This window comes from Oreochromis aureus, linkage group 11, assembly GCF_013358895.1.
Source record: "Oreochromis aureus strain Israel breed Guangdong linkage group 11, ZZ_aureus, whole genome shotgun sequence".
Classification (NCBI taxonomy): Eukaryota; Metazoa; Chordata; class Actinopteri; order Cichliformes; family Cichlidae; genus Oreochromis; species Oreochromis aureus.
In genome coordinates, this window is record NC_052952.1 from 16,496,997 (window position 1) to 16,563,967 (window position 66,971).

At 38.6% G+C, this 66,971-nt stretch overlaps 2 protein-coding genes and 2 long non-coding RNA genes across 7 annotated transcripts in view; 1 reads left to right on the plus strand and 3 right to left on the minus strand.

The window, feature by feature from the left end:
* Positions 1–9,482, plus strand: part of LOC116327776 (prostate stem cell antigen-like) — a 17,820-nt gene extending 8,338 nt beyond the window's left edge. The window contains exons 1-5 of one of the 4 annotated variants that reach the window (XM_039619262.1): positions 936–1,092; positions 8,216–8,329; positions 8,405–8,548; positions 8,924–9,031; positions 9,120–9,482. In XM_039619262.1, the coding sequence (XP_039475196.1) occupies positions 1,065–1,092; positions 8,216–8,329; positions 8,405–8,548; positions 8,924–9,031; positions 9,120–9,310 (585 nt within the window). In that variant the 5' untranslated portion in view covers positions 936–1,064 and the 3' untranslated portion in view covers positions 9,311–9,482. Of the gene's footprint in view, positions 1–935; positions 1,093–6,848; positions 6,927–8,215; positions 8,330–8,404; positions 8,549–8,923; positions 9,032–9,119 lie in introns of those variants that run through there. The other 3 variants (XM_039619261.1, XM_039619260.1, XM_039619263.1) reach the window with 3 other exon arrangements.
* Positions 9,483–12,868: 3,386 nt separating this feature from the next.
* Positions 12,869–16,984, minus strand: LOC120442576. The gene is made up of 8 exons (XR_005614779.1): positions 16,858–16,984; positions 16,724–16,760; positions 16,034–16,097; positions 15,442–15,829; positions 15,073–15,360; positions 14,707–14,999; positions 14,082–14,117; positions 12,869–13,580 (listed from the first exon to the last, which is right to left on the minus strand). It is a non-coding gene; the product is annotated as an uncharacterized LOC120442576 (long non-coding RNA).
* Positions 16,985–31,418: 14,434 nt separating this feature from the next.
* Positions 31,419–33,084, minus strand: LOC120442577. Its single transcript, XR_005614780.1, has 4 exons — positions 33,008–33,084; positions 31,724–31,750; positions 31,570–31,608; positions 31,419–31,481 (listed from the first exon to the last, which is right to left on the minus strand). It is a non-coding gene; the product is annotated as an uncharacterized LOC120442577 (long non-coding RNA).
* Positions 33,085–33,103: 19 nt separating this feature from the next.
* On the minus strand, positions 33,104–42,548 carry LOC120442641. Its single transcript, XM_039619510.1, has 20 exons — positions 42,413–42,548; positions 42,274–42,310; positions 41,442–41,505; positions 40,729–41,112; positions 40,356–40,643; positions 39,983–40,282; positions 38,771–39,145; positions 37,973–38,260; positions 37,582–37,881; positions 36,865–37,242; positions 36,282–36,569; positions 35,901–36,194; positions 35,140–35,169; positions 34,693–35,031; positions 34,305–34,601; positions 34,095–34,209; positions 33,916–33,963; positions 33,463–33,489; positions 33,242–33,286; positions 33,104–33,161 (listed from the first exon to the last, which is right to left on the minus strand). The coding sequence occupies exons 3-20, from the start codon at positions 41,491–41,493 to the stop codon at positions 33,104–33,106; spliced, it is 3,906 nt and encodes a 1,301-aa protein (XP_039475444.1). The 5' UTR covers positions 41,494–41,505; positions 42,274–42,310; positions 42,413–42,548.
* Between the last annotated feature and the right edge of the window lie 24,423 nt (positions 42,549–66,971).

Consider the following 66,971-nt stretch of genomic DNA (forward strand, 5'->3'; position numbering starts at 1 on the left):
GTTTCAGGATCGATTTTAAAGTTCTTTTATTGGTTTTTAAATGTCTTAATGGTCTTGGGCCTTCTTATCTTTCAGATCTGCTTTTACCATATGAACCCTCGCGGACCCTGAGGTCCTCTGGTACTGGCCTTTTGATTGTCCCTAAAGTCAGGATACATACTCACGGAGAGGCAGCTTTTCAGTGGTTCGGTCCTCGACTGTGGAACAGCCTGCCGGAGGAGCTCAGGGCCGCAGAGAACGTTCATGTTTTTAAAAACAGGCTCAAGACCCACCTTTTTAATTTAGCTTTTAACTAACGTTTATTTATTTTATGCTTATTTATTCTATCCTGTTATTCTATTTATATTAATTTAGTTTTATCTAATATTTATTGATTGTATTCTTATTCATTTTTTATCTTCTTACTCTGTTTATACTTATATTTATATTGTATCCCACTCTTATTTATTTTATCTTTTTATTCTGTTTATATTCTTATTAGGTCATATCTCCAGTGTTTCCTCGGAGGGGCTCTCTGCACCGGGGCTGTGATCGACCGTGGCTGCTGGGGCTCTGTGGATCCTCTCAGCCTGGCTGGGGGCTTCTTTGCCTCCCTCCTGCTGCGTGCCCAGCCTGGAGGCTGCGGTCTGTGACCGGCTCCCGGTGCAGACAGCTCCCTGTGATAGTGTTTCCTCACTTGGCTAATGCGTACCCAGCCCAATTTTACTCTTTGTGTGTGTGTGTGTGTGTGTGTGTGTGTGTGTGTGGGGGGGGGGGGGGAGAGAGAATGTGTGTATCCATGACCTTTCTGTTAATGAGAGTGTGGGGAATGAGTGGGAGGGTGGGGTGGGGTGGGCTGCTTTTAACCATGTAAAGCACTTTGTGCTACAGTTTTTTTTTTTGTATGAAAAGTGCTTTATAAATAAAGATTGATTGATTGATTGATAGAGCTCCCTCTAGTGGCTGCTTTGTAATATGGGTTTGGTTACTTTGGGAAGGGAAAAAATGAGAACGTGAAGAAGAAATCAAAGATGGCGGAAAGTGATGCCGTAATGTTATCGTTCTAAGCTGATACGGACCTTAAAATGTTGTTGCCTTGGACAAGATATGTCTGTAAGTATGAGTGTCGATAAAATAATTATTATCTTTTGTTTTGTAAAAATGGTACGATAATTTGTACATTTGAAAGTTTCATCTTGTTAGCTTGCAGTAAGAGTGTAACAAGCTAGTTTATAATGTTAGTTAGCTAATACAATATTTTGTACTTTCAGTTTTACGATGGTCAAAGAGAAGGCAATGGTCAGAGGCCATTCTTCAATAAATCAGCACAAAAAGGAAAATAAGTCTGGTTATTGGAGCATCGTTATCTCGCTGTCTAGCTGGTGAAACTAAGAGACTCAGGGCGAGGACAGCATATATCATGTGGCTTTTTTTTCACGGTTTGTTGACATGCTGTATAGGTGTGTACTGACATCGACTTAACAGGGAAACATCTGGCTTTGACTATTGTTCACATGTAGTTTGAATGTGGGACATTTGCCTGTTTAAATCATAAGAACTGTCACTATACAGAGATGTGCTTCTGAATGTGGACGATGTGTCTTCTGCATGCAGTAATGCAGTTCTGCTTGTGCTGAGTGATGTAAACAAACAATCGGTCTACGCTCTTCAAACATCAAAATTGATCATTTGATTTTTTTATGACCAGTGTTGGTCAAGTTACTTGAAAAAAGTAATCACTAACTAATTACTGATTACTTGCCTGTCAGGAGTTTTCCTGTATTGCAACCCAGGTCGGAATAAAAAGGCTCAGACAGGTTTACGTGTACACGGTCGAGACCCAGGGAGAGACTCGCACCGCTGCAGTAAAAAGGAAGAGTCTTTATTCAGAGAGCACATACAGGAAGAGAGAAAATAGAACTGCAGGCTTCCTGTGTAACTTCCCCATTTAGGAGTCTGCACAGAGTTGCAGAGTTTAAGCTGAATACTGAAAAGAGCAAACACATTTAGATAATGAAACATAACATAATAAAAATCCCCAAATCCTAAGAAATCTCTTAACATTGCCCAAAAAAGTAATCCCGTTACTTTACTGATTACTTATTTTCAAAAGTAATTAATTACTTAGTTACTTTTTAAAAACACGATTTACAACCTGAATAGGTGATAAAGCGATAGATCTTTCAGCCCAATTCTACTTTTTCTGCCTAATCCATCATAAAAAATGTAATCAAATGGAAAAGTCTCTTTTTAAAACTTGTTTTATTAGTTTTAATCTTAACTTTATGCATCAAGCAAAAATTAAATTATATGCAACATTCTCTGACTGGAAGAAATTTGTTTAACATTTAAACCTATTTTCTGCACATTCCAGCACATAAAATAAAATAGGTTTTTGTGTTTAAACTCAGTCTTTCAAACAGATGCAAGTAAAACACAGCAGAAAATAAATAAAATCAAAGACTCAGCGGTCCTGTTGCTCTATTTTCACCTGTATAGCAGGCGGATGTTTGCCCTGGTGCAGGTGTGCCGCAGCGGTTAGTGGAAGAATCCACGAGTTTGTCTGTGAATTTCCCATTCCGTGGTAGCATAGTCGGTGCTTGCTCGGAAGTTAAGGGTTTTTTTCGCTGTAAAAAGTTTTCTTCCCACGCAGTGAACAGCGGACGCTAATGTTTTTATCACTTTTTACGGAATCAAACTCAAAGTAAGGTCAGTACTTCCACGCTTTAAACGGTGCATGCTCATACTCTCTCCCGCACTCGATATATTATCCATTGTTGATCTGCACACAGCTGTTGCCACGAACGTCGCACTCGCTTACGTCATTGTCATGAGACACTCTGGCAAAAAAAATCGCAGTTTTAGTAACGCAGCGTGCTTACGGGAAAGTAAAAATCAGTTTATTAAATTGGAATTCAAAAATGAATTCATTATTTAAGCACAGAATTCTTTATTTCGATGCGCGTGGTCCTCCATAGATTTGCTCAAGCACGCAATCTGCACAGATCGCAGGAATCACTGGAGCAGAAATCAGCTGCTGCCAGGGTGACCTCTGCAACAGTGCCATCAGTACAACTGCTGGCCTTCTGCTCTTTGTCACCGCTGATCTCTCTGGTCTTGTTCTCTTAGCTGATGGAAACAACATCCATCTCTGTTTCCTTTAAGTCTCGAAATCATTTTGCACGCACATTTAAAAGTTATTGTAAGGAGTCAGTGAGACATTTTCCTAAATTAATAGAAAAGTAAAATACAAATATGGTGGATTTTGACAAATATGTGTAAACAGAATAGCACAGAGTTTGTGAAGGAGTGCTTACAGTGCAAAGTGAACTCATTATTCTTGTCTTCCAAACTGTCACCCACTAACTGCCTTTCAAGTTTGCGTGACTGACACACAACCAGATGATGATGTAGAGTCAAAAGTGTAAATACACTCATTGTGGGCATTAATGGTCCAGCTAGGTTTGGGTGGTTTGCATTTTGTTTGAGTTTGTATTTACTCTGATAATCTAATATAAACTAATGTAAGATTTGTTTGATGGTTCTGACATAAACACACATATAAATACATTCTTAAAATGTATGTGTATCTGATAGTCAATATTAGGGGTTATCAAATTAATACGACATATAAAGAAAATATGGCTGAACTAATCTACACTTGCCTAACTTTTATCATAGATATTAGCTTGTTAGCTTAAATGTTACTCACTGTTTTTAAAGGTTAATGTTGGAAGTGGGTAGAAATTAGATGTTATATTTCTCCATCTAATGGACAAATACTTTTATAGTAGGCAGTTTAGACATAGACTTTATTAACCCCACACTGGGGAAATTCACATGTGACAGCACCACATGTGTCAGGAAGAAAAGTGAATTAAAGATATCTTAGAAAAATTTTAAAAAAAAATAAGAAAGTGCACAAATAAAAAGCCACAAAAAAACTATAAAGAGTAATTTGTACTATATACAAATGTACATGCTTGTAAAATATACGTGTGTGTTTTAGAAGGTATCTATTGTGTGTATGTGTGTTGTTACATGGTCAGTCACGCTTGTTTCCATCATGGTCCGGGTGAGTTGGCTGTTTTTTCCATGTTCTCACCCCTGAGCAGAGCCTCATCCCTGCCCCTGTTTGCTCACCTTTCAGTGACCCAGGGCTAAAAACAGGCAGTATTTAGGACCCGTGTCCTTATCTATTTCTCAATATTTTGTCAGCTAACCTGTATTGGTAACAGGCCACCTTTGCGCCTTGCAATTTATGTCTATGATTAACTTACTTCATTCTCCTTGTGGTCACAGTAGTTCCTCAGTTCAGAACTGCCACTGTCTCCCCAGCCTTCTCCTTGCTGCGCCTCCTCTAATATCTCTCTCCCTCTGTTCACAGTGCCGCCTGTTTGAGACCTCCACGCTCAGTAGTTTCTCCCGTGTGCCCTTGCTTAAACTTCCACGCCATGCAACCTCTCCTTATGCCAATGTTTAATTTGACATTTTTGCAGTAAAGCTTGTGTGAGAACAGTAACCTTGGCACCCATGATTGAATCTGCGTGTGGGTCCACATCCATGCTTTAGCCTCCGGGCCCCATTGTTACACACTGTAAAATGTAATATTGTGTTTAATTAAAAATATTAAATAGGCTGAACTCAATTTTTATCAATTTGTTATTAGAACTCAATTTAAATAAGTTACCAGTACTTTTTATGCAAAAATGCTGATAAACTGAATTTGAGTTGTCTTAACTTAGAAAAACTAAGTAAGCTGGAAGTTTTCCTTCTCAGGGCGGAAGGATGAAAGATGCGTTTTGAAAATGCCACGTGACTACCGTCCTCCTCCCTCTCGGATCAGTCCGCATGTTCACGGTGCATTTTTTATGGAATATGTTGAGCAAACCTGGAGAAGCGTCAGCTCAAGACATTAATGTCATTGCTGTGGATTTTTACCTGATACACTGACTTGGTGAGTAAATGTTTACTCTTATTCAAACTGATTTTGTGTCTTCTCTTAGTTTAGCACCAGGTTTATAATCTTGCTAGCTAGTTAGCGTTAGCCTAGCGTTGCTGCTGCCGCTGGGCTCATGTTACTTAAAAATTAACACCACAGCGTTAAAAACCTTACATAAAACTATGTCGGTGAGATTTTCTGTTGATTGTTTGAAATAAATAAGTGAGATAAGAGCCCAGACAAAATTTTTCGGGAGGTGCAGCCGTTAGGGGTAGGGTGGGGTGTGGGGGGTATTTTCAGTCCATAGCCACAACTAACTAACTATATATATAGATATATATATATATAGAGATAAAAAAACAATTTATGTCTGTTCTTAAAGAAAATGATTTGCAGCCTAAACATATTTTAGCAATAGAATGAAACGACTTTTAAAGAATATTCTGTCAAATATACGATACAAAAATCAGCAATTTAACAACACTAAAACTTCAGCTGTCAAAAGAAGCATCTATCTATCTATCTATCTCTATATATGTGTGTGTATATATATATATATATCCACACCATATAAAGAAATTAAAAGTGTAAGCAGGGTTGGTGCAGAAATATATAATATTTGGAATTTTTGTTTCTGTTTTTTATTATGTCACCATTATTTTGAAAAATCTTAAGACATTTTTGGGATTTTGTTTAAGTTTATCCCTCTGTTTCCTGTCTTAACTTTCTTTGTTTTTACAGGTTTCACTATGCAACTCGTTTCTGAGATGGTGTGAAAAAGTCCTCTGCCCTCTCTGAATACAGTCGTCTGCTCTGCTGACACACGTGTTGAACTGCTCTTATGTACAGTTTTATTTCACTGATCAGATAAGTTCAATTTACTGATAGTTCACCTGTTTTATGAGGTGCAAATACAGATTTCTGTCTTTTTATTACCCTTGTAAAAAGAGTAGGGTAAATATGAAAGTGAAAAATATACCACTGAAAACTGCTGTGTCTGGTTTTTATTGATATATGCTGTAAGATAGAATGTATGTGGCAATAACGGTTAAATCAATTTTGTGTGGTTGGTAACTCATTTCTCATGAATCACAGTCAGTTTTGTTTTTCATTCAGTGCAAGAAATGAAGCTGTCCTTAAGAACTACCACACAGAGTGATTACATGGTTAAAACATTTGAAACAGTCACTGATCATCAAAAAAAACAAAAAAACAATTTACATCTGTTTTTAAAGAAAATTATTTGCAGCCTAAAGATATTTCAGCAATAGAATGAAACAACTTTACAGAATATTCCATCAAAGATATGATACAAAAATCAGCAATTTAATAACACTAAAACTTCAGCTGTGAAAGAAGCATCTATCTATCTATCTATCTATCTATCTATATATGTATATATATGTATATAACCCTAACCCTAACAAATAAACAAAATAACAGGTTTTCAAACTAGTTTTAACAGATCCTTGATGTAAATATGTAAAAGAAAATGTGTATGTTACTGCTCTGTGTCCTGTTTACTGTTTGTTTGTATATGTGTTTTTCTTGCTGGTGTTACAACCAAATTTCCCCTTGTGAGACAATTAAAGGATTTATCTGTTCTATTCTATTCGACATATACATATATATATATATATGCAAATTTATTTCTTCTTTTTTTCAGTTTCATTTATTTACAAATTGAACAAAGAAGGACATCCTCCAAAGATCATTGTTACAAAAGCCCAGTCCTGATAGAGAATTAAGCAGTTCAAAAACTTTACCATTCACTTAAGAAACTTAATGTAGGAAATTTAAATTCTTTTTCAAATGCTTGATTTTGATAGTCAGGTTCCTTCACTGTCAAAGGAAGAGTTAAGGAGTGGTCAGAGAGAGGAGACCACTCCCCCAAATAAGAATTACTTATAACCTGAACAGAAACTAAACAGAAATTCACTTCTATCTGACCATCACACAATGCAGATCCTTGTGTTGATCCTTGGGATCGTGGTGCTCCATAGAGGCAAGTTTTTCTTCAGTTATCTGTTCTTTAACATTTTTTAAAAAGTTCTGTAATATTCAATGAAACGTTCTCTTTTTTAATGCTTCTAAAACATGTTTTAGTACAACCCAGTAAAGGTTTGTCTACGGTCGTTTTAGCGAATGTTTCAGAATTTGTCCATGCATTGGAAGCAAGAAACATGGACAAATATTGTTTTCCTGTTTCTCTTTATTCTTTTTTATTCTAGTTGCTTCCGTACGTTTTTCGCCGTGGAACTAGTCCCACAGTTTTTATCCAATTTTCGCCATTCAAACTTAAAAAAATTCTGCACTTTCTGCTAATGATGGCTATGACTTTTGGTGCTCATATCTTCTATACTGTTTGAGATATTGAATTTTTTTTGCAATATTTTTGCCCATTGAAATGAATGGAACACATTATCAATGTGGTCACTTATTTCTGCTCGCCAGGCTGAGCTGTGTTTTTGCTCAGTGAGATGAGCAGCCGTTCTCAGACTGGGAGGCCCAGGTTCAAATCCCGCTTATGGCAACAATTTTTTCAGTTCACAGTTAAACTTTTTTAACTCTTTTCAACACAAATTTCAGCTTTTTCACCGCTTTTCAGCAGAATTTTAAGTTTTTTCACACCTTTTCAGCACAAGTCCCAGCTTTTTCAGCTGTTTTCAGCAGAAATTCTGCTGATTCACCTCTTTTCTGCAGAATTATCTGCTTCTTTACCTCTTTTTAGCAGAAATTCTGCTGATTCACCTCTTTTCTGTAGAATTTTCAGCCTTTTCACCTCTTATAAGCACAATTCGCAGCAGCTTCTGCTCATTTCAGCAGAAATTCTGCTGATTCACCTGTTTTCTGCAAATTTTTCAGCTTTTTCACTTCTCTGCACAAAGCTCAGCAGCTTCTGCTCATTTAGCAGACTTGTCATTTTCTCAATCTCTCTTTTGGTGAGAGATAGTTTGGCTCAGTGAGATGAGTTGCGGCCTTGAGACCGGGAGGGCCAGGTTCGAATCCTGGTCATGGCGACATATTTTTTTTTTTCACCTCTTTTCAGTACATGTCTCAGCTTCTTTATCCCCTTTCAGTAGAATTTTTTGCTTTTCACCACTTTTCAGCAAAAATTTATGCTTCTACTCCTATTTTCAGCAGAATTTTCCGTTTCCTCAATGCCATACAATTTTTGCACTTTATCATGTTTTTCAGTTATTTTCAGCAGACAGCTTCAGCGTTACAGCATCCACACAGCATTTTCGCAGGAAATGCAACTTTTTCTAGTTATCTTTATCTTTGTTTTATCAGCCTGTGCTTTGAAATGTTTCGAATGCCGACTGGGACCATCTGGAAGCTGCACTGAGACAAAAGATTGTCCTTCCAACACTCAGTGTGGATCATTCAGACTGACTTCATATGCAGGTTTTATATTTTATAGTTTTTTTTTATTCTTCTTTTGAACTGGTTCAGTTTTCAATGGTTCCTCTTTGGTTGCAGGTGGAACCAAGACTGATGTTAAAGAGAGAGGTTGTGCTGCAGCTGAGGAGTGTGTTCAGGCCTCAGTCAACTATGGAGTTATCCAAAATCTAATTACCAGCAAGTGTTGCACCTCTGATCTTTGCAACTCTCAAGATGCCCCTGGTAATTTCTATCATGTTTCTTGGTATTTTGAAATTTAATTTCTTGTAGTTGAAACTCACATTTTGTTCCATGAGCAAAATGTGTTAAAGTTGAAAAATATATTAATAATTTTTTCTTTCTATTAAATATGTTGAAAAAGTTTGGAAGTGAGTCAAAACTTTTTTTCTTAATCATCTTATTTGCCTTAATAGATGAGGGCAAAATAATCAATCTTTTAAAATTTGGTGAATGAAAAATCTCAAACAATAAACATATTAATAATAACATAAATGATTTTTATTTTGTTGTCTGTTTTTTCTTTTCAAGCTGATGTTTTTGGCACTAAGCTAAAATAAGCAGGGAAACAAATATTAGACATATTTCTGTATTTAACAGAGGGCAGCATCTGTCCTCCAAATGGGAAAAAGTGCTTCTATTGTGATGGAACCAATTGCACTAAAACTCTAAACTGCAACGGAAATGAGGACTACTGCATCTCAAGAGGTAACAGGCCATCAGCATTCAGTGTCTGCATGTTTGTTCTTTTCTGCTTTGACGAATGTTCAGTTATTCCTTTCTTTCATTTCCTCAGTGACTGCAGTAGGTCAAGAGGTAACTGCAAAGGGCTGCGCCTCCAAGCAGATTTGCTCTGCAGAGCTCTCAGCACTTATTGGAGAAGAAATCAGCTGTTGCCAGGGTGACCTCTGCAACAGTGGCAGTAGTACAACTGTTGGTCTTCTGCTCTTTGTCACACCGCTGATCTCTCTGGTCTTGTTCTCTTAGCTGATGGAAACAACAACATCACAGCCCAGCTTTTCTTATGACTGTCACAATGTTTCCTCCCATTTCACAAGAGCTTAAAAAAATAACGGCATTTTTGTAACTAAACATAATTTTTGGTTTGTGGAGAAAATAAATGAAATAAATGAATAAACTTCTTAAAATCCTCTACGTATCTCTTATTTCCTTAAGTCAATATTATGGGCTCTCAAATTAATAAGACCCCCCCCTCCCCCCCCCCGTCCCGTTTGGATCTTTAGCCATCAGAATTGTTGTCTGAAGACCAAGAAAGATGCCTAGCAGATTTACTTTAGCAATTGGATCATCATGGCCTTGCCATATTGGTCCATTTGATTGAGCTTTATTATAATTATGTATTTATTTTTTATTTTATTTTCAGTTGTTACAGACGGGACAGACATGACTGGGGGATACGACAGGGAGAAAGAAAGAATGAAAGAAAGAGAGGGAGAGAAAGAAAAAAAAAAAAGAGGGGAGAAGAGATGGTGAGAAAGGGGGGGAATAGAAAAAGACAAACAAAAAAACACCTGGATCACCTGTCGAGAGAAGAAAAAAACTGAAGAGAAAACAAACAAAAAAGAGCAACATAATAAATACAACACCATCACAATAAACTAGCTAACAGTAGATAACAGTAGATACTAAATATTACATGTTATTGTGCAGCACGCAAGATCAACAGCACACAATGTGCTTTGAGGTAGCCTCAGAGTCTATATGCATTTAAAATTGAGGGTTGGTGGTTTGAATACACAGACCATCCTCTGGAAGCTGTATAACGTGCCCATCCCCAAGGCCCTATATGTATGTGTATGTATGAGTAATGTGGATGTCTAGGTTGTGGAATAAAATTGAGGCACAGGCGGCCAGAAGGGGACAGATGGGGAGTGCCTCCCCTGCACCCTGGTGACACACCTGCCCCCCAAGCCCTGCGTGTGTGGGTGGGTGTGGTGGAGCAGGAAGAGGGAGGCAGCTGAGGATGGGGAGGGAAGAAAGGGAGGGGCAAGTGGCCATCATCCAATATATCTCCCAGACTACACAAGACAATAGACACCCAGGTAGAGTTCATTCTCCACCTCTCCTATATCTCTCCCCCACCTGAAGAGTGAGCTCCTGGAGAGAGGAGACCTCCTGCAAAGATGTAACAGCCCCCCCACCAGTTGGAGAGCCCACCAGTTGTTCCGATCCACCAGAGGTCCCCCGCACCAGGGCTGAGCCCCCATGCACCCACCCGCCCACATCTCTGGCGACATAACAACCAGGACCCAAGCCCCCAAGGCTCAGCCAGAGCCCCAGCCTGGGGGCGGAGCACCCCCAGATCCCCAAGCCCCCACGCCCATCCCAGACCCACCCAGGGGCAGCCAGGCTACCAGGCCGGTAACCAATGTCCCTTAGCACAGACCCTCCCCCATCTCCGCTGTACACAGCCACAAGGATAACACCATCTAAGAGCCATGTGAGTGAAGTTGCCCCCCCCCTTCTTCAAATCCAACAAAAGTGATATCAAACGTTTGTGCTACGTTTGTGTTGGTTTGTGCTGCAAAAAATTTTGTTTGTGCCGCTATCATTTTAAAGATATTAATAAAAATTTCTAGAGGTCATCAGAGGTCTGTTGGAACTGTGTCTTAATTCCACCTATTTCGCATAAGGGTCAGTACTACAGGCAGAAAAGTGGGTGTGCCATGGGTTCCCTGTTTTCACCCACACAAGAGGACACACACTATAAATACACACAGAGGGAGATGCGGGATGGCAAACAGGAGGAAGACACAGCTGAACTTAACTGACCTGAAAAGACAGAGGAAGCGTAAACTGAACACACAGACATAAGAGAAGGACTTTCACCATAAAACAGGAAATGCATAGACTGCAGGGGCTATCGTGGCTCAAGAGTTGGGAGTTCGCCTTGTAATTGGAAGGTTGCCGGTTCGAGCCCCGGCTTGGACAGTCTCGGTCGTTGTGTCCTTGGGCAAGACACTTCACCCGTTGCCTACTGGTGGTGGTCAGAGGGCCCGGTGGCGCCAGTGTCCGGCAGCCTCGCCTCTGTCAGTGCGCCCCAGGGTGGCTGTGGCTACAATTTAGCTTGCTATCACCAGTGTGTGAATGTGTGTGTGAATGTGTGTGTGAATGGGTGGATGACTGGATAAGTAAAGCGCTTTGGGGTCCTTAGGGACTAGTAAAGCGCTATATAAATACAGGCCATTTACCATAGACTGAACTCAGAGGCACAATACAGACACTAAACTGAGGGAGCACAGAAACCAAACTCTAAGAACTAAAAAGTCTAAATCCCAGTACACAATCAGAGCAAACTAGAACACAAGATCATGATCATAATAATAATAAAAAACAAAAACCACTGAGTCAAAAGGCCTGGGACCATGACACTATGTGCAATAAATGACATTAGCACACAGCTGTCACATGTACCCGAGCTGATTGTCATCAGCTGTATCATCGGTGCTCCACATGCTGCACATCAGGTATTTAAAAAAAAACAATTGAATCACGTAGAAAAAGCTGCATTTTGAAAAATACCCATGTACATGTGGATGTAGCCTAAGATGGATGGATTTTCATCTAATCAGTCTGGGGATCACCTTGTTGGTGCAAAAGTACTGTTTTTATGTTTGTTTGTTTTTTTTATGTCAAATGGTGTTATGTTGCCAACTGCTGGAGATTAAACTAAATGAATGGGAACAGCTTAAATGTTTGTGCCACATATTAAATGTTTTAACATCTTCACCTTCATCTCAAACATTTACTTTTTTCAACACTGTCTGTGGGTGGATGGTATGAGATTCCACCCACACAGAGGACAAAGGCCCCATAAAAACAAATAATGTGGAATGAACAGTTCCTTCTAGTAATATGATCACTTTTCAAAATTTAATTGAAGATTTTCTTTATACATTAACAAAAAAATTAAAAAAATTAATGGAACAATTGGATTACAGTTGTTAATTTCAGTAGTAATGCCATGTCTGACATTTTATTACCATGCTGTCTCTTTTAGCAGTGGTGTAGTGGGGAGGGAGGTGGTGCTATGCTTATTGAATACCTACTCTAAATCTGGATTAGTTGACACTAAATCCTCCTTTAGTTACATTACTGAACTGAGAGTGTCTTCACTTATTTTTTCACTCACTGTGTGCTTACACACCATTCTGCATTTAATCATTAGTTATTAATATCTGGATCTCTTCTACAGAGTGTTTTTTTAGTTCTGTCTTCCTCCCTTCACCCCCAGTCAGTGGTGGCAGATGGCTGCCCTTCCCTGAGCCTGGTTCTGCTGGAAGTTTCTTCCTGTTTAAAGGTTTTTTGTGCCCATTGTTGCCAAGTTGCTTACTCCTTAAAGGGGGTCATTTGATTGTTGGGGTTTTCTCTGTATTACTGTAGGGTCTTTACCTTACAACATAAAGCACCTTGAGGTGACTGCTGTTCTGATTTGGTGCTATATAAATAAAACTGAATTGAATAGAATATTTGAAATCACAGTAGAAGGATATATGATAAAAAAATCAACACATAGAACCAACATTAGATAAAGTCTACTTTATTTGTTATCAAAAAGGGAACAGGTCTCACCTCGCCATGAAACTGCTTGTCAATCATGCCTGCAATTCCTAAAAAGCTTGTGCAACATTTTGTAAAACTTCTTGAATTAAAGCTGAAAGTCTGCAATTCAGTCACATCATTATTTCATTTAAAATCCAACATGATGGTATACAAAAGCAAACTACAAAAATTGTGTCTTTGTCCAGAAAATTATAGACCTAACTCTAAAACTTCTCTGAAGGTTGTTACTTTGCGTTTCACTAAATCATGCAATAATAATATTGATAATAATAAAAATAAAAATCGGGATTTGTTTTAGAAAAAGTCTCACATAAATGATCAGAGACTGAAAAGGTGACAGGGGAAACACTTTGATACATCAGTAATCCTCATAATGTAGACATTTAAGGTTATTACTCACAGTGCAATATATGATATACTTGTATAAGATATATAGGACACAAAAACTATGTGGTCTGTCCCTTCACATTGAGCTTGACTGTGTGGACTTATTACTTGTCACACCAAAGGAGTCTTGTGACATCATAGTGTGTGAGATCTCACTCATGACGTTAGAAACACTCCTCAAGGACACTAGAGGATGTGATGAACATGTTTTCATAACAGATAGTTGTAGTTGAACCAGCATCAACTTCTTCTGGAATATGGGTTGTCACTGGATTTTCTGGAGAAGCTGACCATGGGAAACACAAAGCAGAATATTGTTAACGCTAATAAAGCAAAGAAGAAAATAATTTAGTACATTTCAACAATCTAATAAATATCTCCAGACCTTTCATAACAATAAATACACAGCTGTAACTGAATCTTTGTGTCTCCTTTCCATCTTCTACATAGAAACAGAATGGCCCATCATCAAAGGGCTTGATGCCATCAGTCTCCAAGGAGCAATTTTCCCTTATTCAGGTTTCCTAACATTTTGTTATGGCTCTTAAAGTAGTCAAATATGTTGTTCTGGACATTATGGAAGACAATGCCCCACTTTTTTTTTGGACGATTTGCCTTGGGTCAGTGGTCTATCTCTTTTACTGGAAACTTCAGAGATTCATCAGACAGGAGTGAGTCAAGGAAGTGAATCTTAAAGGGACTTTGGTAGGCAGAGCCGAGTTTGCTGTAATAGGGAGAAGCTATAGTTGATAAGATGAATTTTGAGAGGGCTGACAAATGTACTTACTTTGATGTCCGTATGAAGCTATAACTCTCTCACTTTCTGGAAAAAACAAAATGTGAAGAATTAACATCAAGCTCACAGTAGGACACATTATATCAAAATTCTTTATTCCACCGAAATCAAAAAAGGAAAACTTTCATAAAAGACTTGTCCATACAAACATTACTCCTCCCGCTGCAAGCACACTTTGTTCTGACCCCTCCTCTCCTATTCTGCTGTGGTTAGTTACTGCTCAATCACATGACTCACATGTGCTATAGTGAGTGACAAAGAGAAGCATCACCTATACATTTTATGGCTGTACATGATAACACTGTAAACAGCGATGCTCGTATTTGCTGTAGCAACACCACTAATTTATATAAACACATGGAAAAACACAAAAAAAGAATGAGCAGCAAAAGAAAAGAGAAGAGGAGGGAAATCAGTATCAAATTTAGCACACAGCACCATGCTGCAGTCTACAGTTTATTCAAATAAATAAAGTACAATTCATTGAAATGTATTTTACTGTTGACATGGTTGACAGTGAGGAAAAATACAAGATAGTGCGTGCAAATGAATGCTCTACGTTAGATTTGTAAAGTTCAATGTTTAAATGAAGATAAAATTTGCACTCGCTCTTTACCCGTAGAGTGACGCTTGCTTCTCGTGTCTGACCTCCAGGGAAACGTGCATAGCATATCAGCGATCTTCCATCATCATTAGCTGATGCTGTAAATGTCAGTGTGGAGACAGTCCTCCACTGAGCCCCCCCTGATAACTTGCTAGTATCAGAAGAGGCTGGCATATTACCATAATTCCATGTCAGAGTTGGAATATTTCGATAGCATGTGTATGAAACAGTGCAGGTTACTGTACTTTGATCTCCCTCCAGAAATTCATATGATGCAGGGCTGATAGTCAGTTCTGAAATGGAGCCTGGGATACAATGAAAAATGGTTAAATATCAAAGATGGCGTAGGATAAAATGCAATTTACTTTCACTACATACATTGTGAGGTTAAGGTTTTAGATGCTGATGCAGAGCGACCACCACGGTGTTGGACATAGCACTCCACAGTTTGATATTCTTTCTCTATGAACAGAGTGGTTGTCACCATAGTTTTGGATCTTCCATCAGATAGAGGAGTATGAGTTAGACGTTCGTTTCGCAGTGGGATGTTGAACCTCAGACTTGGGGGATAATTGGGACAAGTGTGGTAAACACTGCATTGCACTGTTACAGACTGCCCAACCACCGTGTTTCCAAAGATCTTGATAACCGGTGGATCTGCTGTGCCTTAAATCATAAAATGTGAAGAATTATATAGTCATATAACAACATAATGATCAATTTATAGTGAAAGCTCAAACTAGTTACCTTCCTACTACTTCAGCTGTTACAGTTGTGTCATAGAAAGGGTAGGTTCTCCATCCAACATTTTCCGGATCCACCCAGGGATAAAGCTTCTGACTGTGATCAGCCAAAGTCACTGGATCAATCAACAGACTGCATGTCCGATGGTGTGAAGAACTATATACATGTGTTCTTCCTTTAAACGCGTGCAACACATCATTCCAGTTCCAGTTGTCATATACTATTGGATATTCTCTGCTCACATATTGATACCACACTACACGATCTGGTCTTTTAGGTGGATACTGATCGTAATCATAACTGCAAGGGATAACAAGGCAGGAACCCAACAATCCTTTGATTTTACTCGGCATTGTTACCTGCCAAGCACTGGAGCTGCACCAAATATATCCTGCAAGAGGATTGTGAGAAAAATGAAAATAAATTATAAAATTAAATGCAAACAATATATATCTATATCTTGTATACAACATAAAATCTAAATATTTACACAGATAGATAGATAGATAGATAGATAGATAGATAGATAGATAGGCTTGATGCTATACTTTGATTAAAAAGTGTTCCATTAATCTGTTCTTAGAAATTGCCATACCTATAATATAGTAGCACAGGATAACATGTCCAAATCCAGACATTTTGTACATGGTATCGGACTCCTGAAACATATAAAATGACCTTGTAAGAATGGCTGAATGAGGCAAATTGTATAAAACGCTTTGAGTGCCCCGATACATAGAAAAGCGTATATATACATATTTCACGGCATGAAAACCAAATCCAACCTTATGCTGTGAGGCTCTGATTTCTATTTCCCCTTTCAAAATAGATGTTATGATGTTGTAAACTATACTCAGTAAAAATTCCAAAAGTTTCTAATAGATTTTCTGTGTTTTGAGGTAACATTGTGTAATCTGGCAAAACTGCTGCATGCCTGTGTAGCCTGGGAAGTCATTAGAATTCTGTGGTCGAGTTAATCTTGTGGGCTAGAAGAAACGCAGTATTGTTAAAGTGTTTTGTTTTTTGTGGGAAATTAATCATCTGTGAGTTCAAACATAAATTCTATAAATTAAAATTACATTTCGCATCTGATTATGTCCTGATTATCTTGGACTAAATAAAATTATAGAATAGAATAGAATAGAATGCCTTTATTGTCACGTCACACATGCAGACCGCCCTGCATAGGAATGCATGTAATTTAGGCTACATGCCAGCATGGAGTTACAATAATGTTTTACAGGAGCTTGCACTACGATGTCATAACTTAGGTTGAATTATGTACCTGTTATGTAGCGTGGCTCGTGTGATGTTACACAATACTGAAAGAGAACAAGATATCATGAACATCACACAATTATAATTTAATATACTCTTTTTGTAAAAGATGCATGACCTTAAACATTTTTGATACCTCACCTCTCTGTTGAATGGAAGCTTGATCCTGATATGAAAGGAATCTTTACTGCTTTATTTTAGCACTCCAACAATTTCTTAGCGTCTCTGCACACCACAAATCTACCCACTATTGTGCTTATGTGTTTTGTGGGAGAGAGAAAAAGTGAGCTCACTACCACTTCTGATTTAAACTCTCCCCTAACTCTTCCAGGTCCTAAAGCCTTCCCCATTACATTACATTTACACTGTTAGTTTCAAGCACTATGGGAATAAGATCCATAAATTTAAATTTAATATTGCTCAGTTGTAGCTATTGTTGATATAATTACCTATTACTTAATTACTTCTTTTGCTGATTAAGTGGTAATAACTTGCTAGTTATACATCATTACCTTCTTTTTTCCACTTTATTATCCCAGTATTTACTACATTATTATTGAGCTGTAAATGAAATTGCTTTTGAAAATGTAAAAATGTCAAAAGAACCTCTACTTATTTGACAGTTTTGATTTCATGAGGAGCTGGCTGGGGTTCTGCCAAGGTCAAGGTCAAGTTTATTGATATAGACCATTTCCAACAGCTCATGCTGCACAAAGTGCAACCAAAATAAGTGAAATGCAAAACAATCGTGCAATAAAATATAAAAGAGAAGAAATTAAACAATAAGACAATTAAAAAACCTAAAACAACAACAACTAAGGCTGTTAAAGCAAAAGAAAAAAATATTTGGGTCAATGTGATGGCTGCCTTTTGCAACAAGGGGTGTTGCAGCACCGCCGGCACCCCTACTCCCCTCAGCCTTCAAATGTAACTGCACAAGCTGATAAATGACCTCTTTTCAGGTTCAAAAATACATAGGGGGTACCACCCAAAATCTCACCTGCATCGATCCATCTGCTTCTATCTTAGTAGAAGATAGAATGTGTTTAATAGACAGCTGATGTTTCTGTGTACATACATTTTTGAAACAGGCATTTTATATGTGCATTTCAAGTAGTTAAAATGATTCAGTAGCGTGTCTCACTCTTTCCTACGCTGCTTTTTTGTTTTTTGTGTGATGTTAGGTCCATTGTGTTACTACAGCAAATGAAAATGAAAGAAAAAGAAGTGAAGTCAGGCATGTGATGTTATGCTGAAAAGAATAACACCAAACAAGGCAAGATAAAGTTTTTAAAGGACAAATATAAATTTAAAACAAAAAGTATCAAATACAACCAATTATACCCTTTCCAAAATCAAATCACAGCGTAATTAAATCATATATAGAAAAAGCAGCTTCGATTCTGTTATGTCATGAGGTAACAGGACTGTAGGGATTGTTTTTACAAAGGGCATGAATTCCCTCAATTAAACCTTGTTGCCAAAAAATGTTTTGCTCTAAAAAAAAAGTTTTAAGTTTGTCCATTTAACCAAATGATATTATTATTGCTAATATTAAAGTAGTTATTAAATTAAGGTTGTTACTGTCATATACTGATAGCATCACTCCCTCCAGCTAGTAACACATTTAACACAGTCCATTGTGCTACATACTTAACTTAGAGAATAGAAACAAAGCATTGATCATGCTAGTGTAGTGGGATAGGTTTTGTGTGTTCTGTTTCTGTATGGTGTCTGTGAACTCAGCGTGAACATTTAGCAGCGGTGGCATATTCTTCGCCAAAAGGCAAATCACACAAAGCCTCGTTCAACAGCTCATTTGGAGGTACTGACATCTGCTGGTCCTTCAATGTACAGCAGCCTTGCTGTGTGGCCTACATACCAGTATGTGATATGCATATAATTCAAATGCATATAATAAAATAATATGAAATGTAAATGTAATGATGTATCACTTGGAGAATACTCATGTGAGGTCCTGAATAACACAAATACACACACACATACACACATACACACACACACCTAAACATTCTCTCTAAGATTGATTTAAGAGTTAGGTTATTATTGGGCACTAGCATGTAAAAATGCTCCCTACCTGCTGATATTTTTCACTTTTTTGGTGGCTCCATAATGTCCTTACAATCTTCTTGCAAGCTGGTGATAATCCTCAGATTGACCTCAGATCCCCCCAAAATCCCCCACCACCACCACCTTAGATTTGTTTTCTGGGCAAAGAGTTTGTTTCTGTTCGCACTTACATATTCTTTAGGCATTTGAGTCTGTGGGAAATTGTGACCAATCAGCATCAGTTTCATTGGAGCAATGTGTTTTCAAGATGGTCCAAATGAGGCCAGATCTTGGTAATCTCTTTTAGTTGTGATGTGTTGTTTGCTCAATTAGCAGGGATGAAAACAGATGAAAGCGTAGGTTAATGGGACTGTGATTTTCCTTTCCTTAAACTCTGCAAGAAATATGAAGCAGTGTTGGCATGTTTTTCACACTTGTAGGTCCATTATCTACTGGACATGATTGCTCATGTAATTTTAAATGCAATAATCTGAGAAGTGCGATGTATGTGTGCAGGAACATACAGGAACAGGAATAAATCTTAATGTCAAATTAAGTCAGGTTTATTTGTAAAACACATTTAAAAGACATCAAGTGTTGGCCAAAGTGCAGAACAAAAATAGCAAAAGTTCAAAATAAAAGAAAGATTTAAAATAAATAAGATAAAAAGATTAAAAGACATCCATATATACGCATGCATACAGTCATGGCCTGTTTAGGAATTGAAGGCAATCATGCCTAAACAGCTAGTCAAATATTTTGTAAAACTTGTTGAATTAAAGCTGAAAGTCTGCAATTCAGTCAAATTTATTATTTAATTTAAAATCCAACATGATGGTATACAAAAGCAAACTACAAAACTTGTGTCTTTGTCCAGAAAATTATTGACCTAACTCTAAAACCTCTGTGAAGGTTGTTATTTTGTGTTGTTATTTTGTGTTTCACTAAACCATTCAATAAAAATAAAAATAAAAATAATATAGGGATTTGTTTTAGAAAAAGTCTCACATAAATGATCAGAGACCAAAAAGGTGACAGGGGCAACACTTTGTTGTGATGTGTTGTTTGTTCAATTAGCAGGGATGAAAACGGATGAAAGCGTAGGTTAATGGCACTGTGACTTTCTTAGAGGAGAAGAGCCCTTTTACTTATAGTCCTTAGTCTTTTGTATGTCTAAATCAGCCATTTCCTCGGAATACATAAGAAGTCAATTTGTCTATGTTCTGCAAGATTCACAATGACTTACTCATTTAAATCACTTGACACATCAGTACTATTGCTGTAGTCTGTCTGCTATTACCATCTTGCAAAACTCTGCTGTGCATGGTGTTCTTCGTGATATCTTGTGTTAACTGTGGATTTGTTTCTTACTGTTACTTATTTCTCTTGATTGCTCATTTGGAAGTAATCAGACAGTTGTTGAATCTGCATATCAAGGCTTCATTTATCCAATATGTGACCAATTTAAATTTCTCATATGAACATAATTTATTCTTGTACTTTTTATAAATTCTTATAAAATATAACAATGTTCAATCTATTAGAATAAATCATGTTGAAAAGAAAGTAGTCATGTTTTCTCCTGAAACTGCCTCCTGGAAAGGGGTTCTGGAGGAAAAAAGGGGCTGCATCCTTTTCCATTTTCTCTCTTTTTGGAAACTTTCACCTTGTTCAGGTGCTGCATCTTCTGATCGGCCCGCCTTGGTTTGTCTGGCTGGACACATGATCAGTGACACCTGAAGCTTTATTTGGTATGTCACTGTTTTGGTACCTGATTTAGTGGTTTATAAGGAAGATTCAATATTCTTTATTCGTCACATACACATTATACAAGTATAACTAGCAGTGAAATGTAACCTGACCTCCTCAACTTGTGCAAAAGGGGGGAGAAGAAGAGCATTTTATATTATATACATTAGGTGAATGTGCAGTAGTAGCATTGTATGCAGCAAGCAGGTGAATTCTGTACATTAAGTGAATTAAATAAGAATAGACAATCTGAACATTTTACAAAATAGACAATAAGGAAGTGAACCACTGTGGGATTTGTGGTGTGTTTTGGTGGTGATTTTGTGTGACAGAGCCAACCAGTGTGTGTCATATTGAGAGTCATGGAGCCAGCGAGGAAGAGAGGACATTGTTCTTCCTGTTGCTAGGTAAAAACCAAATAGAATTAGAATTCAGCTTTATTGTCATTGCACATGTCACAAGTACAAGGCAACGAAATGCAATTTGCAGCCATTCCAGAAAGTGCTTTAGCCATAATATAGATATATTACAAAATGTATCTTGGCAATAATATAGATATATAGATATAATACACAAATGGGTCTGTTATAGGTATGAAGGTACAAAATATGGGTCTATTATAGGTATGTTACAATGTACACGGTATGAAGGTATGTTGTGATATGAGGGGCCGTACAAGCCAAAATTCATTCTTTCACTCTCACACACATACATTCTTCTTTCACACACATATATTTTCACTCTCACATACATATATTTTCACTCTCACATACATATATTTTCACTCTCACATACATATATTTTCATTCTTTCACTCTCACACACATACATTCTTCATTCACACACATATATTTTCACTCTCACACACATACATTTTCACTCTCACACACATACATTTTCACTCTCACACACATACATTCTTCTTTCACACACATATATTTTCACTCTCACATACATATATTTTCACTCTCACATACATACATTTTCATTTATGCATTCCTACATTTTGCTCTCATTTACATGCATTCAGTATGCATTTAATCTCACAAATAATATATGTATGTAAGCAGAGAATGCATACATGTCAGAAGAAAATATATGTATGCAAGAGAATAATGTATGTGAATGAAAGAGTATAGTGGAAACGGAAGGAGTTTAATGGAAACGGAAGGCTGGGTGTCTGTACCGCTGTGATTGGCTGAGAAGCACGCGCGGGTCACTTTCAAGTGTCTGACAGCATGGAGGGGGGAGAAGAAACTCGAGTTCTTCAGCAAGCTATCGGGGTGTTAAGAAATATTTTATCATCTCCTGAAACGGTCACATCGTTGTCCTCGTCACTTGATCGAGATGGGACGGGCTCAACTTTTTTTTTTTACGTGCGCTCAGAATAGTGGCACAAAAATAACGCCATAGTGACCCAGAAAGAGTAATATTTCAAACTCCGCCACTCTGTGCTTCTCTGCCACTGCCTCGTTTGAGTTTTGGACGAAATGGATTCTGGGATATTGCATTTCGTCATTTCGAACCGATTGGAGACCAGAACAGCCAATCAGATATTTTTGCATCCAAGTCTGTGATTGGCTGGTTTTGTGGCACAAAAATAACGCCATAGGTCACAAAATAAACTTTTAAGATATTTTCATGCGAGAATGGTGCTGTGTAAACTTCAAATATCTGCTTGATTCATCAAGACATCACATATTTCCATAAGTGCTCTAACATTTTCGGAGATGCCTGTTACCTATGGCCTTATTTTTGTCCCACTATTCTGAGCGCCTGCGTAAAAAAAATTTGAGCGCACGTAAAAAAAAAGTTTGCAGGTGCAAGTGTTGCATTTTGAGGAGAAATTTATTTTGAGCGAAGAAAAGCTGAATTTGAGCGAACAAAATTCATTGCCGCGTGCAAAAAATGTATTTCAGTGTTTGCTATTATACACACACACAATAGCAGCCCCTCTCGCTCAGTTTTTGTATTTGCGCTCACGCTCTCAACATTTCTGCCCGTGCGCGCTCAACTCTTTGTGTACGCTGTTATATTGTGCCACAAAACCACAATATAACAGATGTTTGTTTGTTTTTGTAATGGTATAAACAATGAAAGGTGGTGGATTAGCCAATTGGTCATGATCAACTCTGGGCTGGACCAATTACAATACATCCGTATTGAGAGGAAAAACAACGCGATTAGTCCCGTACTTCAGCTAGAATGAAAAAAGACAAAGCTGGAGTTATTCTGTCTTTACGTTGCACAGCTGCCTCTTCTCCCCTCATTCTCTCCCCCTCCCTCCCTCTCCTGTTGCTACTTCAATCATGAAACCGATCAATGATCAGCTGATCGTCTTTCTTGTTTGTTTATCTCCCACTTTGCGCCAGAAAGAGGAAACCAGCGGATGTCGCGCTAAACAACAGCAGCACGTTCAAGCTTGATAAGCTGTTAGAATTTATTTAAAATTAATTTCTAGTATCAGCTGATGTTTGCTGGAGCCAGAGCTGTAAAAACTGCTGCTCATGGTATCGGTTTGGAAACATGAAGGTGATACAAATCATGCATATATACCAACAAGACAGTGTACATCACTGTCACAACAGCGTTTGTTTTAGTTCAAAGGCTTTATGGTTTTTCCTATAATACCTGGTGGTGTAGTCGGTGATTTTTTGTCAGTTGAGCTTTATATATTATGTTTAACCCGAGTGATCACCCGGTCAGCTGGTGGGTAACTATGGCGTTATTTTTGTGCCACTATTCTGAGCGCATAAAAAAAAAAAAAAAAAGTTGAGCCCGTCCCATCTCGATCAAGTGACGAGGACAACGATGTGACCGTTTCAGGAGATGATAAAATATTTCTTAACACCCCGATAGCTTGCTGAAGAACTCGAGTTTCTTCTCCCCCCTCCATGCTGTCAGACACTTGAAAGTGACCCGCGCGTGCTTCTCAGCCAATCACAGCGGTACAGACACCCAGCCTTCCGTTTCCATTAAACTCCTTCCGTTTCCACTATACTCTTTCATTCACATACATTATTCTCTTGCATACATATATTTTCTTCTGACATGTATGCATTCTCTGCTTACATACATATATTATTTGTGAGATTAAATGCATATTGAATGCATGTAAATGAGAGCAAAATGTAGGAATGCATAAATGAAAATGTATGTATGTGAGAGTGAAAATATATGTATGTGAGAGTGAAAATATATATGTGTGTGAAAGAAGAATGTATGTGTGTGAGAGTGAAAATATATGTGTGTGAGAGTGAAAATATATGTGTGTGAGAGTGAAAATATATGTATGTGAAAGAAGAATGTATGTGTGTGAGAGTGAAAGAATGAATTTTGGCTTGTACGGCCCCTCATATTGTGAATATGCTTATGTACAGGCTATGAACAGGATATAAATGTGAAAACTATACAGAAATATGAAATATGAAATATAAAAACATAAAGAAATATGAAATATAAAGCTATACAGAAATATGAACTATGCAAATTATAAACAGTTGTAGAATTAAAATTATCGTATTGTACAGAATGATTGTCTATACAGCATTTACAGTAGTGCAGTTAAGATAAGTGGAATATGTGGATAACTCCTACAGAGGCTATATAAAGTGCTAGTGGTTGTGAGTGGTGGTTCAGTCCATGTTATTATTGTGTGTATGAGGGTACAGTTGTCCATTTGTTTGTTTTTGTCCATTGTGTGTGTGTTCAGTTATAGGTGGTTGTGGGTGTGTGTATGTTCAGTCCATGAGTTTAATGTGGGTCAGACGTCAGGAGGCAGAGTTCAGGAGTCTGACAGCTGTAGGGAAGAAGCTGTTCCGGTACCTGGTGGTCTTAGTCAGGAGGCTCCTGTAGCGCCTCCCAGAGGGAAGGAGGGTGAAGTAACCGTATATGTCTTGTCTCATTGATTAATGCCCAGTAGCACCGACGCCATTGATCCACTACAGTTCGCATACCAGCCTAATCACTCTACAGACGATGCCATAACACACCTGCTACACATGACCCTGAGCCATTTGGTCTCCGGCAGGGGAAACTATGTTAGGATGCTATTTGTGGACTACAGTTCTGCCTTCAACACAGTAATCCCCTTAAATCCTTTCACCAAGTTGAAAGATCTAGGACTCAGCTCATCACTGTGTCAGTGGATCCTCAACTTACTCAAAGACAGACCTCAATCAGTGAGGGTGTGAAATCATGTCTCTCCTGCTATCTCACTCAGCACTGGAGTGGCAGAGCGCTGTGTTTTAAGCCCCCTGCTGTACTCATTGTACGCCTACGACTGGTTAGCCACGTCACGCAATGCCTCCATTTCAAGTTTGCTGATGACACTGTGGGGGTGGGCCTGATCTCTGATAACATTGAAAAGGCCTACCCGGAGGAGATCGGGTACCTGGAGAACTGGTGCCAGGAGAATAACCTCCTCCTAAACCAGGGAGCTGATTGTGGACTTCATCACACAGCAGGTGAGAAATTACGAGCAATAGTGCACCAATGTGGCCTACATAACAGTGTGTAATATGCATTTTAATGAAATGCATTTAATAAAATAAAATAGCGCATCGTCTGTGGTGTGCTAATGGAGTGAGTAGACCATTTCAGATACCTGGGTCTTCATATCACACAGGATCTGTCATGGTCCTGTCACATAAACACTCTGGTGTCTCTTCTTCCTCAAAAGACTTGGAGACTTCCATCTACTTCTGAAGGTGCTTAAGAACCTCTATTCATGCACCATCCAGAGTATTTATACTTGATTTTTAATTTTTTTGTTTATTCTTGTACTTTCAGTGGCCAAGAATTGCACAGCAACAAGCATTTGACTGCAAGTCGTTCTGTGTATGATTGTGTAGCTGACAAATGAAGTTTTGAATTCGAATTTTATATGTGTTGTATTTTTCTTTTACCCGTTCATAAGCAATTTTCCTCCCAGGTGAACAACATACATAAGAAATCCAGTATACACATAAGCTATAGTATATTATATATAAATGTACCTGTCCATTGGTTAATTACAAAAGCACGTGGAGGCAGGAGCTCACAGTACAAGCATATGCCCAACCTAATATAAGATTGTGTTTTTTACATTATTTCATATGGTTTTTTAAAAATCTATGTTTACAAATGTAAAGAAGTCACTCAACTCAGCTCTGTAGAGTGGCTAATCATAACGAAGTAGTTCATTTCAACTTGTAGGCTCAATCTGATCTTCATATTTTTGGCAAGCAGATGGCACCAAAGATCACTGTGCTGAAAAGCTTTGAGTAACAAACCCTTAAGTGCTTCAGAAAGCTTCATTTGGTCATCACTACTATAGGAATAAAACCACAATACAACCAAATGGCAGTGACTTGAGTTGAGTGGTGCTCAAACACTCATAAGTTATACAGCAATTAGACAGCATCTACTTTACAAATGTTTGACAATTTCTCTAAAAGCCTCTGCAGTCAGTCCAAGTCAGACTGTGACTGTTTGCAGAAAGCCTGCATCCTATCAGGCGACCTGTGGCAATCTTCTTTTGCAGGTTAGTTGCACAGGTTCAAATGTGGTCGTGAATCTGCAACATCCACAAACTCTGGACTTTCATTTGGTCCCCACAAGTTGCAGAATGTGTGAAATATGAAAATTTAATTATCCGCTTCTGTCAAAAGTCTGCAAGATGTGCAGACTCAGTGAGTGAAGATCCAGGACAACACGACAAACAGGAATTGAGCTTAACGGCAAACAGGCCTTTTATTGAGACTGATTGCAAAGGTAGTATAATAAAGGGAAAAAAAAAACACAAAATGGGAACTGAAACCTACATTGAAGAAAACACCGGAAACTTTGACAACACACAAGGGGCATGAGTTCACCAAGAAAAAAAAACAGGAAGTAGCAGGACATAAAGACCAAACACACTAACTTAACACAGACAACTGAGTAAACAGACAAGACTGACTTCACAAGGAGACGCATAGGATGAAACATGAGAAAGAGTCAGTGGAAACAGGACGGGAAACAATTAAGTAAAAAGACAGCATACAAATGAAAAGATGATGTATCCTCCTGAGAACCACCCCTTACATTTGTTTTCTGTAATGGACATTTGTTTTTTTGTCTATAATATTTGGACTTATTTGAGGTACCTTACTAAGTCCTAATGTGGTAAATAGAGGACATTCTGGGCTTTCAGTTGATATCTTATGTTTTTGTATGGGCTCTCTTTGCTTCAAAGAGGTAGGAAATCATAAAACATTTTCTCTGTTCTCAGGAGGTTATTAGGGAACTAAGACAGGAGGATGGGAATATGGGGAGACAGAAACTAAATAAAAGACAAGACGAGGGAAACAACAAAATAAGATGGAACATACAAAATACAGAGCTGCAGACTAGAAAATGTACATATGAAAGTAATTGTACATTCAAAACATGTAACAGAAATACATTTGGCCTGAATAATGTTTGATAAACTCTGACAAACTCATTATAACATAATGCTTGTAACAAGCTCTCTTTCAGATGAAATGCTAAAAATATGTATTTTTTTGTTTTCTTTTATTTACAGAGTTACAACCTGAAAATGGCAACAAATAGTAGGAATAAGCCATGAGAAAATGTGAAGGCAATTACAGAGTTAATGTGAAGAGAGTTATGCCTAATAAAACTGTTAAACAACTGAACTACTTAAAGGGCTCTTTTTTTTAATAACAAAAAGAATCAGAGAGAACTGAACTAATGATTCTGATAACTCAGTGGTGGAATGATTTGGCCTATCTAGTATGTTATGAGGACATGTTTTTGTGTAATTATTTGTTGCTTTGTGCAACTGGCAAATATTATTAAATTATTAAGTGTGATTGTTATTTTTAAATAAGTGTAATGTTAGCTGGAGATTTCACACTTTTATGGTGGAACAGTTACTGCCAATCTCTAGGTTCTGACGGGACACGAGTAATAAGGACACATATTAATTCTTTGGAACCTTCTGCCAATGAAACTGCACAATTGTGGACCTGAATACTGTGGTGAATCTGATAATATACATACTTAGTAAACTGCCAAAGATAAGCAGTCTTTAAAAAGATACATTTTTATACTTAAACCAAAAGAAAACTGGATTATTATTATTATTATTAATAATAATAATAATCACAATAACAAAACTTAACTAATTACTGAAACCAAGTTTTCAAGTGAACAGAAGCTCTTTTAAGACTTTAACATATCTCATCATTGAAAAAAACAATGTGTGTGGGGGTGGGTGGGGTTGAATTGCTGGTTTAAGTAAACTGCAAAAAGTAAAAACACTCATGTGTCAAGAAAGGTTATGAAATTTCACACCTCACAATGACAAGTTACACTTACTGTGTGTGTGTGTGTGTGTGGGGGGGGTAGTGAGGGGTTAGTTGACTATGGTTTATTTAATGGCTTTTTTAGGGTAAGAATAGGAATGTTAATGTTAATCAATCAACAACAAATTCATTATCTATCGATCTATCTAGACAGATATACATACATATATACATATATACATATATATATACATACTGTATGTATATATACAATTAAAAGTGGTTTTTAAGACGCGATTTAAAAGTGGACAGTGAAGGGGCGTCTCTAACGCGCAAGGGCAAATGATTCCATAATTTAGGACCCACGATAGAAAAGGCCCTGTCCCCTCTGAGCTTCCTCCTGGATCTCGGTACCTCCAGGAGGAGCTGGTCAGCTGACCTGAGAGACCGACAGGGTGTGTGGAGATGAAGAAGCTCAGAGAGGTAAGGTGGGGCAAGATTGTTAAAGCATTTAAAAACAAACATGAGAATTTTAAAATGAACTCCAAAAGACACAGGCAGCCAGTGCAGAGAGATAAAACCAGGAATTAGGCTCTTCTGTGCCAGAGGAAACAAAGTCAGAAGGGCCACAGAGCTGATTAAAAGCAGCAGAAAACAGCGTGGCGGTGGAGGGGTTAATAACCCGACAGCGCCGAGCAGCAGCGCAACATTTAACTGCAGTATGTGTAAAACCAACGTTGAATAACACAGGCATATGATCTGAGAGTGCACAGTCACAAATCTAGTTAGTGACAGGCAGACCATATGACAGAACAAGATCCAGTGTGTGTCCATGCTCATGTGCACGGCCAGGCACGGACTGTACCAGGCTAAAAGAGTCAATAAGGCTTAAAAAGTCATTTACCAGTGGCTTATCAGGACAACATACATGTATATTAAAATCTCCAACAATAAGAACACTATTAGTTGGACATAATCTCCAACAATAAAAAAAAACAGAGAAGTCATTTATAAAGTTCTTATTGTATTTCGGGGGACGATAGATGACAGCACAGAAAACCGGGTTTGTGCGACTCACCTAAAATGAGGCAAGTTCGAAGCTGGAGAACGAAGGCTGTAGAAAACACTGCTTACATTTGCAATCCTTTTTGTAAACAGTCGCTGTGCCTCCACCTCTGCCTGACGTCCGTGGCGAATTAAAATAGCACAATCCATTGGTAAAAGTTCAGATAGAGCACTGGACTCACCAACACTCAGCCACATCTCAGTCACACACAGAAAATCCAGATCACGGGAACTGAAAAAGTCCCGAAGAATTAAAGTTTTGTTTAAAAGTGATCTGGCGTTCACCAGGGCAATCCTGGCAGGAGCTGGAGCTGGAGCACCGCTTTAAGTCGAGAAACCCGACGCAGCGATCTCAGGTTTCGATGATGTTGACGGCGGAGGTTTAGCCTGGGAGGGCATGGGCAGCAAGGCCAAGGAGCATCATCAAAGCCGACCACAGGCACCAAACAGGCATCAACGGGATCCAGGAAACGCAGAGACACAAACAATCTTGGAAATAATCCATGCGCTGGTCAGAAAACAGCAGAACAATTCCTTAAATAAACCTTTAGCTTCACCAGCCGACCGCTTCATTTGCCCCGACGACGATGACGCCTTCGCAGAGAAGGTAACGTGGAAACCCGGTACAGGTAACCTGGGATTGCCGATACAACTGGGGGCAGCTCCAAATGACACGATATTTTGGACCACAGGTTGGAGGTCCAGTAGTGTCTGGCGATCATAACTCAGTAGAGACTTTGTTTCGTGGATGACAAAAGTTAGAAATAATATAAACAGGAACAAAGTTGGCAGTGACAAACGAGCAGCCACACACACGGCGCCATCTTGCTTCACCCATGAACAAAATTATAAGGCTGTTCTAACAAATGGATTTACATCCAGATGGATGTCACCAATCTTCATCCAGATGGATTTTATATAAAAAATGGGCCACTTTCCATGATGTACAATTTTCTGAAGATTTGATATGTTCCAATTTTGTAGGGACTTTCACGAATGATGAATTCTGATCCAAGAAAACGAGTCTGTTTTTTGTCACAACCCCCTGCACAGAATAACTTAGTACTGATAAATCATTTGCTTCAAGAATGTTAAATATAACTGTATGAATAGTCTCTTGTCAGTTTCCTTAGTGAAACGCTGACAGATGGGCTTTTTGTCAGACTGATTTAGTTTGTTGCTAAAAATGATTTGGTACTGGTACTTCTATTCAGAACTCTTTCATGTCAAAGCTTATTTCAAAATACTAAAATATCCCCGTCTAGTAGTAGTTGTCATAGGTTGTCAAAGTACCAGAGATCATACAGTATATCATACAAGGTATCCCTCCAACAAATCTACATGTATTTTTGCTTTTGTAGAGCATCTTTGAATTATAACACACCTCTCATAAAACATTTATGACTCATTGTGAATCATGTTTTGTAAATATATGTTTTATTAAATGTATTTTTTTCAGAATGTATTTTTACCCAAAGATAGATTACTATGCAATACTTTTAGTAGCCTCGTCTATTTGGGATCAAACAGAGCGACGTACAATGAATGAAAATACGTTTGTTATTCTTGCCTGCCTTAAAATGTGAACTCTCAGTTTTTCGTTTTCTTTTTCACAGTGACTGTGAGACAGTAGTTGGAAACTGAGCAATTTCGAAAATAAAATACTCAATACTACAAATAACTGAGGCAACGTCAGAAAAAACATGTTTATTGCTGTTTATCATGTGAGAAGATTAAGCAAAGCAAGTTACTAGATCATTTTGTAATTGACCGAATTAAATGAAATTTAAAGAAAGCCAAGTGAAAGTTAAACTATAAAAACATTAGATCCTGCAGTATCATTAAGAACTTTCCCCCACATATCATACATCGACATCAACAGTACAGTTTGCATTAGCATGTATTCATAACAGAAGCCACCTCGGGTGTCTTTGCAGTTGATAATGGCTGTTCAGCTAGATGATAACCTTGCAAGACATGAGCCTGAAAGATTAAGATGTCCCTGGGACGTCTTTGAAGAAGTCAAAGGTTGCCGTACAGTTGATTCTGCAAGAATTTTGAGTAAAAATGTATTCAGGTTTAATCTAAAATGATTCTTAAATATTTAGCTTTTTGTTTTTTTCCGAACACAACAAAACAAACTAAATTAACTTTAAATAAATCAAAGTCTAGTTAGCAGGGATTTGTTTCAAAAAAGTTCATCCATATAAATAATTCAAGTTCCTTACACTAACCTTGGCATGGTTATCAAGCATAACAAAATAAATTACTTTAGACAAAGTATAACATTTTTAACAGATTAAGTAATAATCTGTGATGGAATCAGTCTGGATGTTGTGATCTTATTTAATGAAAAAAGTCTTAAATTTGGATGATTTGGATTTTGTCATTCACTGCAATACCACTAACCTCAGGGTTAAAAGGGGATGGTCGTCTCCTGTTACTGTATCAAACAACATAGAAATGGAAGCAGATTGTTCAATCATAAAGAAATAAAACACATTGGTATGTCATTTAAAGAAACAGTGGATGAATATAACTCACTCCTTCGGGGATGGACAGCGTAGTTTGGACTCAGCTCCACATGTTACATTGCTGCTGTTTTTACTATGGGAATTAAAGAAAATAGCAGGTTAGTTTATGACTGTTTTTACTATGACATTATGGCGGTTGTCGTACTGCTATGAATACTTACGTATAGGCAACACTGATGTTCGCAGTGCGGTCTTGGCGTCTGCAGAATATATAAACATTCTTTAAACATTACTTAATGTGTGTATGTATATTTCTTTTATATAGGGAAATTTAAAAAATGATATAAAAACAAACAAGAAGATTACAAATACTACCTTGAAAATCGGCTCCAAAATGATTGCCTATAGAATGAAAATAATAATAAGAAGAAGAAGACGAAGAAGAAGACAAGATAAAGGAAAGATTTCAATTCATTTCAAGTCACTTCAATTCAGTTATTATTTAAACAGTGCAAAATCAGAGGAACAGTTGCTTCTAGGCACTTTACATTGTACAGTAAAGACGTAAAATAGAGCGAGCACTTGGCAACAGAGGAAAAAGAAACACTCTCTTTTAACAGGAAGAAACAGCTGGCAGAACTAGGCTCAGGGAGGGGCAGCCATCTGCTGCAACAGGTTGGGGGTGCGGGGAGGAAAACAGGATAAAAGACACATTTTGGAAGAGAGCCAGAGATTAATAATAACTAATAATTAAATATAGAATGGCATATAAACATATAGTGAGTGAAAAAAGGTCAACGAAAAAAAAGTCCTATTGGCCTGTTGCAGCTTAATTAGGGAAGGATTCAGGGTCATCTAATCCCACTCTAACAAAATGCTTAATCTTAAAAGTAGGAAGAGTGTCTTCTTAATTCAAACTGGGAGCTGATTTCACAGAAGAGGGGCCTGAAAGCTGAAGACTCTGCCTCTCATTCTACTTTAAAATATACTAGGTACCACAAGTAAGCCCACAGTCTGAGAGCAAAGTGCTCTATTGGGGTTATACGGTACTATGAGGTTTTTCAGATAAGAGGGAGCCTAATTCTTCAAGACCATGTATGTCATGAGAAGGAGTTTAAGTTTAATTCTGGAATTAACAGGGAGGTGATGAAGAGAGGCCAAAAGGGGAGAACTATGCCCTCTCTTTCTAGTCTCTGTCAGTACTCTGCAACATTTTGGATCAACTGAAGGCTTTTCAAGGAGCCCAATTGCAATGAATTACAGTAGTCCATCCTAAAAGTAAAATATGTATGAACTAGTTTTTCAGCATCTGAGACAGAATGTTTCTAATTTAAGAGATATTAGGTAAATACAATAAAGTTGTCCTACAAATTTTTTAATATGCACATTGAAAGGTCAAAAACCTGGTCAAAACAACTCCAAGGTTCCTCACAGTGTTACTGAATGTCAACGTAATGCCATCCAGATTAAGCATCTGATTAGGTACAATATTTCTAAAATTTTTAGGACCGTGTTCAATAACCTCAGTTTTACATGAATTTCAATGCAGGTGGTTAGAGGCCATATAGGTCTTTAGGACATTTCTGCAGTTTTACTTAAGAAAAAGAAGGAGAAACAACTGTAAGAGTAAAAAATTGTAAAATCGAAATCCAACAGCACCTGGGCTTCCTCTCCTGTTGCCATGCCATGCGATCCTCTTCTTTTCTATTAAGAGTACAATCAACAGGATATTTCCAGTTAACATTCATATCAGGGTTACAAACGAAGGCTTTTTTTGTTTTCCTTACCGGAAAATCGACTCCAAATGGACCTCCTATTTTGAAAGCAAAGCATTGTTAGTTGGTTTGTTTTACTGTATTTCTTCAGTTTGCAAAACAAACACTGATGATATACCTTTTTTCTGGCCTTGGTGGTCTGTCTCTGTCATCAGGGTATCTCCTAAATGTTTTGTGAGACAATTAGGAGTCAGTTTTTAAAAAAATGCAAGGTACCGTCTATGCCTTACTTTCAGAAATAAGGCACAGTCTATACACAATAAATCACATGAGTCACTTTATTTCATTACATGATACAGTGAAGAGAACAGTCACGAAGGAATCCTTCAAAATGGTTACCTGGATAATCTATCCCAAAGTGATCTTCTGTGAAATTACAGGGAGAAATATTTACAGGGTTGTTTTGGTGGAGACATTAAAAAAGAAAGAAATAACAGTTATTAACAAATTAGGGACAACATTTTTCACACATGCTTTTACAAATATTAGCTCAAACATCACATTTATAGACATCAGGTGTTTAAAACAACAATTGCAACCATCAACTTTTTTTTATCATGTTGCTCATGCAGCCCATTCGACCATCTCAACTTCATTCTTCTGTGTCAGATATAATATGACTGATAAAACTTATTTGCATTTAATTAATATGGATATGTTGTTGAAGCAGGCTCTGGATGCTTTTAGATTCTTTTGAATCATTTTAGAACATCTTTAAAGTGTGAACTCCAGGTCTTGACTCATGACTGAATTATGTCATTATTATTCACTTTTTATGTTAAAATAACTTGCCTTTTTTCTGGTCGAGGTGGTGGTTTCAGTGATTCATCTGTGTGTTTCCTATATTTGGTTGGAGGAGAAGAAAAACATTTTCAACTTCAGAGTCAGCGCATTGTAACATCGTTACACAGACAGCTGCAATGAATATCAGAAATATGATATGATATAAATTAATGTTATATTTCCTCAACCTTTTCCTCCAGATGAACACTGCAAACACTGCAGCTAAGGTGATTATGATGAGAGCTACAAATGAGACTGGAAAGGCCACTGGAGCAGAACTTTTAAACCTGTACGTCAGTGATCCTTTTGATGTAGATACATTTGAGGTTAATAAACACAATTCAACAGATGAAATACTTGCATAACATACAGAATATAGATAAAGTGTGTCTGCTAACCCTTCACATTTAAGCTGACTGTGTGGGCTTGTTGCCTGTTACGCCAAAAGATAGCATTACAGGTGAGGTTTCTGACTCCATCTCCTTCAGTAACAATAAAAGTGATTGTGGAAGTTGTCTGCCAGGTGCCTCGTGACATCATGATGTGTGAGACCTCACTGGTGAGGTGAGAGACACTCCATGAGAACACCGGAGGATGTGATGAACATGTGTGTGTAACAGAACACGAAACAGTTATAGTTGAACCAGCATCAACTTCTTCTGGAACGGGGGTCATCACTGGTTTTTCTGGAGAAGCTGAGCATGACAAACACAAAGAAGATTATACTTGATACGTAGAAAGCAATGTGTTTGTCACATTTCAGTGATCTATAGTGGGACTCCAAACCTTTCATGATAATAAATACACAGCTGTTGTTGAATGTATGTGTCTCATGTTCTTTCTGTGCATAGAAACAGAAGGGTCCGTTGTCAAAGGGCTTGATGTCATCAATCTCCAGTGAGCAGTTTCCCTCATTTAGATTTCCTAACATTTTGGTTCGGCCCTTAAAATGGTCAATTACATAGCTTTGGCCATTATGGAAGATAATGTCTCCTTTTTTTTTGGACCAGATGCCACGGGTCATCGGTTCATCCTCTTTGTACTGGAAACTGCAGGGAATCACCACACAGGAGCGAGTCAAGGCACTAAATCTTAAAGGGACGTCGGCAGGCACAGCAGAGGTTGCTGTAATGGGAAAAAAAACTAATGTTAGATGCTGGTTTAAATTAATCCTCTTGAGATCTGACATGATGAAAACAAAAAGAGTTCCAGAGTGCTGAGAAGTGCACTTACTGTAATTTTCAAATGGATCTCTCTCATATTCTGGGAAAATGATAAAAAACAATTAATAACAATTCAACATCTGTTCGAGTATTTTTGTTTTTTTGGAAAGTTAGATGAAAGTAGGTTTCATGTGTAAGGTTAAAGCCATAAGCCTATTGGTTCAGATTTATAAAAACAGTTATAAGAGTTGAAAAGTGTTATAAAAATTGTTGGTCCCTGGACAATAATGGAGACAATCTTTTAAATCTAGATGGAGGCAGGTTTTATACTTTTCTTTCTAGTTTTCTCTTTACAAATGTTTTGTGGCACTTTTCATCCATCCAGCAATCTTTCAAGTTTCTTCTGCTGATCAAGTTTACACTCCTAGAGGTATTGCAGCCTGTCTCTGATGTCATAGGGTGAAAAGTGGGATACACCCTGGACAACTTGCCCATCTATTGCAGATCTGGCACTTTAATGCAAAATGTCTTTCTGAATACATTATCTAAAAGTTTTGTATTTTTCCCTCTTTTCCCTTCTCAGTGACTTCCAGCTTATCACTCAGCTATATGTTTATATATAATGCCCAAATCAAACACGCTAGCTTTAATTCTAGTCAAGCTAATGGCTTCCTCTTCTTCTTGTGTATGTGCTAACCTGAGCTAATTGGCGGCTGGCTTTATTTTTTTATTTTTTTTACTAATCTAACAAAATCAGTTTTCCAACAGAAAGCTAATAGGTATATTTTGTAAAGTATCAAACGATCAGGAGGGCGACATGTAGGAACTCACGTTTTACAGTAAGAGTTGCAGATGTTGAGAACTCTCCACTAATAAACTGCGCAGTGCAAGTCAAAAGTTTACCATCATCACTTAGGGAAGGAATAAAAGTTAGATTTGACACTATAGTGTATGTATTGTTGGGAGTCTGTTTGGTGTTTAATGAACTTTGCATGTTGTTGTAGTTCCAGATGACACTTGGTGTGTTTTTCCTGCACTTAAAGATCACAGAACAAGTGACATTCTTCGCCATGCCCTCTGTTAACTCCCCTGGTGGTTCATTCATAGTGATTTCCTGAAATGGACCTGAGCAAAAAAGTTAGAGTGAAGCGTAATGATAGCAATTAATAGCAATTATTGTTGAATTCAAATAAAACCTCCCATTAAACTTACATTCAACATTGAGTGGAATTTCCTTGGTGGCTTTCTGACCCCCAGAGTAGCTAACAGTACAAGTCACACTCTGGTGTTCTTCTTTTACTTCCCAAAATCGTTCTACTGTCCTTTCCCAAATCCCATCAGATACCAGTGTGTCCGTGATCTGGTCTTTTCCAGGTATACCATTTAGGGTTACAGTTGGGGGAGCAGAAATACATGCGTGGCGCACACTGCAGGACACAGTGCCCTGCTCTCCCACTCTGGGAGTACCAATAATATTTAGCTCTGGTTCTGGTGCATGTTCTGTGAATAAGAAATATTTAAGAGCCATAGTGATACAGTAACTTCTGAGTTCTATGTTCCAGAAATACAAATGTTTATATAATTGTAGTATTTTTAACAGCCAGTTTGTGGGAATTAAATTCATTGGTTACTCTGTTATACTGAATATTTTACTGCACATTTGTTTGTTTGTCTTTTATATAGAAGGCACCAAAGCAACAAAATAAATTATAAATGACTGAATGTAGAGACAAGTGAAGTCCTGACTCAAGCTTTCTGTAATCATTTTTGGAAATGGGAGTTCAATGACACTTACCTGAAACACTAAGTTCAGTAGATCCATCATAAAATGAGTGACCTACGGTGTGGTAGGAAGTAATTGAGTTCTTATCTATCCATGGATAAAGTCGGTCATGGTTGTGGGACATCTCCAGCCTTTCAATCTTAAGACTACAGTTCTGCTCCACCACTGATCCAATCAAGCTTGTTTGACCATCAAACTTACTAATAACACTCCCTCCTTGGTTGAATACAGCTGGAAATCCATTGATTTGGTACAAGTACCACATCACTTTAAGGTCATTAGGTTGGGAGCTTTTGTAGGAGAATTTGCATGGAATGATGAGACATGATCCCTTCAACCCAGTTATGGTGCTTGGTGCAGTGAAGGACCAACCCCGATTGAGTATGTTTCCTGCAAAAGAGAAGATACTTTTGAAGCAACATTTAATCTTAAAAATAAATCTTAACAGACATAGACATAGCCAACATGACCAGAAAAGAAAGAGAAGAGATAGCAGAAGCTGCAAGATGAATAAGCTGCAATGTGATGAGGAACTGAGAAGCTGTTCACAAAAGAACAAAATTGCTGAAAAGCACACTGTGAATAAAGACTTTGCAATCACACTGCCGAGTCGGGGTCATTCCTACCACACAAACAACATTCATTTTTTTTCTGGTATATATCTACTCTAATAACTTTTCATCTGTCTGGCTGAGCTGTTAAATGAAGATAATTACTCTTTGCACTTACTTTTTACCCGCAGGCTGATGCTCACTTCTTGTGTTTGCCCCCCCTTGAATTCTGCAAAGCAGGTAACAGATCTCCCGTTGTCGCTGGGTGAAGATTTAAATGACAGCACGGAGACAGTCCTCCACTGAGTCTCCCCCTGTACCTTTTCTGTATTAGTGGATGCTGCCACACTGCCATAGTTCCATGTGAGAGTTGGTGTATTCTTGCGGCATGTGTATAAGGCAGTGCATGTTAATTTGCTATCATACCCTTCAAGAAATTCATCTGATATAGAGCTAATATTCAATGGTGAAATGGAGCCTGAGATATAAATGATAAATAGAGTTTTCATGTCACATTAAATTCAGTACATGGAATCTATTGCATATCAAATACGTCACATGGTACTCACATTCAGCATTCAGTGGAATCGACTTTTCGGCACTCTGACCCGCAGGGTAGTTAACAGCACAACTTACACTCTGGCGCTCTTCTTCTACTGTCCAAATTTGAATAATTTTCCTTTCCCAAATCCCTTCAGATACCAGAGTGTCCATGTACTGGTTTGTTCCAGGTAAATCCTTTAGGGTTAGGGTTGGGGGAGCAGAGAAACATGTATGCCGCACACTGCAGGACACAGTGCCCTGCTCTCCCACTCTGAGGATACCAACAATGCTCAGCTGTGGACCTGATGCATGTTCTGTTAATTTAAAGCAAAAATTGAGAGATATAGCAACACAGCAACTTCTGAGTCATTTGCACAAAAATAATAACTGCAATTAAACTTAGTTAAAAGTGATAGGAAAGGATAGAAAAATGCGATAGCTGAAAATAAATATTTCTCCACATTATTTTATGTCTCTCTCTGTAGTTTTAAGTGTTATTAAATGCATTTATTTGGTTTAGACAACACTGTGCTGGAAATAACTCAAGGTTCTAACTACAAGTTAGATGCAGAGGCAAATCACTGCAAGTTATACATGCACAAAACTAAAATATAAATAAGTAATAATAAAAAAAGATCTTTTATAAACTAGATAAGCTTTTGCCATGAGGCCTTAAGCTTGTTGCATTATACATTATTTTTTTTAAAAAACCCAAATTAAATCAGAGAGGAATCAGTTTGTCTTGGTAAGGTTTACTTTCTGTAGTAACTTAGATGTCTATCCTGGGAATTGAGGTTGAATTGAGGAAATTAATGAATGCTTACCTGAAACAATAAGTTCTGTAGAGCTATCAAAAAATGTATGATCAATAGTGTAAGATTCAATGCGGTTCTTATCTATCCATGGATAAAGTCGGTCACCGTTGTGTGACATCTCCAGTGGTTCAATCTTAAGACTACAGTTCTTCTCAGTCACTGATCCAGTCAAGCTTGTTCGACCATTAAACTCACTAATAACACTCCTTCCTTGGTTGTATACAGCTGGGTATTTATTCCTCTGATACAAGTACCATATAATTTGAAGGTCATTAGGCTGAGAGTTTTTGTAGGAGAATTTGCATGGAATGATGAGACATGACCCTTTCAACCCAGTTATGGTGGCTGGAGCAGTGAAGGACCAACCCAGATTCAGTATGTTTCCTGCAAAAGAGAAGAAGCTTTTGAAGCACTTTGGATCTTAACAATAAATAAATAAATATTGGCAGCCACCAGTGCTACCCCCCTGCCTCCTAGTAGATGCACGTATAGTATAAATTTGGAAACGGTAGAAGATTTATCAAAAGTTGTCCTGTGAACTTGAGCCAGATGACTTCATTCTTGACTTATTGCATTCTCATACTCGAGTGCCCATAATTGTGGAGTGACGGCAATACCCTCAGCCTTTTATGCCTGAAACTAAAAAAGGTCTTACACTCTATTTAAGACTAAATGAACTTGAGACAAAACATCTATTTTCAACTTTAAAGAATGATGACAGAAATACATTTGTGATCTTATTACTAATATCTAATTTCATCTTGAGTTAATCTAAACATGATGGAAGTTTTCTTTTAAAACATCTCAAAGACAGAAAATATTAGCCTCCATTATTTGTATTTGTAAAATCTAAAAAATCAGTTTCCGAATCAGGTCTGGTATTATGATAGATGCAAGTCCTCTGTCAGTCTTCGTATTTTTGAGATATGATTCAAATATTCATAAATGGTTAAAGAAATGGCTAATTGCTGATAATGGGTGCTGGTACCACTGGAAAACCTGGTCATTGGCCTATTATTATCGTTATTATTATTATTAGTAGTAGTAGTAGTAGTATTAAAGTACATTTCAAAAGCATGTACATAAACTATGATTAGGTAAAATAATTTTTTTTGCAGATGTAGTTTGTGAGAGAATACAAATGCAGGACAATCCTATAAATGCTGTAAGAGTTTTAGGTGTATTGTTAGCTGTTAAATTTAGATAAATATTTGTACTTACTCTTTACCCGTAGAGTGATGCTTGCTTGTCGTGTCTGACCTCCAGGGAAGCGTGCATAGCATATCAGCGATCTTCCATTGTCATTAGCTGATGCTGTAAATGTCAGTGTGGAGACAGTCCTCCACTGAGCCCCCCCTGATAACTTGCTAGTATGAGAGGAGGCTGGCATATTACTATAATTCCATGTCAGAGTTGGAATATTTCGATAGCATGTGTATGAAACACTGCAGGTTACTTTATTTGGATCTCCCTCCAGAAATTCATATGATGCAGAGCTGACAGTCAGCCCTGAAATGGAGCCTGGGATACAATTAAAAATGGTTAAATATCAAAGATGGCGTAGGATAAAATATAATTTACTTTTACTACATACATTGTGAGGTTAAGGTTTTAGATGCTGATGCAGAGCGACCACCACGGTGTTGGACATAGCACTCCACAGTTTGATATTCTTTCTCTATGAACAGAGTGGTTGTCACCATAGTTTTGGATCTTCCATCAGATAGAGGACTATGAGTTAGACGTTCGTTTCGCAGTGAGATGTTGAGCCTCAGACTTGGGGGATAAGTGGGACAAGTGTGGTAAACACTGCATTGCACTGTTACAGACTGCCCAACCACCGTGTTTCCAAAGATCTCGATAACCGGTGGATCTGCTGTGCCTTAAATAATAAAATGTGAAGAATTATATAGTCATATAACAACATAATGATCAATTTATAGTGAAAGCTCAAACTAGTTACCTACCTACTACTTCAACTGTTACAGTTGTGTCATAGAAACGGTAGGTTCCCCTTCCAACATTTTCCGGATCCACCCAGGGATAAAGCTTCTGACTGTGATCAGCCAAGGTCACTGGGTCAATCAACAGACTGCATGTCTGATGGTGTGAAGAACTATATACACGTGTTCTTCCTTTAAATATGTCCAGCACATCATTCCTGTTCCAGTTGTCAGATACTATTGGATATCCTCTGCTCACATATTGATACCACACTACACGATCTGGTCTTTTAGGTGGATACTGATCGTAATCATAACTGCAAGGGATAACAAGACAGGAACCCAACAATCCTTTTATATTCCTTGGCATTGTTACCTGCCAAGCACTGGAGCTGCACCAAATATATCCTGCAAGAGGATTGTGAGAAAAATGAAAATAAATTTTAAAATTAAATGCAAACAATATATATCTATATCTTGTATACAACATAAAATCTAAATATTTACACAGATAGATAGATAGATAGATAGATAGATAGATAGATAGATAGATAGATAGATAGATAGATAGATAGATAGATAGATAGATAGATAGATAGATAGATAGATAGATAGATAGATAGATAGATAGATAGATAGATAGATAGATAGATAGATAGATAGATAGATAGATAGATAGATAGATAGATAGGCTTGATGCTATACTTTGATTAAAAAGTGTTCCATTAATCTGTTACCTAGAATATAGTAGCACAGGATAAAATGTCCAAATCCAGACATTTTGTACATGGTATCGGACTCCTGAAATATATAAAATGACCTTGTAAGAATGGGTGAATGAGGCAAATTGTATAAAACGCTTTGAGTGCTCAGATACATAGGAAAGCATATATATATATATATATATATATATATATATATATATATATATATATATATATATATATATACACATAAGAACCAGTCAATACATTTTTTATATACTGACTTGTGGGAGTTACCTCATATTAATAAATTAATACTGTTTGAAGCTTTGACATGTTTCACGGTACGAAAACCATATCCAACCTTATGCTGTGAGGCTCTGATTTCTATTTCCCCTTTCAAAATAGATGTTATGATGTTGTAAACTATACTCAGTAAAAGTTCCAAAAGTTTCTCATAGATTTTCTGTGTTTTGAAGTGACATTGTGTAATCTGGCAAAACTGCTGCATGCCTGTGTAGCCTGAGAAGTCATTAGCATTCTGTGGTTGAGTTAATCTTGTAGGCTAGAAGAAACGCAGTATTGTTAAAGTGTTTTGTTTTTTCTGGGAAATTAACCATCTGTGAGTTCAAACATAAATTCAATAAATTAAAATTACATCTCGCATCGGATTATGTCCTGATTATCTTGGACTAAGTAAAATTATAAAATAGAATAGAATAGAATAGAATGCCTTTATTGTTACGTCACATATGCAGACCGCCCTGCATAGGAATGCATGTAATTTAGGCTACATGCCAGCATGGATTTACAGTAATGCTTTACAGGAGCTTGTACTACGATGTCATAACTTAGGTTGAATTACCTGTTATGTAGCGTGGCTTGTGTGATGTTACACAATACTGAAAGAGAACAAGATGTCATGAACATCACACAATTATAATTTTATATAGTCTTTTTGTAAAAGATGCATGACCAAAGATGTTTAATCTTTGATACCTCACCTCTCTGTTGAATGGGAGCTTGATCCTGACATGAAAGGAATCTTTACTGCTTTATTTTAGCACACCAACAATTTCTTAGCCTCTCTGCACACCACAAATCTAGCCACTATTGTGCTTATGTGTTTTGTGGGAGAGAGAAAAAGTGAGCTCACTACCACTTCTGATTTAAACTCTCCCCTAAATCTTCCAGGTCCTAAAGCCTTCCCCATTACATTTCATTTACACTGTTAGTTTCAAGCACTATGGGAATAAGATCCATAAATTTAAATTTAATATTGCTCAGTTGTAGCTATTGTTGATATAATTACCTATTACTTAATTACTTTTTTTGCTGATTAAGTGGTAATAACTTGCTAGTTATACATCACTACTTTCTTTTTTCCACTTTATTATCCCAGTATTTACTACATTATTATTGAGCTGTAGATGAAATTGCTTTTGAAAATGTAAAAATGTCAAAAGAACCTCTACTTATTTGACAGTTTTGATTTCATGAGGAGCTGGCTGGGGTTCTGTCAAGGTCAAGGTCAAGTTTATTGATATAGCACATTTCCAACAGCTCATGCTGCACAAAGTGCAACCAAAATAAGTGAAATGCAAAACAATTGTGCAATAAAATATAAAAGAGAAAAAATTAAACAATAAGACAATTAAAAAAAGTAAAACGAGAACAACTAAGGCTGTTAAAGCAAAAGAAAAAAATATTTGGGTCAATGTGATGGCTGCCTTTTGCAACAAGGGGTGTTGCAGCACCGCCAGCACCCCTACTCCCCTCAGCCTTCAAATGTAACTGCACAAGTTGATAGATGACCTCTTTTCAGGTTCAAAAAGACATAGTGGGTACCACCCAAAATCTCACCTGCATCGATCCATCTGCTTCTATCTTAGTAGAAGATAGAATGTGTTTAATAGACAGCTGATGTTTCTGTGTACATTCCTTTTTTTAAACAGGCATTTTATATGTGCATTTCAAGTAGTTAAAATTATTCAGTAGCGTGTCTGACTCTTTCCTACGCTGCTTTTTTGTTTTTTGTGTGATGTTAGGTCCATTGTGTTACTACAGCAAATGAAAATGAAAGAAAAAGAAGTGAAGTCGGGCATGTGATGTTATGCTGAAAAGAATAACACCAAACAAGGCAAGATAAATTTTTTAAAGGACAAATATAAATTTATAACAAAAAGTATCAAATACAACCAATTATACTCTTTCCAAAATCAAATCACAGCATAATTAAATCATATATACAAAAAGCAGCTTCAATTCTGTTATGTCATGAGGTAACAGGACTGTAGGGATTGTTTTTACAAAGGGCATCAATTCCCTCAATTAAACCTTGTTGACAAAAATTGTTTTGCTCTATTAAAAAAAAAAGGTTTAAGTTTGTCCATTTAACCAAATGATATTATTATTGCTAATATTAAAGTAGTTATTAAATTAAGGTTGTTACTGTCATATACTGATAGCATCACTCCCTCCAGCTAGTAACACATTTAACACAGTCCATTGTGCTACATACTTAACTTAGAGAATAGAAACAAAGCATTGATCATGCTAGTGTAGTGGGATAGGTTTTGTATGTTCTGTTTCTGTATGGTGTCTGTGAACTCAGCGTGAGCAGCTGTCGCGTATTCTTCGCCAAAAGGCAAATCACACAAAGCCTCGTTCAACAACTCATTTGGAAGTACTGACATCTGCTGGTCATTCAATGTACAGCAGCCTTGCTGTGTGGCCTACATACCAGTATGTAATATGCATATAATTCAAATGCATTTAATAAAATAATATGAAATGTAAATGTAATGATGTATCACTTGGAGAATACTCACGTGAGGTCCTGAATAACACAAATACACACACACATACACACACACACACACCTAAACATCCTCTATAAGATTGATTTAAGAGTTAGGTTATTATTGGGAACTAGCATGTAAAAATGCTGCCTACCTGCTGATATTTTTCACTTTTTTGGTGGCTCCATAATGTCCTTACAATCTTCTTGCAAGCTGGAGATAATCCTCAGATTGACCTTAGATCCCCCCCAAAATTATTCAAAATAAAAGAAAGATTTAAAATAAATAAGATGAAAAGATTACAAGACATCCATATATACGCATGCATACAGTCATGGCCTGTTTAGGAATTGCAGGCAATCATGCCTAAACAGCTCGTCAAATATTTTGTAAAACTTCTTGAATTAAAGCTGAAAGTCTGCAATTCAGTCAAATTTATTATTTAATTTAAAATCCAACATGATGGTATACAAAACCAAACTACAAAACTTGTGTCTTTGTCCAGAAAATTATTGACCTAACTCTAAAACCTCTCTGAAGGTTGTTATTTTGTGTTGTTATTTTGTGTTTCACTAAACCATGCAATAATAATAATGATAATAATAATAATAATAAAAATAAAAATAATATAGAGATTTGTTTTAGAAAAAGTCTCACATAAATGATCAGAGACCAAAAAGGTGACAGGGGAAACACTTTGTTGTGATGTGTTGTTTGTTCAGTTAGCAGGGATGAAAACGGATGAAAGCGTAGGTTAATGGCACTGTGACTTTCTTAGAGGAGAAGAGCCCTTTTACTTATAGTCCTTAGTCTTTTGTATGTCTAAATCAGCCATTTCCTCGGGAATACATAAGAAGTCAGTTTGTCTATGTTCTGCAAGATTCACAATGACTTACTCATTTAAATCACTTGACACATCAGTACTATTGCTGTAGTCTGTCTGCTATTACCATCTTGCAAAACTCCGCTGTGCATGGTTTTCATGGTGATATCTTGTGTTAACTGTGGATTTGTTTCTTACTGTTACTTATTTCTCTTGATTGCTCATTTGGAAGTAATTAGACAGTTGTTGAATCTGCATATCAAGGCTTCATTTATCCAATATGTGACCAATTTAAATTTCTCATATGAACATAATTTATTCTTGTACTTTTTATAAATTCTTATAAAATATAACAATGTTCAATCTATTAGAATAAATCATGTTGAAAAGAAAGTAGTCATGTTTTCTCCTGAAACTGCCTCCTGGAAAAGGGTTCTGGAGGAAAAAAGGGGCTGCATCCTTTTCCATTTTCTCTCTTTTTGGAAACTTTCACCTTGTTCAGGTGCTGCATCTTCTGAACGGCCTGCCTTGGTTTGTCTGGCTGGACACTTGATCAGTGACAGCTGAAGCTTTATTTGGTATGTCACTGTTTTGGTACCTGATTTAGTGGTTTATAAGGAAGATTCAAGATTCTTTATTCGTCACATGCACATTATACAAGTATAACTAGCAGTGAAATGTAACCTGACCTCCTCGACTTGTGCAAAAGGGGGGAGAAGAAGAGCATTATATATTATATACATTAGGTGAATGTGCAGTAGTAGCATTGTATGCAGCAAGCAGATGAATGCTGTACATTAAGTGAATTAAGAATAGACAATCTGAACATTTTACAAAATAGACAATAAGGGAGTGAACCACTGTGGGATTTGTGGTGTGTTTTGGTGGTGATTTTGTGTGACAGAGCCAACCAGCGTGTGTCATATTGAGAGTCATGGAGCCAGCGAGGAAGAGAGGACATCGTTCTTCCTGTTGCTAGGTAAAAACCAAATAGAATTAGAATTCAGCTTTATTGTCATTGCACATGTCACAAGTACAAGGCAACGAAATGCAGTTTGCAGCCATTCCAGAAAGTGCTTTAGCCATAATAAAGATATATTACAGAATATATTTTGGCAATAATATAGATATATAGATATATTACAGAAAGGGGTCTGTTATAGGTATGAGGGTACAAAATATGGGTCTATTAAGGGTATGTTACAATGTACATGGTGTGAAGGTATGTTGTGAATATGCTATAACTATAAGTATGTACAGGCTATGAACAGGATATAAATGTGAAAACTATACAGAAATATGAAATATGAAATATAAAAACATAAAGAAATATGAAATATAAAGCTATACAGAAATATGAACTATGCAAATTAAAAACAGTTGTAGAATTAAAATTATCGTATTGTACAGAATGATTGTCTATACAGCATTTAAGGTAGTGCAGTTAAGATAAGTGAAATATGTGGATAACTCCTACAGAGGCTATATAAAGTGTGGTTGTGAGTGGTGGTTCAGTCCATGTTATTATTGTGTGTATGAGGGTACAGTTGTCCATTTGTTTGTTTTTGTCCATTGTGTGTGTGTTCAGTTATAGGTGGTTGTGGGTGTGTGTATGTTCAGTCCATGAGTGTAATGTGGGTCAGACGTCAGGAGGCAGAGTTCAGGAGTCTGACAGCTGTAGGGAAGAAGCTGTTCCAGTACCTGGTGGTCTTAGTCAGGAGGCTCCTGTAGCACCTCCCAGAGGGCAGGAGGGTGAAGTAACCGTATATGTCTTGTCTCAATGATTGATGCCCAGTAGCACTGACGCCATTGATCCACTACAGTTCGCATACCAGCCTAATCACTCTACAGACGATGCCACAACACACCTGCTACACATGACCCTGAGCCATTTGGTCTCCGGCAGGGGAAACTATGTTAGGATGCTATTTGTGGACTACAGTTCTGCCTTCAACACAGTATTCCCCTTAAATCCTTTCACCAAGTTGAAAGATCTAGGACTCAGCTCATCACTGTGTCAGTGGATCCTCAACTTTCTCAAAGATAGACCTCAGTCAATGAGGGTGTGAAATCATGTCTCTCCTGCTATCTCACTCAGCACTGGAGTGGAACAGCGCTGTGTTTTAAGCCCCCTGCTGTACTCATTGTACACCTACGACTGGTTAGCCACGTCACGCAATGCCTCCATTTCAAGTTTGCTGATGACACTGTGGGGGTGGGCCTGATCTCTGATAACATTGAAAAGGCCTACCCGGAGGAGATCAGGAACCTGGAGAACTGGTGCCAGGAGAATAACCTCTTCCTACACGAAGGAGCTGATTGTGGACTTCATCACACAGCAGGTGAGAATTACGAGCAGTAGTGCACCAGTGTGGCCTACATAACAGTGTGTAATATGCTTTTTAATGAAATTCATTTAATAAAATGAAATAGAGCATCGTCAGTGGTGTGCTAATGGAGTGAGTAGACAATTTCAGATACCTGGGTCTTCATATCACACAGGATCTGTCATGGTCCTGTGGCATAAACACTCTGGTGTCTGTTCTTCCTCAAAAGACTTAGAGACTTCCATCTACTTCTGAAGGTGCTTAAGAACCTCTATTCATGCACCATCCAGAGTATTTATACTTGATTTTTTATTTTTTTGTTTATTCTTGCACTTTCAGTGGTCGGGAATTACACAGCAAAAAGCATTTGACTGCAAGTCGTTCTGTGTATGATTGTGTAGCTGACAAATGAAGTTTTGAATTTGAATTTTATATGTGTTGTATTTTTCTTTTACCTGTTCATAAGCAATTTTCCTTCCAGGTCAACAAGATACATAAGAAATCCAGTATACATATAAGCTATAGTATATTATATGTAAATGTATCTGTCTATTGGTTAATTACAAAAGCACGTGGAGGCAGGAGCTCACAGTAGAAGTATACGCCCAACCATATGGGTGTGGGTTTCATATGGGTTTTTTTTAATCTATGTTTACAAGTGTAAAGAAGTCACTCAACTCAGCTCTGTAGAGTGGCTAATCATAATGAAGTAGTTCATTTCAACTTGTAGGCTCAATCTGATCTTCATATTTTTGGCAAGCAGATGGCACCAAAGATCACTGTGTTGAAAAGCTTTGAGTAACAAACCCTTAAGTGCTTCAGAAAGCTTCATTTGGTCATCACTACTATAGGAATAAAACCACAATACAACCAAATGGCAGCGACTTGGGTTGAGTGGTGCTCAAACACTCATAAGTTATACAGCAATTAGACAGCAATTACTTTACAAATGTTTGACAATCTCTCTAAAAGCAACTGCAGTCAGTCCAAGTCAGACTGTGACTGTTTGCAGAAAGCCTGCATCCTATCAGGTGACCTGTGGCAATCTTGCTTTGCAGGTTAGTTGCACAGGTTCAAATGTGGTCGTGAATCTGCAACATCCACAAACTCTGGACTTTCATTTGGTCCCCACAAGTTGCAGAATGTGTGAAATATGAAAATGTAATTATCCGCTTCTGTCAAAAGTCTGCAAGATGTGCAGACTCAGTGAGTGAAGATCCAGGAAAACATGACAAACAGCTTAACGGCAAACAGGCCTTTTATTGAGACTGATTGCAAAGGCGGTATAATAAAGGGGGGAAAAAACACAAAATGGGAACTGAAACCTACATTGAAGAAAACACCGGAAACTTTGACAACACATGAGCTCACCAAGAATAAAAAACAGGAAGTAGCAGGACATCAAGACCAAACACACTAACTTAACACAGACAACTGAGTAAACAGACAAAACTGACTTCACAAGGAGACGCAAAGGATGAAACATGAGAAAGAGTTTTAGGGAACTAAGACAGGAGGATGGGAATACGGGGAGACAGAAACTAAATAAAAGACAAGACGAGGGAAACAAAATAAGATGGAACATACAAAATACAGAGCTGCAGACTAGAAAATGTACATATGAAAGTAACTGTACATTCAAAACATGTAACAGAAATACATTTGGCCTGAATAATGTTTGATTATAGCATAATGCTTGTAACAAGCTCTCTTTCAGATGAAATGCTAAAAATATGTATTTTTTGTTTTTGTTTTCTTTTATTTACAGAGTTACAACCTGAAAATGGCAACAAATAGTAGGAATAAGCCATGAGCAAATGTGAAGGCAATTACAGAGTTAATTTGAAGAGAGTTATGCCTAATAAAACTGTTTAACAACTGAACTACTTAAAGGGCTTTTTTTTACTAACAAAAAGAATCAGAGAGAACTGAACTAATGAAACTGATAACTCAGTGGTGGAATGATTTGGCCTATCTAGTATGTTATGAGGACATGTTTTTGTGTAATTATTTGTTGCTTTGTGCAACTGGCAAATATTATTAAATTATTAAGTGTGATTGTTATTTTTAAATAAGTGTAGTGTTAGCTGGAGATTTCACACTTTTATGGTGGAACAGATACAGGACACATAAATTGTTTGGAACCTTCTGTGGACCTGAATACTGTGGTGGAGCTGATAATATACATACTTAGTAAACTGCCAAAGATAAGCAGTCTTTAAAATGATACATTTCTATACTTAAACAAAAGGGAAACTGTATTATTATTATTACTATTATTATAAATAATAATAATAACTAGAAAGCGAAAATTTCAGAAGAAATTTTATGTGTGCCTATGCCGCTGCTATTCAGTGTAGTTTGCCATTCATACAGCTACAGAGAGCAAAACTCAGAAGAGCACCCATTCTCCACCATGAACTATGGTAAAAACAAACACCGCTCACGCTTCACAGATAACAGCTTACAGTTTTGTGTAAAGATGAAGTTACTTCAGTACAGCGCCGATTTGCAGGCGCTGTGCACACAGGTTCATGAGCAGAAGTCCCATTGTACCACGGCAGATCCGACAATGTTTGCATGAACACGCTTTGAAGCATTACGTTATGGACCACTTTTCACACATGGTTGCGGTACCCAAACAGCTGGCTGTAGCTTTTCAACTCACAGCCCGACACACCCAAAAACAGCCGAGAGAGCACAGACTACGCCCGAGAGGCGTGATTGCAGGTGCCGCTCAGGTGGGTCCACCTCCCTGCAGCGGCACTGCAGACCACGCCCGCCACACACATCAAACACGTAAAATAAATATTTATGCACTTTTGCATTCACTTTCTGTTTTTGTTATTTTTACACAGTGTTCTGAATGATTAACAATGGTCTACAGCCAATCTTGTGTATTATTATACAAACTGTGGTTGTAAGATGCAGATAACTATTTAATAAAAAGCTAAATATTTTATATGAGAGTAAGAAAGAAAAGTATATCTGTGTGTCCCCTTTCCCTGTTAATGCCCTACCTGGCCCCTGGCAAAAGCTTTGCTAGATCCGCCCCTGCACAGTTACCAGCTGTCAGCTACACAAAAAAGGAGCTTGGTGTTTACAGGAGTGCAGAATTATTAGGCAATGAGTATTTTGTCCACATCATCCTCTTCATGCATGTTGTCTTACTCCAAGCTGTATAGGCTCGAAAGCCTACTACCAATTAAGCATATTAGGTGATGTGCATCTCTGTAATGAGAAGGGTGTGGTCTAATGACATCAACACCCTATATCAGGTGTGCATAATTATTAGGCAACTTCCTTTCCTTTGGCAAAATGGGTCAAAAGAAGGACTTGACAGGCTCAGAAAAGTCAAAAATAGTGAGATATCTTGCAGAGGGATGCAGCAGTCTTAAAATTGCAAAGCTTCTGAAGCGTGATCATCGAACAATCAAGCGTTCATTCAAAATAGTCAACAGGGTCGCAAGAAGCGTGTGGAAAACCAAGGCGCAAAATAACTGCCCATGAACTGAGAAAAGTCAAGCGTGCAGCTGCCAAGATGCCACTTGCCACCAGTTTGGCCATATTTCAGAGCTGCAACATCACTGGAGTGCCCAAAAGCACAAGGTGTGCAATACTCAGAGACATGGCCAAGGTAAGAAAGGCTGAAAGACGACCACCACTGAACAAGACACACAAGCTGAAACGTCAAGACTGGGCCAAGAAATATCTCAAGACTGATTTTTCTAAGGTTTTATGGACTGATGAAATGAGAGTGAGTCTTGATGGGCCAGATGGATGGGCCCGTGGCTGGATTGGTAAAGGGCAGAGAGCTCCAGTCCCACTCAGACGCCAGCAAGGTGGAGGTGGAGTACTGGTTTGGGCTGGTATCATCAAAGGTGAGCTTGTGGGGCCTTTTCGGGTTGAGGATGGCGTCAAGCTCAACTCCCAGTCCTACTGCCAGTTTCTGGAAGACACCTTCTTCAAGCAGTGGTACAGGAAGAAGTCTGCATCCTTCAAGAAAAACATGATTTTCATGCAGGACAATGCTCCATCACATGCGTCCAAGTACTCCACAGCGTGGCTGGCAAGAAAGGGTTTAAAAGAAGAAAAACTAATGACATGGCCTCCTTGTTCACCTGATCTGAACCCCATTGAGAACCTGTGGTCCATCATCAAATGTGAGATTTACAAGGAGGGAAAACAGTACACCTCTCTGAACAGTGTCTGGGAGGCTGTGGTTGCTGCTGCACGCAATGTTGATGGTGAACAGATCAAAACACTGACAGAATCCATGGATGGCAGGCTTTTGAGTGTCCTTGCAAAGAAAGGTGGCTATATTGGTCGCTGATTTGTTTTGTTTTGTTTTGAATGTCAGAAATGTATATTTGTGAATGTGGAGATGTTATATTGGTTTCACTGGTAAAAATAAATAATTGAAATGGGTATATATTTGTTTTTTGTTAAGTTGCCTAATAATTATGCACAGTAATAGTCACCTGCACACAGATATCCCCTAAAATAGCTAAAACTAAACACAAACTAAAAACTACTTCCAAAAACATTCAGCTTTGATATTAATGAGTTTTTGGGTTCATTGAGAACATGGTTGTTGTTCAATAATAAAATTATTCCTCAAAAATACAACTTGCCTAATAATTCTGCACTCCCTGTATGAGAGTAAGAAAGAAAAGTATATCTTTGTGTCCACCTTTCTCTGTTAATGCCCTACCTGGCCCCCTGGCAAAAGCTTTGCTAGATCCGCCCCTGCACAGTTACCAGCTGTCAGCTAAATAAAAAAGGAGCTTGGTGTTTATTTCTCTCAGAAACAGTTCATAACTTCCTTCAACTCATTCATGTCACCTAAAGTGTAAACCTGTTTCTCCATCACCAGTTCAGCTCTGATGATTCAGTAAGGACATCTCCTGATTTCATCTTCATGCTCCAGCAAACATCAGCTGATACTAGAAATTAAAATCAAAAGAATTCTAACAACAGCTGATCAAGCTTAAACGTGCTGCTGTTGTTTAGCGCGATAAATAAGAGCGAACAGCCGATCATTGATCAGTTTCATGATTGACGTTTCAACACGCGAGAGAATGACAGGGAGGCTTCGTAACGACAGAATAAATCATAATGTTTTCTCTGAATGTGGGACGATTCCGTTTGTACGGCACGGCAACTCTATGAACTAACCCTAATGAATAAAATAAAGTCCAACGTCAGTAACTTAGTGCGCACACAGCTGTATATAAACTCCCGTGGCATTACGATTGTAAAGGTCAACGAAAATAAATTACACCTAAACTCGGTTTATATCTGACCCAAATAGAGAGCGACCGGTGCTGACACGAGTTTCACCCGCCTCAATATAAGCCAAGCCTGGGTGCTTTTTCACGAAGGGTTGCTAGCGGCGCGAGCTAACTATGCTAGCGGCGCTAGCTAGCTAGCCGGCTATCAGCAACACATAAGAGAACTGCTGCTAAATAAACTACACCTAAACTCGGTTTATATCTGACCCAAATAGAGAGCGACCGGTGCTGACACGAGTTTCACCCGCCTCAATATAAGCCAAGCCTGGGTGCTTTTTCACGAAGGGTTGCTAGTGGCGCGAGCTAACTATGCTAGCGCGGGCGCTAGCTAGCTAGCCGGCTATCAGCAACACATAAGAGAACTGCTGCTAAATAAACTACACCTAAACTCGGTTTATATCTGACCCAAATAGAGTGCAGTTCATAACTTCTTACCTGAAATTCAGTTCACCTCACGCTCCTGCCTTCGCTTTCCCTGATCCATGATTGACCACCGCGTTAGCAATCGCCTGCCCGGCCTCATATGTCTCGTTGGCGGCATATCCTTTCTGTCACACACCGGTGGGTAGCTGCCCTCTGTTGTAGCTCCACCACCAAACAACTCAGTTATTTTTTCCACATCCAGCTGTAACTCCGATTCTATGCGAGCATTTGCGAGAGACCGGGAGGTGAAACGACAGAGAGAGTCCCTCGCTATCCATTTGCAGCCAAGTGCGGCAGCTAGCTAGGTAGCCAGCTAGGTAGCCGGCTAGCTGTCAGGCAGGACCAACGTAGTCAGAGCACTGTCGCTAAATATGGGATGTCTTGATAAAACAAGCAGATATTTGAAGTTTACACACCTACATTCTCGCCTGAAAATATCTTAAAAGCTTATTTTGTGACCTAGAAACACGAATAAAAGACATATAAAACGAAGTGGTGGCCGCCATTGTTCACTCTGTAGAGGCGTGCTATGAATTGTGGGATATTGAGTTTTCCACCAAGCATTACCGTAACTTTTGAATGATTTGCGCAACCTTAAAAATTCCAAGGGCTCCTGAAAGCAGCGACGCTGTGCCCACCGTTGAAATTGTCATCATTACGGTAATCCAAATAAGGGTACACAGGCTGTACCACTCCCGGCATACCACTAGAGAGAGCCAACACACCACAAATGAAGTCTGTTTATTTGGCGCCAAAAGATGAATTGGCCTAAATTTGCACTAAAATATTAATATTTAAAAACTATAAAAGTTATAAACACCAAAAGTCATAACATAATAGTCCAGCTCCAGCCGCACAAAATGATCTAACATATGTAACCCTAATGTCAAAACTGTTTGGCAGAGGAGCGCGGGAAAATTTTCACTAAAATATTAATATTTAAAAACTATAAAATTCATAAACACCAAAAGTCATAGCACACCATTCCAGATCCGGCCGCACAAAATGAGGTAACATATATGAAGCTTGTCTCAAAACTGCGAGGCGAGATTCGCTGCAAAATTTCAGGCGGAAACTGGAGAATAATAATAATAACTAGAAAGCGAAAATTTCAGAAGAAATTTTATGTGTGCCTATGCCGCTGCTAATCACTGTAGTTTCCCATTCATACGGCTACAGAGAGCAAAACTCAGAAGAGCAGCCATTCTCCACCATGAACTATGGTAAAAACAAACACCGCTCACGCTTCACAGATGACAGCTTACAGTTTTGTGTAAAGATGAAGTTACTTCGTACAGCGACGATTTGCAGACGCTGTGCACACAGGTTCATGAGCAGAAGTCCCATTGTACCACGGCAGACCTGACAATGTTTGCATGAACACGCTTTGAAGCATTACGTTATGGACCAATTTTCACACATGGTTGGTGTACCCACACAACCGGCTGTAGCTTTTCAACTTACACACACCCAAAAAACAGCCGAGAGAGCACAGACAACGCCCGAGAGGCGTGATTGCAGATGCCGCTCAGGTGGGTCCACCTCCCCTGCAGCGGCACTGCAGACCACGCCCCGCCACACACATCAAACACGTAAAATAAATATTTATGCACTTTTGCATTCACTTTTTGTCTTTTGTTATTTTTACACAGTGTTCTGAATGATGAGCAATGGTCTACAGCCAATCTTGTGTATTATTATACAAACTTTGGTTGTAAGATTCAGATAACTATTTAATAAAAGCTAAATATTTTATATGAGAGTAAGAAAGAAAAGTATATCTTTGTGTCCACCTTTCTCTGTTAATGGCCTACCTGGCCCCTGGCAAAAAGCTTTGCTAGATCCGCCCCTGCACAGTTACCAGCTGTCAGCTACACAAAAAAGGAGCTTGGTGTTTACAGGAGTGCAGAATTATTAGGCAAATCAGTATTTTGTCCACATCATCCTCTTCATGCATGTTGTCTTACTCCAAGCTGTATAGGCTCGAAAGCCTACTACCAATTAAGCATATTAGGTGATGTGCATCTCTGTAATGAGAAGGGGTGTGGTCTAATGACATCAACACCCTATATCAGGTGTGCATAATTATTAGGCAACTTCCTTTCCTTTGGCAAAATGGGTCAAAAGAAGGACTTGACAGGCTCAGAAAAGTCAAAAATAGTGAGATATCTTGCAGAGGGATGCAGCAGTCTTAAAATTGCAAAGCTTCTGAAGCGTGATCATCGAACAATCAAGCGTTCATTCAAAATAGTCAACAGGGTCGCAAGAAGCGTGTGGAAAAACCAAGGCGCAAAATAACTGCCCATGAACTGAGAAAAGTCAAGCGTGCAGCTCCCAAGATGCCACTTGCCACCAGTTTGGCCATATTTCAGAGCTGCAACATCACTGGAGTGCCCAAAAGCACAAGGTGTGCAATACTCAGAGACACGGCCAAGGTAAGAAAGGCTGAAAGACGACCACCACTGAACAAGACACACAAGCTGAAACGTCAAGACTGGGCCAAGAAATATCTCAAGACTGATTTTTCTAAGGTTTTATGGACTGATGAAATGAGAGTGAGTCTTGATGGGCCAGATGGATGGGCCCGTGGCTGGATTGGTAAAGGGCAGAGAGCTCCAGTCCGACTCAGACGCCAGCAAGGTGGAGGTGGAGTACTGGTTTGGGCTGGTATCATCAAAGATGAGCTTGTGGGGCCTTTTCGGGTTGAGGATGGAGTCAAGCTCAACTCCCAGTCCTACTGCCAGTTTCTGGAAGACACCTTCTTCAAGCAGTGGTACAGGAAGAAGTCTGCATCCTTCAAGAAAAACATGATTTTCATGCAGGACAATGCTCCATCACACGCGTCCAAGTACTCCACAGCGTGGCTGGCAAGAAAGGGTATAAAAGAAGGAAAAACTAATGACATGGCCTCCTTGTTCACCTGATCTGAACCCCATTGAGAACCTGTGGTCCATCATCAAATGTGAGATTTACAAGGAGGGAAAACAGTACACCTCTCTGAACAGTGTCTGGGAGGCTGTGGTTGCTGCTGCATGCAATGTTGATGGTGAACAGATCAAAACACTGACAGAATCCATGGATGGCAGGCTTTTGAGCGTCCTTGCAAAGAAAGGTGGCTATATTGGTCGCTGATTTGTTTTTGTTTTGTTTTTGAATGTCAGAAATGTATATTTGTGAATGTGGAGATGTTATATTGGTTTCACTGGTAAAAATAAATAATTGAAATGGGTATATATTTGTTTTTGTTAAGTTGCCTAATAATTATGCACAGTAATAGTCACCTGCACACACAGATATCCCCCTAAAATAGCTAAAACTATAAACTACTTCCAAAAACATTCAGCTTTGATATTAATGAGTTTTTTGGGTTCATTGAGAACATGGTTGTTGTTCAATAATAAAATTATTCCTCAAAATACAACTTGCCTAATAATTCTGCACTCCCTGTATGAGAGTAAGAGTATATCTTTGTGTCCACCTTTCTCTGTTAATGCCCTACCTGGCCCCTGGCAAAAGCTTTGCTAGATCCGCCCCTGCACAGTTACCAGCTGTCAGCTACACAAAAAAATGAGCTTGGTGTTTGTCTCTCAGAAACAGTTCATAACTTCCCTTCAACTCATTCATGTCACCTAAGGGTAAACCTGTTTCTCCATCACCTGTTCAGCTCTGATGATTCAGTAAGGATATCTGGTTTGGAACAGCCGTTTTTACAGCTGTGGCTGCAGCAAACATCAGCTGATACTAGAAATTAAAAGCAAATGAATTCTAACAACAGCTGATCAAGCTTAAACATGCTGCTGTTGTTTAGCGCGATAAACAAACAAGAGAGAAAAGCCGATCATTGATCAGTTTCATGACTGAAGTTTCAACAGGCGAGAGAATGACAGGGGGGAGGCTTCAGAACGACAGAATAAATCGTAATATTTTCTCTGAATGTGGCACGATTCCGTTTTATGCGGCAACTCTACTGAACTAACCATTATGAATAAAATAAAGTCCAACGTCAGTAACTTAGCGCGCACACAGCTGTATATAAACTCCCGTCGTGCTAGCTAGCACGCAGTACGATTGTAAAAAGTCAGCACAACGAAAATAAACTACACCTAAACTCTGTTTATATCTGACCCAAATAGAGTGCAGTTCATAACTTCTTACCTGAAATTCAGTTCACCTCACGCTCCTGCCTTCGCTTTCCCTGATCCATGATTGACCACCGCGTTAGCAATCGCCTGCCCGGCCTCATATGTCTCGTTGGCGGCATGTCCTTTCTGTCACACACGGTGGGTAGCTGCCCTCTGTTGTAGCTCCACCACCAAACAACTCAGTTATTTTTTCCACATCCAGCTGTAACTCCGATTCTATGCGAGCATTTGCGAGAGACCAGGGAGGTGAAACGACAGAGAGAGTCCCCTCGCTATCCATTTGCAGCCAAGTGCGGTAGCTAGCTAGGTAGCCGGCTAGCTGTCAGGCAGGACCGACGTAGTCAGAGCACTGTCGCTAAATATGGGATGTCTTGATAAAACAAGCAGATATTTGAAGTTTACACACCTACATTCTCGCCTGAAAATATCTTAAAAGCTTATTTTGTGACCTAGAAACACGAATAAAAGACATATAAAACGAAGTGGTGGCCGCCATTGTTCACTCTGTAGAGGCGTGCTATGAATTGTGGGATATGGAGTTTTCAACACAAGGATAAATCTTTTCGGCTGTACTACTCCCGGTATACCACTAGAGAGAGCCAAGACACCACAAATGAAGTCTGTTTCTATGGTGCCAAAAGCAGAATCTTTCTCAGGAGCCTAGAAATTGGCCTAAATTTGCACTAAAATCTAAATATTTCAAAAACTATAAAAGTTATAAACACCAAAAGTCACACCATACTAGCCCAGCTCCAGCCGCACAAAATGATGTAACATATGTACCCCTATTCTCAAAACTGTTTGGCAGAGGAGCGCGGGAAAATTTTCACTAAAATATTAATATTTAAAAAACTATAATATTCATAAACACCAAAAGTCATAGCACACCATTCCAGATCCAGCCGCACAAAATGAGGTAACATATATGAAGCTTGTCTAAAAACTGCGGGTCGAGATACACTGCAAAATTTCAGGCGGAAAAAGGAAAATAATAATAATAATAATAAGAATAATAAATCCGACGAATAGTAATATGTGTGCCTCTTGGCATAGGCACACATAATAACTAGAAAGCGAAAATTTCAGAAGAAATTTTATGTGTGCCTATGCCGCTGCTAATCTGTGTAGTTTTCCATTCATACGGCTACAGACAGCAAAACTCAGAAGAGCAGCCATTCTCCACCATGAATTATGGTAAAAACAAACACCGCTCGCGCCTCACAGATGACAGCTTACAGTTTTGGGTAAAGATGAGGTCACTTTGTACAGCCCCGATTTGCAGACGCTGTGCACACAGGTTCATAAGCAGAAGTCCCTCTGTACCACGGCAGACCCCGACAATGTTTGCACGAACACACTTTGAACCAGTACGTTATGGACCACTTTTCACACATGGTTGGTGTACCCTCCCAGCCAGCTGTAGCTTTTCAACTCACAGCCCCGACACACACCCAAAAACAGCCGAGAGAGCACAGACTACGCCCGAGAGGTGTGATTGCAGATGCCCCTCAGGTGGGTCCACCTCCCTGCAGCGGCACTGCAGACCACGCCCCTGCCACACATATCAAACACGTAAAATAAATATTTATGCACTTTTGCATTCACTTTTTGTTTTTGTTATTTTTACACAGTGTTCTGAATGATGAACAATGGTCTACAGCCAATCTTGTGTATTATTATACAAACTTTGGTTGTAAGATTCAGATAACTATTTAATAAAAGCTAAATATTTTATACAGGGAGTGCAGAATTATTAGGCAAATGAGTATTTTGTCCACATCATCCCCTTCATGCATGTTGTCTTACTCCAAGCTGTATAGGCTCGAAAGCCTACTACCAATTAAGCATATTAGGTGATGTGCATCTCTGTAATGAGAAGGGTATGGTCTAATGACATCAACACCCTATATCAGGTGTGCATAATTATTAGGCAACTTCCTTTCCTTTGGCAAAATGGGTCAAAAGAAGGACTTGACAGGCTCAGAAAAGTCAAAAATAGTGAGACATCTTGCAGAGGCATGCAGCAGTCTTAAAATTGCAAAGCTTCTGAAGCGTGATCATCGAACAATCAAGCGTTTCATTCAAAATAGTCAACAGGGTCGCAAGAAGCGTGTGGAAAAACCAAGGCGCAAAATAACTGCCCATGAACTGAGAAAAGTCAAGCGTGCAGCAGCCCAAGATGCCACTTGCCACCAGTTTGGCCATATTTCAGAGCTGCAACATCACTGGAGTGCCCAAAAGCACAAGGTGTGCAATACTCAGAGACATGGCCAAGGTAAGAAAGGCTGAAAGGCGACCACCACTGAACAAGACACACAAGCTGAAACGTCAAGACTGGGCCAAGAAATATCTCAAGACTGATTTTTCTAAGGTTTTATGGACTGATGAAATGAGAGTGAGTCTTGATGGGCCAGATGGATGGGCCCGTGGCTGGATTGGTAAAGGGCAGAGAGCTCCAGTCCCACTCAGACGCCAGCAAGGTGGAGGTGGAGTACTGGTTTGGGCTGGTATCATCAAAGGTGAGCTTGTGGGGCCTTTTCGGGTTGAGGATGGCGTCAAGCTCAACTCCCAGTCCTACTGCAAGTTTCTGGAAGACACCTTCTTCAAGCAGTGGTACAGGAAGAAGTCTGCATCCTTCAAGAAAAACATGATTTTCATGCAGGACAATGCTCCATCACACGCGTCCAAGTACTCCACAGCGTGGCTGGCAAGAAAGGGTTTAAAAGAAGAAAAACTAATGACATGGCCTCCTTGTTCACCTGATCTGAACCCCATTGAGAACCTGTGGTCCATCATCAAATGTGAGATTTACAAGGAGGAAAACAGTACACCTCTCTGAACAGTGTCTGGGAGGCTGTGGTTGCTGCTGCACGCAATGTTGATGGTGAACAGATCAAAACACTGACAGAATCCATGGATGGCAGGCTTTTGAGTGTCCTTGCAAAGAAAGGTGGCTATATTGGTCGCTGATTTGTTTTGTTTTGTTTTTGAATGTCAGAAATGTATATTTGTGAATGTGGAGATGTTATATTGGTTTCACTGGTACAAATAAATAATTGAAATGGGTATATATTTGTTTTTGTTAAGTTGCCTAATAATTATGCACAGTAATAGTCACCTGCACACACAGATATCCCCTAAAATAGCTAAAACTAAACACAAACTAAAAAAACTACTTCGAAAACATTCAGCTTTGATATTAATGTGTTTTTGGGTTCATTGAGAACATGGTTGTTGTTCAATAATAAAATTATTCCTCAAAAATACAACTTGCCTAATAATTCTGCACTCCCTGTATGAGAGTAAGAAAGAAAAGTATATCTTTGTGTCCACCTTTCTCTGTTAATGCCCTACCTGGCCCCCTGGCAAAAGCTTTGCTAGATCCGCCCCTGCACAGTTACCAGCTGTCAGCTAAATAAAAAAGGAGAGCTTGGTGTTTATTTCTCTCAGAAACAGTTCATAACTTCCCTTCAACTCATTCATGTCACCTAAAAAAAGGTAAACCTGTTTCTCCATCACCAGTTCAGCTCTGATGATTCAGTAAGGTCATCTCCTGGTTTCGACCAGCCGCTTCTACAGCTGTGGCTCCAGCAAACATCAGCTGATACTAGAAATTAAAATCAAATGAATTCTAACAACAGCTGATCAAGCTTAAACGTGCTGCTGTTGTTTAGCGCGATAAACAAACAAGAGAGAAAAGCCGATCATTGATCAGTTTCATGACTGAAGTTTGAACAGGCGAGAGAATGACAGGGAGGCTGTCATAAAGTTCAACATCAGTAACTTAGCGCGCACACAGCTGTATAGAAACTCCATCGTGCTAGCTACCACGCAGTACGAGTTATTATAACTGATTGTAAAAAGTCAGCACAACGAAAATAAACTACACCTAAACTCGGTTTATATCTGACCCAAATAGAGTGCAGGTCATAACTTCTTACCTGAAATTCAGTTCACCTCACGCTCCGACCGGCAGCCGCCTGCTTCTCCTGCCTTCGGTTTCCCTGATCCACGATCTACCACCGGTCGATCGGCGGTCGCCTCGCCGCCTCGTTCCCGCATGTTCTTTCTGACACACACCGGTGGATAGCTGCCCTCGGTTGTAGCTCCGGCGTCAGCGACTACCAAACAATTCAGTTATTTTTTCCACATCGACCAGCATCTGGACAATCCACCGCCTTTCACTGTTTGTACCGTTACTAAAAAAAAAACCCTCATAGGCTCATAAAACGAAAAATAAGTCCAGCTATGACCCTGAGTCAAAAGACAGCCAGCTCGGGTTAGCTAGCTACCTGTCTAGCTCTTTGCAGGCACCGAAAACATCAGAGCTAATATGGGATGTCTTGGTAACACGAGCAGATATTTGAAGTTTACATCTGGCCAATCCACCACCTTTCACTGTTTATACCGTTACTAAAATGAATAAATAAAATAAATCATCGGTCCATATAAACGAAAAATAAGTCCAGCTAAAACACATACTGTCGGCGAGCGACCGGGTGCTGACACGAGTTTCACCCGCCTCAATATAAGCCAAGCCTGGGTGCTTTTTCACGAAGGGTAGCTAGCGGTGCTAGCTAACTATGCTAGCGGCGCTAGCTAGCTAGCCGGCTATCAGCAACACATAAGAGAACTGCTGCTAAATAAACTACACCTAAACTCGGTTTATATCTGACCCAAATAGAGTGCAGGTCATAACTTCTTACCTGAAATTCAGTTCACCTCACGCTCCTGCCTTCGCTTTCCCTGATCCACGATTGACCTCCGCGTTAGCAAACACCGGTCGATCGGCGGTCGCGGCATGTCCTTTCTGTCATACACCGGTGGATAGCTGCCCACTGTTGTAGCTCCGCATTATAGCACCACCAAACAACTCAGTTATTTTTTCCACATCCAGCTGTAACTCCGATTCTGTGCGAGCATTTGCGAGAGAGACCGGGAGGTGAAACGACAGAGAGAGTCCCTCGCTATCCATTTGCAGCCAAGTGCGGCAGCTAGCTAGGTAGCCGGCTAGCTGTCAGGCAGGACCAACGTTGTCAGAGCACTGTCGCTAAATATGGGATGTCTTGATAAAACAAGCAGATATTTGAAGTTTACACACCTACATTCTCGCCTGAAAATATCTTAAAAGTTTATTTTGTGACCTAGAAACACGAATAAAAGACATATAAAAGAAGTGGTGGCCGCCATTGTTCACTCTGTAGAGGCGTGCTATGAATTGTGGGATATGGAGTTTTCAACACAAGAATAAATCTTTTCGGCTGTACTACTCCCGGTATACCACTAGAGAGAGCCAACACACCACAAATGAAGTCTGTTTATTTGGCGCCAAAAGATGAATTGGCCTAAATTTGTACTAAAATATTAATATTTAAAAAACTATAAAAGTCATAAACACCAAAAGTCACAACATAATAGTCCAGCTCCAGCCGCACAAAATGATCTAACATATGTAATCCTAATGTCAAAACTGTTTGGCAGAGGGCGCGGGAAAATTTTCACTAAAATATTAATATTTAAAAACTATAAAATTCATAAACACCAAAAGTCATAGCACACCATTCCAGATCCGGCCGCACAAAATGAGGTAACATATGTGAAGCTTGTCTCAAAACTGCGGGGCGTGATACGTGCCGAAATTTAGGCGGAAGATGGAGAATAATAATAACTAGAAAAATTTGCATTTCCTGCGAAAATGCAGTGTGGATGCTGTAATGCTGAAGCTGTCTGCTGAAACTAGCAGAAAAAGCTGAAAAGTTGCAGAATTTGTAAAAAGCTTTGCAGAAGCAAAGGAACTTTGCTAAAATGTAGTAACTTAGCAGAACTGTAATATCTTAGAGGAAACATAATACTTGGCAGAAATACAATAGCATAGCAGAACTTAGCAGAAATAATGTAACTTACCAGAAACACGATAACTTGTCAAAAATACAAGAATTTAGGAGAAATAGTATAAGATAACAGAAAGAATATATTTAGCCAAACATTCTTAAACTTAACAAAAATACTATGATTTAGCAGAAATACTATGATTGTGCAGAAGTACTAAGATGTAGTAAAAGTACTTTGATTTAACAGAAACACAATTATGGAGGAGTAATACTTTAAAATGGGAGAAATATTGATACATACACAGAGCCTAAAGGGAACAGTATTTGTGCCATGGAGTGTTAACAAGAATTTGAGGTCCATATTAGAAAAGCTGCTAAAATCATAAATGTTTGCAGAATTGGGAAAGAGAGCGGCGCCTGGAAAACAGGGTGATGAGCAGTCAGAATTAGATTGCGGTGAGGCGAAAAACGCCGTTTTTGGAGTTATAAAACGTCGTGTAACTCAAAAACTAGTTGGACTAGAAGCATAATTCTTGTACTGGGTGAATCAGCGGACTTTGGTGTACTTTGACTGTGATTTGCATTGCTCTTTGTACATCTGTCGCTGAGATATGACGAGAGAAGAAAGGGCAGACCTCAGATATGATTGGCTGGCTGGGAAGCCGTGCAGGCCCTGATTTGTAAATTTGAATGTTGCATCCCTAAGATAAGATTGGCTGGGTGAGAAGCCGTGCAGGCCCTGATATGTAAATTTGAATGCCTCAGTCCTCACAGAGGATTGGCTGCCTGGGGACCTGGCAGAAATATATAGAAATACTATGATTAAGCATAAATACTACATTTAGCAGAAATACTATATTAAGCACAAATCCTATAATAAGCAGAAATACTATATCAAGCAATATAAATATCCTATAAAAATCCTATAAAAAGCAAAAATACTGTACTATGATTTGGTAGAAAAACTATAATTAATCAGAAATACTAAATTTAGCAAAAATCTTATGAAACAGCAGAAATGCTATGATTTAGCACAATAGTAATAACTTAAACAGAAAAATTGGAAAAGCAAAATGGACAGCTGAAAAAATGCTGAACATGCTAAGGGTCCTTCAAATATACTTGTTAAATGAAAAAAAAATCGATAAAAAAATATATAACAGCCACACAATCACAAATATGGACACATATGGAAACACACATGCACAGAGACACACACACACACACTCACACACACACACACAGGATCCAATTCAGTCAACCAGTCTAAATATATTGAATTTGAATCTTACAATGAGATCATCCCATAAAAAGGCATTCTCTCTCTCTCTCTCTCTCTCTCTCTCCTCTCTCTCTCACACACACACACACACACACACACACGCACACACAAGATCCAATTCAGTCAATCAGTCTAAATATATTGAATTTGAATCTTACAATGAGATCATCCCATAAAGAGGCTTTCTCTCTCTCAATCTCTCTCTCTCTCTCCCTCTCTCTCTCTGTCACACACACACACACACACACACACATACACACAAGATCCAATTCAGTCAACCAGTCTAAATATATTGAATTTGAATCTTACAATGAGATCATCCCATAAAGGCTTTTCTCTCTCTCTCTGTCACACACACACACACACACACACACACACACACACACACAAGATCCAATTCAGTCAACCAGTCTAAATATATTGAATTTGAATCTTACAATGACATCATCCCATGAAAAGGCTTTCTCTCGCTCTCTCTCTCTCTCTCTCTGTCTGTCACACACACACACACACACACACACAAGATCCAATTCAGTCAACCAGTCTAAATATATTGAATTTGAATCTTACAATGAGATCATCCCATAAAAGGCTTTTTCTCTCTCTCTCTCTCTCTCTCTCTCTCTCTCTCTCACACACACACACACACACACACACACACACACACACACACACACACACACACACACACACACACACACAGGAGAGAGAAGTAAGTTTCTAGCTCAGTCAAGCAGCCTGGGAGCTGCTGAATTTGAATCCACCAATCAGAGAACCTGTGCACTTTTTCCCGCCAAAACAGGTGCACGCAGCACAGAGAGACACAGGACTTTTGCAGTCTATTTCTCATAATGACGACTCCCCTCAAACAAATGACCATAATTTCCTAACCGTAGGGGCTAAAACAGTCATTCTTAGACCATTTTATTCAGAAGACATTTAAAATAAAAATATGAAATATTAGAGATATATGACATAGATGATTGGTGGGCTTAGAAGCCATGAAGGTCCCAATATGCAAATTTAAATGTGCCACGACTCAGATATGATTGGCTGGCTGGGAAGCCGTGCATGACTTGATATGTCAATTTGAAAATTACAGTCCTCACAGAGGATTGGCTTCCTGAGGAGCTGGCAGGAATACATAGAAATACTATGATTACCCAGAAATACTGCGTTTAGTAGAAATACTATGTTTTAGCACAAATACTATAATTAAGCAGAAATATTATATTAAGTACAAATCCTATAAAATAGCAGAAATAGTATGATTTAGCACAAATGCTGTATTTAGCACAAATACTGAAAAGCAGCACAAATGCTATGACTTAGCACAATAGTAATAACTTAAATAGAAAAATTGGAAAAGCAAAATGAACAGCTGCAAGAAGTCCCACAAGCACAGAGAGACACACACAGGATCAAATTCAGTCAACCAGTCTAAATATATTGAATTTAAATCATACAATAAGATGCTCCAATAAAAACTCTCTCTCTCGCCTCTCTCTCTCTCTCTCTCTGTCACACACACACACACACACACACACACACACACACACACACACACACACACACACAGGAGAGAAAATCAAGTTTCTAGCTCAGTCAAGCAGCCTGGGAGCTGCTAAATTTGAATCCACCAATCAGAGAGGCTGTGTACTTTTTCCCGCCAAAACAGGTGCAGCCGTTTTTACACACACAGAGCACAGAGACAGGATTTCTGCAGTGAATTTCTCATAGTGAGGATTCCTCTCAAACAAATGGCCATAATTTCCTAACCGTAGGGGCTAGAACAGTCATTCTTACACCGTTTTGTTCAGAAGAGATGGGGGAATCTTAAAGTGTTGACACTTTATCATTAAAATATGAATTATTAAAGATATTTGACTTCTAATGCACCATAACTGAGTAGAGGCAAGCGAAAACTGCCTTGGCTTGCCCTCAAACAACGCTTTCTAACTCTAAATCTATTTGGAGTATTGATATCATTCTTTCCCCGTAAGAGACAGCAGGCTTTGGTGAACAATCATGGAAATTTTCAGGTCTCGGTGGAAATCCATCAAAAAGATATGACGAGAGAAAAAAGTGCCTCATTTCCAGAGTTTGAAATCTGAAGAAATCTGAGCGAGGGACAAATTTCCTACCCTCAAACAAACCCAATTCATGGCCAAATGGTAATAGATGAGAAAAAAATTCTTGAATTGTGAGCGTCAGGAGTGTCTGAAGATATATTGGCACAAGCCTCATGTCTTAACTTCGCTTCGTTAAGGAGATATGACGATTCGAAAATGCCTCTCATTAGAATCCAGCGGTGATTTTGAACAAACTCTCCATTGACTTTCTATGGAGAGTTTTCACACTCGTGTTGGTCTGAGGAGATTTGCCAGAATTCTATAAATCTCACAACAATGATGGTGACATTTTCGGAAAGCCAGCAAAAATGCCTACGTTTTGATGTATAATTTGTGGAAGTTGAGTGAAAATTGAGCAAGTAGCAAGAAGTTGTTCGGACATGAAGAGAAGACTGCGAAACCTACAGTGGCACACTGGAAGCCAAGTGCATAGCAACCATAACAACGCATGTATTTTCTGAAAAATCACAATTTTGCAACTCAAAACTTTAAGAGGGATAAAAGTAAA

Coding starts and splice junctions, on each gene's coding strand:
- LOC120442641 (XM_039619510.1), bottom strand. CDS start 41,493: ATGTACAAAATGTCTGGATTTGGACATTTTATCCTGTGCTACTATATT. Junction 40,283..40,355: donor TAAAACCTTAACCTCACAAT/GTATGTAGTAAA, acceptor ATTGTATCCCAG/GCTCCATTTCAGGGCTGACT. Junction 33,162..33,241: donor CCACCAAGGCCAGAAAAAAG/GTATATCATCAG, acceptor CTTTCAAAATAG/GAGGTCCATTTGGAGTCGAT.